General features: G+C 43.9%; 3 protein-coding genes across 6 annotated transcripts in view; 2 read left to right on the top strand and 1 right to left on the bottom strand.

Moving 5' to 3' along the window:
• The window catches only part of DNM3 (dynamin 3), a 190188-nt gene extending 187375 nt beyond the window's left edge, over positions 1-2813 (top strand). Inside the window, 1 exon segment of the mRNA XM_075038434.1 lies at positions 1-2813. This exon segment is cut by the window's left edge and continues 3238 nt beyond it. The gene's annotated coding sequence lies outside the window, so the exon portion shown is untranslated.
• Positions 2814-7848: 5035 nt separating this feature from the next.
• Positions 7849-8980, bottom strand: PIGC (phosphatidylinositol glycan anchor biosynthesis class C). The gene has a single exon (XM_075037516.1). It carries the CDS (start codon positions 8862-8864, stop codon positions 7986-7988), a length of 879 nt encoding a protein of 292 aa, XP_074893617.1. The 5' UTR covers positions 8865-8980; the 3' UTR covers positions 7849-7985.
• A 13226-nt stretch (positions 8981-22206) lies between these two features.
• SUCO (SUN domain containing ossification factor) lies at positions 22207-65019 on the top strand. Of its 4 annotated transcripts, none has more exons than XM_075038430.1 (24): positions 22207-22459; positions 34247-34355; positions 36596-36697; positions 38037-38182; positions 41459-41599; positions 41778-41928; positions 43941-44061; positions 44282-44406; positions 44903-44970; positions 45635-45742; positions 46877-46982; positions 48905-48925; positions 49161-49216; positions 50185-50276; positions 51015-51080; positions 53900-53974; positions 54475-54571; positions 55642-56805; positions 57699-57786; positions 59132-59236; positions 61004-61158; positions 61517-61599; positions 62851-62906; positions 63067-65019. In XM_075038430.1, the coding sequence occupies exons 1-24, from the start codon at positions 22395-22397 to the stop codon at positions 63511-63513; spliced, it is 3747 nt and encodes a 1248-aa protein (XP_074894531.1). In that variant the 5' UTR covers positions 22207-22394; the 3' UTR covers positions 63514-65019. The 4 variants fall into 4 exon arrangements, with proteins under 4 accessions (XP_074894531.1, XP_074894532.1, XP_074894530.1 ...); XM_075038429.1 differs by having other exon boundaries at positions 22208-22459; positions 61517-61608; XM_075038431.1 differs by lacking the exon at positions 48905-48925 and having other exon boundaries at positions 61517-61608.
• The last annotated feature ends 5449 nt before the right edge of the window (positions 65020-70468 follow it).

The following is a 70468-nucleotide window of genomic DNA, read 5'->3' as shown; positions in this document are numbered from 1 at the left end:
GGACCGGCCACTGCCCCCTCTGCAGACACCCTTACACAGGGTGACCTAAGCCTGAACTCCCGTGTCTGAGAAGCACGGGTCGCTCTCCCTTTCTTTGATTCCCTCTGGCAAAGCCCAGAAGATTGCCAGGGAGTGGTGGAGACTCCCATTAAGCTACAGCAGGGTTTCTGATCTTACGTGAGATGCATAATTAGCTGGGTGATGTACATGGCTAAGTTTCAGGAGGGTGCTCATCTAGTATTGCATTTAGGCTAAGCCTGAGTCTCTGCCTAGAGAACATGTTCCACCTCACTTCGTCATGGCTGACCAACAGTTGAAGAGCTTGCGCGTGCTGTAAATAGCTCTCGGCCTTTAATCTCAAGGGATCTTGTGTTAGGATTAAAGAGATTGTATGTTCAATGAAAAGGCTTATGTACATAGTTAATGTGTGTTTATTTTATTGCTGATCTTGTTGCACTTTCTGAGTAAGCCTCATAAAAGTAGATTATTTATTATATTTAAGGAGATACATTATAGGTTATGGCATCTCGTGTTAAAGCATAACATAGAAAATACTATACTCTATCGCAGACAGGTACACTAAACAACATGTATACAGCATATTGAGATTACTGGCTAGTTCTCTCTTTCTGTCTTAAAATAGTCCAAACTTCCTGAATTGAAAGCAGACCTATTTTGCACCTGTGACACCGAGGAGGCACCCAACCTCTTGGTGTGCTTATGGCACAGTTCCTCCCACTGTGGCATTGAACCTCCTCCCCAGGCTCTAGCAGAACAGCTCCCTTGTGTAAATGAATGTTACTCTGCCTGTCTTTCCTCTTGCTTTGTCTGCAGGCGAGCTGATGCCGATGGCTCCTCCCGTCCAGACAGTCCTCCACTCTTGCTTGATATATGATTTGTCCCGTCTTGCCGACCGTTTGCTTTACTGCCTGTCTCTTTACTTTTCCAGGATGGTGTAATCGATGACTTCTTTTTGTAAGAAGCAAATGCTTAATTTCTTTCTCAATTTTGCTCTGTATGTTAATGCCCTACTTCATATGAGCCAAAACATCTGCCTTTGGTTTCGTAATCTGTAAATGGTTCCTGGTGTTGACCTTTGAGCAAGCAAGTCGATTCCTGAAACCATGGTCATTACTAAGCATCACATACACCTGCTGTAAAAATGTTATGCTGCATTTCTGAACCTGAAATAAACTGTAACTCTTGATGGGCTTTTATTATTACTTTCTGGATGCGCATGAGTGGTCTTCTGTCTCTCACACCATCATCTCAGCATGCCGTACTCCACCTCTGTTGGGACTGCAGTGAGGATTTATCAGAGATGTGTGTTGCATTGAGATCACTGGAGGTGTCATTAAAAGGGGAGATGGGGCAGATACAACGGGAAGCATTCAGCCTGCTGCCCTGCAAGGGGCTGGAGTGCTGCAGAGACGTTTTGCTGGGAAATGGATGAATGTTTTTCAAGCAGTACCTGGTATTCATTTCATTGCTGGGGAAAGCATGTTTTGGGGAGATTCAGAGCTGAGCAGAAGGCCAGACTGAGCCCTCCAGAGCAGGAGCTGGAGTAAAATTCTGCATGTGTGTGCGTTATGTCTGGAAGGGATTTCCCCCTAAAGTGGTTGTATATGAATGTACAGATGGCTTGATTACTCAACTCCTCCTTCAGATCAGTATGAGCCAAGTAACTGGAATCAGTGCTTGGAGATGGTCTGTATGGCACGAGAAGCACAACAGCTTCCTACGGGAGAGGACATTTCTCACTGAGCACAACGGTCACTATGTTGGTCCTTAGACAGGTTTTGGGAAAGGAGGGAGCAAAAGGTGGGATGAGCAAAGCAGCAATGTCCCCGTTGTATTCACTTGCTTGCCTTAACGTTTGGAGATAATTTTTTTTAATAGTCTTTAATGGCTATGCCTGAGGCAGTCTGTGCACCACCCCTCAGTGAACAGCAGCGTCACACATGTCCCTTCTGGCTGGAGTACATTATGTACCCCTGTATAAGTTTGGTTCGCGGCATATTGGTCGGTGACACGTCAGTGCTCTATGCTGCATAACAGGAGGAGCATCTGCTCTTCTCTAGCCACTGCACTGGGCCATCAGCTGCCAAGGATCTCTCTTGCTAGGGTTGGCAGTAGATTCATTGCACTGCTGTCACCCAAGTTTTTAACCTTTCCCAGCAACGTCGCCTCCAGATACCCCAGTCCAGCCCATAGGCCATCTTGTTTGATCATTCCCGATTTCATCAGAATCTCATGTAAAAAAGGTCTACTCCAAGAACAGTGTTTGAAGCAGATAGTGGTGCAAATTTCAATTGGCTGGGGAAAAGCTCTTCCAGAGGATATTATTTGCTGCAAGAAAATTAGAAAGCCTGTGACGAGCAACCTCCACACTTGTGATGTGATTGTCCTAGTTCTCTGGTGCCAGCAAGTCAGATGGGAAGCAGTGAGGGTGAAAGCTGAGGCTGTGCTGTGGTAGCCAGCTGATTCTAATCTTGCTCTTGCTCTTTTCCTTAATGTGCATGTTCTGTGCCTTTTTCTCTTAACCCATTTTATTAAGATAATTTTGTATATGAGTCATTTTATTGTATCTTGACCTTTTGTTTTAAATTTCTTCTCCCCCCCTCCCCGTGAATTTTGGGTTATTTTTTGTCTTTTTCCTAGGCGACCTCCACCAGCTGTTCCAGGAAGATCATCCTAACACATGCATTTCTTTTTTGTTACATGCAATCTGTCTTTTTTTTTTGTCCAAAATTATCTTTAATTTGCACTAGCCTATTTGTAAATAAAGATTTTATTTTCAGATGTCAGTGATAGCCTGGATATAAAGAAAATAAAAATTCTGACTACAAAACAAATGTTTGCTGGTTTTCTATTGAAGGGTCTACCTATTCTTTCTCACAGGGAGCCATTCACACCCCCATGGAAGAAATTGCCTGGGCTCTGTGGAGACTCCCACCCTCCGAGGTGGTGAAGGGAGGGATGTTCTGCTGGGATTCCCCCACTGCTTTTGAATTCATTAACCACCAGAATTGCTCCATATAAACGGCTTTGGCTTAGTGTTAGCAGGAAGAATAGCCAGCTTCTTTAACAACAAAAGAGGCCTAAAACACGTCTAACACACCAGTGGCAGCACCTGGCTGAGTGGAAAGTTGAAGGAGAAGAAAGATTGCAGCAGTCTCTAGACTGATGAATCTGCACAATTATAAATAAATCACAGCTGCTCTGACCATTTTTTTCAAGCTAAACCTCTGAATTCCTTGCGAGCCAACCTCATTGGAGCATCTGAGCTCAAATAGCTGTAATTAGCTACCTCTGGGATTCCAAATGTGTCTGTCCCTATGGGAAAGATAAAATGTGGGATTTAACATTTAGAAGATGTGCTTGTTTTGGGCACCAGAGAAGTAGGTGAAGAGTAAGTCTAAAAAAAAAGGGAAAACTGATGGGTTTTATTGACTTTTTTCTCATATGAAAACAAAGAAGGGTCATCTCATAACCATGCAGATAAATCAGAAGGCACTGCACAGATATGAACTGTGTCAGAACAAACTGCACAGATCAGGACTCCAGCCTGTTGTTTCAGGAGCACAAACAGGACGTCCCTTTGTAGTAGGAAGCTCACAGTGAGAGGGAGCTGCAGTGGTGGTGCTCAGGGGATGGCAGCAGGAGAGTGGAGGAGGTCAGTATCGTGTGTGTAGAAGGGGCCTGATAACATAGACTGTGCTCGGTTTCAAGCCAGGTCTGACACAGCTTTGCTGAATTTGGACAATTCCTCTTGTTCCAGCTGATCTGGGTCCCTGCTGACCTCTCATATATCCAGGGAGCTGCTGAACCACCTGCATGTGCTGGTAAGTGCCAGACACTGAGTTTGCTCAGTTATAAGGGGGTGCAAGCCCAGAGAGCTGTAGGCTTACACAGATTTTTCTTTCTTCTCACTTAGACTTTGTCTTTTAGTAGAGTACAACAGAAGAAACAGCAACGGTATTAGCAAAAAGGGAAAAAAAAAAACCCCAACAAACCAAGTACAGAAATTCTTAGGAGAAGGAGATAAATAATCATTCCTGCTAGACCTCTGAATTGCATGTGCTAAACTAGGAATTGCTGAAGCTGGAAAGAGTACAGTGATGGGCAAGGTGCTTCCCAGCACCCTGAGAAAAGGGAGAAATGGAGTCTCCTAACAGTCTCATGAACACAACTGTCTCAAGAGTAGGGATGAGGAGGGGAGCTCAGATTGGCCATATCTTTCATCTGTGGAACTCATTGCTGTCAGGTACTGAGGCAAAAAAACCTCAGCAGTGTTCAGGAACTGTGTATTTTCAGGACTACTACAGAAGCAACGGCGTTTGTACCCAGCGAGCTCTTGAGGAGGTTCTGGCCATGCTTCATCTCTCAGGTAAGAGGGAATGGGAACAGGCTGACTTTCACAAGCTGCTTTTTTTCCAGGTTGTTCAAAAATCTGTTCCACACTGGGGGAAGCTCTCACTACATTCCCTCTGGGATACAGCACGGTACCAACAGATGAACCAACAACAAATAAAAGGTGGCTGATATTTTAGTTGTATGGCCTTACCTACAGCACTGCAACCTGGAGCCGCTGCTGTCCTCTGAGCTGCCAGCTGACCTTCAGGCATTAGGCTGTAAGGCACAAACTTCTTTCTTGGGGCATTTTATGGTGTTAAACCTTTCACAGAAATCTTTACCTTCTTCTGAAGTATTTGATAAAAAATATTGTTGGAAACAGGACTCTGAACTTCACGGTTTTCTGGTAGCTATTCCTAAAATCTCTTAAGTAGAAAGACAAAGGTACTGGTCTGCTGGGAAACCTTGGCACATTCTTTAGCATCAACTCACGGGCTGACTTTTTGTGAAGAAGCTGTATAACCTTGTCGGTGCTATTTCTACCCTGCAATGGTATACATTCTGTGGCTAGATGGAGAAAGCTAAGGGTGCTGCACCAGCGGGTGGCGTTATGCATCCTAGGCTGCTTTTCAATGGATGGGTTAGGACTAAAATCCTATTTTGGTTTCCTGATCATTCATGTTGTTGCCGTTGCCTCTCACATCACAAAGCTGAGAAGAGCTTAGTGATTACTGTGGGAATTGAAGAGATACAAAGATCTTACCTTCAAAGACTAAAGCGTCACTCTTTCCAGGCTTCCCAGATCCAGTCTCCCACGTGGGGAGGGATGTGGGCCCCTGACAGCACGGTGTGGGTGGCTGACACTTGCCTTTCCCTGCTGCAGAGGCCATAGATGGAGATTCCAGACAGCACGTGTCAGCAGCTCCCCCAGGAGTAAGGCTTATCCCCAGCCAGTTTACAATTACTCGCATTTGGCCAGCTTCAAATCAAAAGAAAATGTCCCAATTGAAGTACTCGATCTCAGTGGACTTGGAAACTTAAGAGAAAGAAACTGCACTTCCTTGTAATGCAAAGTAACATTTAACTCTTTAGAGCTGGGTGATGTGACTTGGTTGCATACAAACTGAGAAGGACCTATTTCTTTGGTCTCAGTGTGTGCTTCATCAGAGAAGCCACAGACTGGTATGCTCAGGTAGCAAATGCTCAAAGGGCATCCAACTGAGCTGGGCATAGAGCTATGGCAAATTTTTGCTCTGTAGAGGATATTCTGACCTCAGGCATGAAGACATACTCATAATGGCCACTTATTCAGCATCTTAAATAACTTCAGCAGCAGAGCATGTGTCCTCAGAAAAAGGTCAGAGAAGTCCTAGGGAAACTCCACTTGGCCTTTGCGTCTCCTCCTCTCCCCCCCCGTCTCTCTCTTGCATTTTTCCCTCCTTCAAAGTCCCTTTGTACATCCAGGCCATGGACCAGGCTTTACATTTTCATCTCCCAGACTAGGGAGAGCAAGGTATCTCTGTGGGCAAGCTAAAGGGAGGGCTAAGCCTTTCCCCAGAGGATCTCTGGGCAAGGACTGAGGCTGAGGAGGAGGTGAAGAGAAGGAGCTGGGCGAAGCAGAGAGGCCTGGGGCTGTGGCAGGGATGAAACTGCCTGCAGCGGGCTGGACGGGACACATCCTGCATCCTGCCTGGAGCAGGGCGGACGGGACCTGCTGCATCAATCAAAGCCCGGGGATCTGCGTAGGTGATCCACTGGGTTCCAGCTGTGGCTGAGGTGATGGTGGCAGTCTGTGCCTGTCTCCACCTGGTGTGTCTGGGTAGTTGATGTCTGCACTTTTCCTAACCCAGAGCTGGTTTTGAGAGTCTGAATTTGCAAAGAGTATTTTGGGGGAAATATTTTTCCTTGGGAGAATGGGTGCAGCAGAAACTCTGCTTTCTTGTAGCCTCTACCGTGACAGACATTAACATCAGGCACCAGGCAGGCTAGATTTAATGTACTTTTGATGTACACTCAAGCCTTGCCCTACCGATGGATTCTGTGACAGCAGCGTTACAATGGCATTAGCCCAGCGCAAGTCAGGATGTCCCGGTCGCTGAGCAGCTTTCTGGAAAACCTCCCTGTGAAAAAAACAGTCTTCTTTCCAAAGAGCTAAAAAATGTCATCTTGACTGTGAGCATCTGGCTACTCTGTGCTCCCTGCGAGACTGGAGCACAGGCTCTAAACTTCTGCAGGTTTTAATTAAAACCAAAATGAGATGTAGTCGTCACCATGACGACAACAGCAACATTTAACACTTGGCAAGAGCTGTAACAAAGCACTGGAGGTGTTGGGGACTCCGCCGGGGGTTGCTCATTTCCGAGAAAGCCCAAGGAGCGCGCAGCAAGCGCCCGCTCACTGGGGTGAGATGCCAGCGCTCAAAGGCATGGGGTAAATCAAGCAGAAAGTTGCACTTCTGCAGCGTTGGGGTTTCCAAAAGAGAAAAATTTCCTAAAAACCCAGGTAATGTCAAATGCATCCCCACGAGGTGGGGCTGGGGCAGGCATGTGCATCCATCCCTTCCCTCCTGTGGTGCTGGCTGCGGTGGGCTCTGCTCCCTGGGGTGCCCAGAGCAGGGCCAGGCTGCCAAGGGACGGTCCCAGATGGGAGCAGGGAAAGGGGAAAGCACCACAACCGGGGAAGCCCTCCCGGCACCGGGGCTGGCTCGGCCTGGCCTGGCCTGGCCTCCAGCTGGACTTCTTTGCCGGGAGCGCCCTCTGTTGCGGTGTGTGCGGTGCCGGACAGACGGCCGCTGGACAGAAGGTGCTGGACAGGACCTTGGTGGGCCCTGCTGTTGTCGCAGCATCTCCCCAGCTGGTAGGTGCACCCACAGGGGACCGTGCTGAGCTCCGTCCCTCTGGCTTGGGGTCTGCCCCTGTGGTGAGGCCAGATCTGCCTCTGGGAGGGGGTTAGAGGCGGGGAGGAAGGCATCTTGCCTCTTTGCCCCCCCTCTCCTAAAGGATTTTGGATAGCGTGGTGTCTGGCAGTGTCGTGAGGCTATTCTGGCATCAGTGACCAGGTGTGCAGGGGTGCAGGTGAGCAGGGCTCTGCACCGCACCCGTCCCAGGTGCCCTCGTGCTCGGTCCTGCAGCACCCACCACCCTGCACCTCCACCCCACCCACCCACAGTGACCCCCACCCAGCCCCCTTCCCCTCCAGCCCTCCTGGGTAAGTGCTGTCAGTCCCCATCACGCACATCGAGGTCCCTGGGGCTGAGAACCTCCATGGGGATGTCGTGGGGCACATCTGAGGCAGATGTGTGTTTCTGTGTGGTGTTTCTCCTCGGGGGATGCATCCCACCCTGCCCCCTCCCAAACGCAGGTATGGGTCTGTGTGGCCAGAGCACGCACTGTCCCACTCGCCTGCGCCCCGAGCTGCTACACGGGCCGGCCACTCTGCGGGGTGCAGCTCCTTCCTTTGCCAAAACCAAGCGGGTTGGGTCCGGAAACAGATGCTGAGGGTAACGCAAATGTGCTCCTCGTTGCTGTGTGAGAGGCTTTATTGGGCTGGTGCCCTCCCCGCAGCGCTGTCCCCCAGCAAGGAGCTTTGCACCGCTCACAGCAGAAGGTCCCTCTCCCCCTGGGCCAGGCCTACATGAGGAACCTGGAGAGGTCCTCCTTGATTTCAGCCTCGTCCCACGGCCCGTGGATGTTGTCCTTGAGCAGCTGAAGGCGGATGAGGCAGTAAGGGCAGAGGCAGGAGATGGCGAGCAGCAACGAGGCGAAGAGCACGGCGCCCACGCTGGAGACGGTGGCCAACCCCCCCAGCGCCGCCAGCGCGAAGAGCACCGTCACCCCCACGTAGCACCGGGGCGTCCGGGCTTTCAGCTTCTTCTGCAGCATGGGCCAGAGGGCGAAGATCTGCATGGCAAAGGTGACCATGACAAAGGTGTGGAGGGAGCGAGGCAGGCGGGAGGCCAGGCACACCGAGGCGAAGATGGCCATGTTGAGGGACAGCGTGCTGGAGACGATGGCGGCGTTGGCACCGTAGTCAAAGAAGATGAGGTGGCCAAGGAGCATGAGGGCCGACATGGCGTAGATGGTGTCCGTGCTGATGGACTCCGTCAGCGTCTTCAGCACCGGCGAGAAGCCGTAGGTGAAGGCGGCGAACACCAGCGTGCTCTTTAGGTCGGCCCACCTCGTCCTCCTGCTCTCTCGCCGCCCAGCCCCGCCGTCCACGGCGTCGAAGAGGACGTAGCCGAGCAGGGAGGTGACCAGGGCCGCCCCGAAAAGCCCCTGCGGGCTCAGCATCCCCGCGTCCATGTACCACCAGGTAACGACGAAGACGCAGACGCTGCACAGCTGCTGCACCACCGCTCCCGACTGGAAGACGACGGCCCGATACCGGTACCGGCGGGCGTGCACGTTCTTCCGCAGCTCCTCCAGGAACCGCTGGTCCACGTAGTTATCGGGGAAGGGCTGCCGCTCGTACAGCACCTTCTGCCACCGCCGCCCGGGGACCGGCTCCATCTCCCCGGGCCGGGCGGAAGGCGGGGGGGGGGGGGAGGCTCCGCCGCCGTACACGCACCCGCGGCCCCGGCCCCGCCGCCTCGGCCGGGCCCCGGTGGCGGCGCAAGGGACGCCGGGGCGCTCGGGGCTGCCACCTGCCGGCGGGAGCCGCCGGCGAACGGGGCCGCTTCCCCCGGAACAGGCGGCTGGGGCGCGGGCGGGGGGGGTTGCGCCGCGGGAGGTGCGGGGGGCGGTGGGCACCGTCAGGCCTGAGACCCCCCCCCCGGGGCTGCCCTCCCTTCTCCCTGCAAGCAGGCTGTTCCTTGCAGCCAGTTTTGGGTTGTTTTTTTTTTTTTTTTTTGGGGGGGGGGTAGGGGAGACCCCAGCTCTATGTCAGGATCCTGAGTGCCACAGCCCTTATCGGGTACGCAGGCTTCTGCATGGAGGTGCTGCTGGGGGTGCCTCGCTCTGCCTGTCTGTCCGTCCGTCCCCCAAAATAGCAGGGCTGGCAGCTGCAGGAGGTACCGCCGGGAAGGAGGGATGCTCCCTGCTGCCGGCTGGGCTGGTCCTGCCACGGCCCCCACACCGGCTGTGCCCACGTGTCGTGGCAAAGGGCTGCTGGGGGACCCTCCTGCACCCCAGCGTGCCATCCTGAAGAGGCCGTCAAGAAGGGCACAGCTCGTCGGTCTCTGCTTGGACATACCCATGTACATCCAGCTTCACGGCTCGGCAAGTGACCCCAGCTTGTGTCATGAGCCCCACTCCCTGTCCCGGCCCAGAGAAGCACCTGCTTTTCTGGCCAAACCAGGCTCCAGCACCCGCGTCAGGGAATGTGGATGTGATGCTGTGAGCACGGGTCACCTTCCCCCTGCAGCTCCTGGGTCCTTGCAGCTCGGTCCTGCCCCGCTCCCCGAACCTGCCGGCACCCTCGAGAAGCGGAGCGGGAGGAGGAAAGGGAGAAGCTGCTGGCTGAGCAGGGGCCGAGAGGTGCGGCTCTGCAAGGACACCCATCTCCTGCACTACCCATCCCCTCGCCAAAGGGACTGAGCTAGCGTGCAGCAAGGGGAACAGGGAACAAAAAGGGACGAGCGAAGGTTTTGCAGAGACAGGAGGCGTTTTCCTTAAGTGTGTGTTTGTCTGTGCTCAGGTCAGAGCCTTCCCAGCCCCAGAGAGGTGTTTGCTGCGGAGGAGCTGCTTACTTTGGCCTCTCCCGAGAGGCCTCAGCCCGGGGTAGAGCAGCCCCGAACACTGCCCTGTTTGTGCTTCAGGAAGGGGCGTTTGTGGCCGTCCTGTCACAGTGGGAGCAGGCGAAAGAGCTGACGGTTGTTCCCCCCCCAGCCCTCACATGTTTCCCTTCACACAGGCCAGAGCCAGCCAGCGCCGGCCACAGGGGAGTCTCCAAGCAGGACCCCACCTCGTCCAGATACGTGCAGAGCAGCAGGTAACCCCCACACTGCTGGTGTGCCGTCGGGGGGGGCCTCGGGCTGAGCCAACCCACAGTGACATCTAAAAAGTGCCACCTCCCAGCTCCATATCATTGCACTTGCTCCGCAGGGTAGGACTGGCTGCTCATCCCGTGCAGGTACCCCATGCCAAGGGGTGAAGCCAGCAGCCGCCAAGCCAGGATGGAGCTGGACTCAGTTTTAGCTGCCCTACCTAAAAGCCCCCCCATCCCCGCACTTTGCACGGAGCCATGCGTGTGCCTCCGTGCGCACAAGCCGGTGCCCACAGGGACGGGGAGTGCTGCCAGCTCCCACGATTGCTGGCATTGCCTTGAAGCCCAAGGCCTGGGAACTCGAGATTTGGAACGAAATGTCACTCTCCCAAAGTCGCAGAGTAAAGCTGGGGCGTGCAAGAGAAAAGCTTGGAGGCAGCGCGCCCCTCCTGCTCCCCTGAGAAGTGCCACGGCCACCGTGGTGGAGGGATGCCACCTCCCACGGGCACGGGCAGGGCAACGCTGTGCTCTTGCTGCAGCCAGGTTATGGCAGGTTTGGTTTGACTTGTCCCTGGGCTCTTGTGCATGACCGTGATGCTCTGGGGACTGGAACAGTGGGCTGGGGCATGATGCTGCCTCAATGTCGTCAGGTCCGTCTGGAAACCCTGGTGGAGGGGGGAGAGTAGAGGTGAGGGGTGCTTCTTGTGCCCCTTGAAATCTCCTCTGCTGTGGACCACCAAAGTCCCCCTCAGAGGCAGGGAGAGGTGGGAGACTGCTGCTGGTTGGTGACTCGCAGCATCCCTGAGCCATGCTGGGCGATGCCAGCCATGGTGCTGGCAAAACAAAGCCCCTCTGGGAGATGCCAGCACCGCAGCTGTAGCCCCCCACGGGGTGCCCAGCCACCAGACAAGGGGATCACCCCGGCGCTGGCTCCGCACCCTTAGCAGCACTGACCCCAGTGCCGAGACCCACGGGGCCTGGCACCCACTCGGTGCTTGGGAGACCCCAAAGGGCTCCGGCTCGAAGCAGCTGCCGCTGCTGCGCTGGCACTGCGTCCCCGCAGGAGGGGACAGTGTTTGCTCTGCCACCGTGTGAACGTACTGCCCACAGTCCAAAGGGCAGCTCGGCCCCGCCGGGGGTGGCCCAGACTTTGCCTGCAGGGGAATGACTCACCTGCCTGCACAACAGTCCTAGCGGGACCTACCATGGGACCCGCCACGTCACCGTCACCATCCGAGGGGAACGCGTGGCGTGGAGTCACCCCTCAGCCCTCCTGGGGCTACGTGGCCAGTGGGGCTCTCTTGGTGGGGACAAGCAGTCGCTAAGGTCAAGGCTGCAAAAGCTCTTTCTGAGCATCTTAATTCCTGCTCTGGATTCCATGCAAGAAGACCTCCCTCAAATCACGATTAGTGTCCCCAAGTGCCACGGACCTCTGGAGAGGCTGTAAGGTGGTGAGAGCTTTGAGACCCTCTGCTGAAATGCAGGAATGAGGAGCTGGATGTCACAACGCTACAAACTCTGTGTATGTTGAGGACCTGTTGGCTTGGCTGTCCCCTGCCCTTTGCAAAGGGATCCCACTGTGGCTTTGTTTAGTGTCTGCCGGGCTCCGAATGTTTGAATACACTGCTAAAGCTGTTTGGAAGGAAGGCTGGAAAAGGTGACAGGCTGGGACTGAAATAGGTGTGTCTGACCTAGACCTCCACTGGAGATTCTTGAATATCAAAGTATTGAGGGCACTGCACCCCCCACCTCCGGCTTGGGGCTGCCTCCAGGTGTGTCTGCTTCTCCTCAGGGTGGGACCATCACTTGTGCCCCAGAGAAGCAGGCTTTGAAATAACTAAACAGCACACCCTGCTTAGGGTTTGAGCTTGCCTGAGGCTGCACGCGTGAGGGCGGATCCTGCACCTCTCCATGTCCCTGGATTGGGGCTCTTCCCCTGCATCCCACCCGCGTCGCCCCTTGGGGGATAGGGCTGTCCCAGCTGCAAGTCCGCAATGGTGCCAGCAGCTTTGCAGGCTGCCTTGCGGCGTGGGCTTCGTCCTTCTTGCCATCCCCCTGCAGCGAGCGGTGCCTGCAAGGGTTGTGCTGCGTGTCCCGGGTCGCTGCGGCGGAGGTGGGTCCCTCCATGGGCCTGGGGCAGTGGCACGGACGGGGCTGCCTGCGAGCGCAGCTATGGACGCTTGGGCTTTGTTTCTCCGCCAAGCGATCCCCCAGCCCTCCCCTTTGACCCCGGAGCCAAAGCCTCCCTCCACAGGAATGTTTTTCGGGGGGAGGTTGGCGCAGCTCCAGCTGCTGAATTTTTCCATGCCCAGAGACTGTCTCCTGCCTCAAATGGCCCCATAACACGGGCTGCGTCTGCTCGCCTGCAATCACCTATTTAAGGATTTTTTGGCTCCAGTCCCCAGCAACGAGTGGGATGACACCAGCTCAGTGCCTTGCAGCTGGGCTGAGCCCCGTGGGGGGACACTGGGGTACACGGGGCTGGTTGCCCTGGGGTCCCCCCCAGTGGTATGCCCAGGCATGGGGGAGTTTGGTGCTGCTCCAGCTCTCCCAAGCATCTCCCTTCCTGTGTGCAGGTCAGATTTCCTGGATCTAGCTCCGCATCCCGGTCCCAGGGGGACTTGGGCCACTGGCAGCACGTGAGCCAGCAGTGGAATCCCCTGCGCAGAGATGCCCTTGCCGTGGGCAGCCCGTGCCACCGAGGGATGCTCCTGGGCCCCCTCAGGCACAGCTCCTGCCCACCCAGCTGAAGCTGCCCAGGCGTCCGAGCCCTCCTGCCCTCTGCAGCATCTTCCACCACCCAGGAAACCTCCCTGCAAGCTCAGGTGATGGATGCTCTGTCCCATACAGGCTCAGCGGAGGCCCCACCGTCCGTGTCGCCATGTGTCGCAGTGCTGGTGGTGCAGCCAGGGCAGGGAGCGTGCCACGATCCCCGTGGGTCTCCGTCCTGAGGCCGGACAGTGTGGGAGCACCAGGAGCTCCTGGTGGGGACGTCACCGGTTTCCGTGTCAGAATTCTTTGTCCCAGGCAGGTCACTTCCAGAGCACAACCTGCCCTATGGAGAGGAGCCTGCCCCAGGGCACAAACCGGGACCTTGCTGGAAACTGCATGAAGGTATTCCCGGGTGAACGGCTCCTGCCCAGGACAGAGAGGACCTAAATGGTGGTGAGTTGCTGTTTTCCTTTGTGGCAGCATCCTAGGGGCATGGGGGACAGGCTGGGCAAGACGTGGAGTCTTATAGGGGGGCACAAGCGTGGTGGGAAGGGAGGCAGAGCAGCCAGGGAAGGGGGAAACTAGTACCCTCCCAGGCAATGAGCTGGAGATGAGGAGGTACCCAGGCTGCTGGAGAAACCCAGTGATGCTGCTCAGGGCTGGGGAGAGCAGTCCAGGAAATTGGGATCAGGTCTGAGGAGCCCAGGCTGGATCAGCATCTGCCAGGGTGAGGTTTGGGATTTGCTGACCCTGCTGCAGGGGGAGAAGGATGGGAAAGCTGCTGTGGAGCTGTGTTGAGGAGCTGGGGCAGGAGAGATGCAATGTGGAAAGGCACATGCTTGCAGGGACATGACCTCTGGAAGACACAGTCTCTGGGTCGGCTGCGAAACTGAGCTCCCTCGGTCCTGGCATTCCCCAGCGGTCAGCACGGATCGGTGAACCCCTGTGGCAAAACACCCTCCCCACCGCCCACGCTGGGCTCCAGGGAGAGGGACAAGCCAGCCCAGCTCCAGGGCAGTGGGTCAGTAGGGTCCCATTTTGTAGGGGAACTCCGTGAAGGTCAAGATGTCACCTAGTGAAGATGTTTTTGGTTTTTTAATCTGCTTAAAAAAAAAAAAAACAAAAACAAAACTAGGAAACTGCATCCAAAAATGAAGTCAATGATGTGCTTTGCCACCTGCAGGGTGCTCCAGGGTGGGATGAGTCTGAACTTCAGCTCTCCAGGTAAGCTCAGCTCAACCCTCAGCCATACGTGGCACGTCCCTAATGCAGAGACATAGGCAGGAAACCAGACCTTGGGGGTGAAAAATTAAAACCTGCCTTTGGGACCTGAGCGTGGGTTGTCATGGAAGGTGAAAAATGTCTGAGATTCAAGATTTGGGAGTGAGGAGGGTCTTATTGTTCACATGGGTGCCCCCGATACCTGGCAGAGCATGGCTGGGGCTCCAGAACAAAGCTTTGCCGAGTGGTTTCTGACTCCGTTTGTTTAGCACCGAATTTGAAGCGTGGGGATGGGATGTGAAGTGCTGATCCAGCCCTGCCACAGTTAGTGAAAACGCATCAAGAGCTGCAGGTGGCAAAACACTGAAAAAAACAACTCCCCGGAGGGCAAAAGCAATGTACCATTGGGGAGAGCTGGTTACTAGGGTGGTGGTTGCTGGAACCACATGCCAGCTCTCCAGTGCCAGCTCTCCATCGTGCCAAGCCTCATCCGGCAGCCACTTCCCTCCCCTTGCAGCTTTGGGATGCGGAGCGAGAGGCACGAAGGGACCCGCTGTTTCATAACGAGGTTTTTACCATCTGCCCAGGGGCTATGTTTGTTCTGTAGCTGTGCAGGTGCAAAGCAAGCCAGAAATAGACGGAGAAGGGGACACTAGATGAAAAGGCGCATGCGAACAGGCCAGCTGGGAAAAAATGTGGCATATACAGATCAAAAGAGGTTGTAAATCACTGCTTTGGCTTGGTGCACTGCAAAAGGATTCTCCTCCGTGCTCACCCTCCCACTTGACTAGTAAAGAAGCATTTGTTCAAACACAGCATGGCCTCAGCCTGGAAACACAGCAGTTTCGGAGGAGATATTTGCCCCAGGAGCCCCTCGTGCCCACTTCCCAAGAACATCTACCTGAAGCCTCCAAGCAGGAGCCCGTGCTCTTGGGAAGAGTGGTGCGATGTCAGGGGCTGACATGTGTTTTACACATGCAGTGCTTCTCCCTGTAATACAAGCTCATCCTCCCCCAAAACACAGGGAGGAGGGTCCCCTGGTCCTGGTCCTGCAGGACGTGCATGTTCCCCTGCAAGCACGTGAGTCCCCGAGGAGTGACAGACACTCCCCGCTACAGGCCACCCCCTCACCCGCCTCCCTGTTTTCAAATATCTGCCACGGAGGGGATGGAGCCAGGTGGGAATTTAGTTTATTTTAGTACTCGGCAAAAGGGGAAGGGAAGCAGCTGAGCCCATGGCGTTCCCCATGTGTGCCCAGCCAGCCCTTCTCGTCTCTCACCCCTACTGCTTGCATGTGGCGGAGATGCTGCTGCTCCCGCGCAGGCTGTGCCACCCTGCCCGGCACGCTCCCGGCACGCTCCCGGCACTGCCGCCCCAGGGCCCCAACTGCCCTCCTAGCCCAAGGCTGTGTATGGGGGGCTTGGTTTTGTGTTGAGAAAGCCACGGATATGCCGTCCTGCCAGATCACGCACCTGCGATGTTGCCCACTTCGGTCTCTATTTGCATGGAGCCATGGAGGAAACCCGGCACCATGTTGCACTGGGGGTTTTCCTGGCCCCTCCGCTCACCCTTGGTGCTTATGGGCAGCTTCAGCCCATGCTATTCTCCCAGAAATAAAGCCCCCAGAAAAGCTTTACACTTCCATCACAAAGTTTTGCCATTTCTGTAGCAAGATTTGCTTTTCCTTTTCCCAGGGGGGCTCAGCTGGCAGCTGCCAGGGAAGCACTGGGGGACCAGTAGGCACCCACCGCAGCGGTTCACCCCACTGGAAGCCCCGGTCCCAAACTACATCATGCGACCAAGAGTTAATTTTGATTCTCTGTGTCTCAGTTGCCGGCAGCCTTTGGACTTTCCCCGCTCCATCAGCCCCTCCCAAAGGGCAAGAGCAGCTCCTCAGCTGCCGACTGCGTTGTCTTCTCCATCTGGCAGTGGGCAGTGGCTTCTGCACCGGTGGCACGGCATCGAGCCGAGATGCTGCTGAGGGTCACACCTTGAATGCCTGCCAGCCAGGCTAGGAGAAGTTGGGCCCCTTCTCCTTGAAGCCGTTTTCCATCCGTTCCCAAGCATCAGCTGTAGGAAATGATGTTTTCTGTTGTGCAGGGGCTCTGTGGTCCCGAAACGGGGCCAGGAGATGCGGCAGCTTCCTGCTGCACCCTGCCTGGGCATCCCCGCTGGAGCAGTAATTTTGTCTCCTATTTCTAGGCAAAGTTAAAATTGAAACGAAGCCACAGGAAATGAGCAAACCAAATACAAATGTTTTCAAAAGTGGAATTCCCATTTCAATTAATTTTCTTAATCTTATTTAAAGTTTTGATTTTCAGCTTTTGAGCCACTAAAGAGGGGGCTCGGAGCCAGGCGGAGGAAATCTCTCTCTGGACCCAGCTGTGCCCCCTGAGAGCCATGCGAGGGGTCTGAGCCTGCCACAGGTGGTCCCGGCCACGGCTCCATCACTGCTTTTGGGAGCCATGGGACTGTGCCACTGTCTACCCATGCCAGATTTTAGGGCTCTTTCAGGCAGGATTGGGGCTGGCTGGCTGGAGATCAGAGCAGTCGCTCTCCTACACCAGGTCACACAGACCTGCCAAGTGTCACTGCGTGCCATCGTCCCTGCCTGCCGAGAGGCGATCTGCCTGCCGCTCCTCGGTGCCGTCGCACACCGCTGCGCCAGCCCACACCCACCCACGCTGGCCTACATTAAGTAAACCTAACAAGGCTTTGTGCAGAGCAAGCATTTTGGTGACCCGGCCTGTGAGTATCTGCAGTTTGATCGGTCGGTCGCTGTGACCGCAGTCACAGCCCAGCAGCCCCGGCATGGCATTGTCTGGGTTTTAACTGATGCAAAGGAGAGGCGCAGGAGAGGGAATCAGTGTCTGCGCTGGGGGATATCTGGGACATGCGTTGGGGACCGCAGACACATGGCCCTGCCTGCAGGACTGGCACGGCAGAGGCATGACAGGAGCAGAATCACTGGTGCAAACTCCACCGACGGTCTCTGCTGCCTCAGCCCTGGGGTGAAACCTTGCAGAAACCCTCCCCAAAAAGCCCATATCTTGGAGACAGTTTATTGAGTGATGAAAGAGCAATTATCAGCTCAGCTGGAGGCAGTGTTGCTCCTGTTTGATTTTGCAAGGAAAATTATTACACTCCCCCCCCCCCCTTTTTTTTTTGCACAGCTTGTTTCCCTTCGGTGTGAATCGCAGAAGAAATAAAAGAAATTCAGGATTTTTAAAAAGTTTTACACTGGTTTGCTGGATTCTCTCCTGCAAGTGGTTAACGGTTCATCTAAAGTCAGAGGAAGCTCTCTGAAGCAATCTTGCAATTTACAGCTTTTCCTTGCTAAATAAGAAACGGTCAGGAAATTAAACAGGAAATTGTGTCTGGAAGGGAGAAAAGTTGCGTTGTCAGAACCTGCTTACAAAAGATTTACTTTATTTTAACCAGTAAAGAGCCAAGATCAATAGTCAGAAGAGGAAGGAGTTTGTGTGAATTAAATCACACATTTAAAAAAAAACACTTGGGAAAACAAGAAGCCTTTGTAAAGAGTAGATAGGGATGAATGGGAGAGAAGGCTTACCATCTGCAGCAACCAAATGCTGGAAAGTGCTGCAAGAACGAAGGCCCAGGGTGTAACCCAAGATCAGGTGTCTCTCCAGAAGTCAAATACTGCTCCATGGCCTCAGTCCCCAAATCTCTGGGAGATACTCTACAACACCCCGAGGTCCATTTGAGTGTTTGAGTGCAATGGACAAGCATTGCCCCCTCGCTGTGCAGGGTTTGCAGGTAAAACAGCAGCACCTTTTCTTTCCTCCCACTCAGAAACTCTGCATCAATGTGCCCCTTGGGTGGTCACCTCCAGCTCTCCCTGCCCGGGGTGCCAAGCACCACGACCCAGCCTCACAGTCTTCTGTGCCTGCACATCAACACTGCAGACATGGAGAGCTCTCCCCACCCAGGGGATGCAGGTACGTCCACCATCGGGTGACGTGGTGGCTCGAATTCGGGCCCACGGCAGGGCTTGCCCTCCGTGGGAACTGCACCAGCTCACTTCATCCTGGGATTTGGCCAAGAGAAAGCCAAGACCCTGCTGCAAACATGCAGCACTTTTTGAGAACCCCATGCAAATATTTGCTCCCAGATAACCCTACAGTACATTGGGCTTGGGGTTAATTATGGGTTCTAGTTGGGAGATTGGGTAATCTCTAATTCTTTTTTACCATTATACAGCTCATTTTATCAGTGGTTGAGAAACAAGCTTAGCAAGTGCTGGTATGCAGGTGCGTCAGAGGTGGTGAATCAAGACTTCTGTCTGGCTGATGGCACCAGGAACTTCAGGTGAATGCTTGTACCTGGTGGGGACTGACTCGAAGAGGCTTTTTCTCTGGAATCCTGCCCGGTCACTGTAATGGTTCCCCTGAAATGATCCATGCTCTGTGACAGCTCTTTAGCTGTGTTTGGCCTAAGCTGTATGTGATTAATCCCCAGCTGGTAACGGGACTGTAGCGCGCGGGAGCTGTGCCATCCGAGAGCAGCCACATGGGCTGAGCAAGTGTGGCTTCACTGCCTTTTCCCCTCCTCTTAGGAAAAAGCTCTTGGCCAGGAGGCTGGAGGAATTACTGTCCTGGGAGCACGACAGAGCCTGATGACGGAGATGGTCCCAGCTGTAAGCCGTGGCATGGCCCTGAGCGAAGCATCCCCTGCCAGTGCTGAGGCAAGTGTTCTGACTAGAAATACTGTGCAATGGGTTAATAAATGTTTACCAACTCTTCTAGCAGACAGCTAAGCAGTTGTTTAAATCTCCAATGCTTTGTGGGAGGATTTCTCTACTGCTCTGCCCCTGGCCATCCCCAACACGCTGAGTTTGTGGCTGATGCTGTGTTGGTGGGATGGGGAAGTGCTCTCTGCCTGCTGGGTGAGGTGGCCACGGGTGCACCCATCCGTCAGAGGCAGGATGCCGGGTGGTGTGCAGGTGTACGCCTTGCTGGCATCTCCCTTGCCGACACACCGCTCTCACTCGAAGGGGAAGGTGCTATAACTCCAGCAGCATCCATGAAGGAGTCGAGTCCTATGTGTCTCCCTGGGGGTCATGTCCCGGCAGGAAGCAGCTGCAGCCAAAGCTCACGTTGCCCTGACTCTCTGTGGCACCCTCCAGCCCCAAAGGGGGAGATTTTGGGGCACTCCCTGACATGGTTAAAACAGCTGCAGGTGGGATGTGCGCTGTCGCTCCCACGGCTTGGGGAATTTCCCACCACCGACAGCGCAGAGGCATGCCCCTGGGCACAGACTCTTCCTGCACCTGTGCTGCTTGGGGCCTGGCCCTGCTGTGCATCCCTGGAGGCAGAGCCAGGCCCCCCACACCGTATCTCTGCTCAAAACCCTCCCAAAGACAGTCAGACGCCCACACAGCCACGGATCCACACTGCCACTGTGCCATGTCTTAGCTGCACAAGGCTGAAGAAACCCTCATGGCAAAGGTGCTGGCTCACGCCCCCCACCCAGTGCCACCAAGCAGCTTCTCAGTGTTTTTCAGGACGCGCCTCACTGCCGTAACCAGTTGGGGTGCTCCTGTGTCATCCCGGCTCCTGGGGTGACAGGACCTGATGAGGGAGTTGAGCGGCACTGGGGGAGCTGGGCTTACTGCTGACTCGCTGGGAGGGCTGCCCGTGGGCTCTGTGTCAGGCAATTGCACCAGGGACACAAAGCAAAACTGCTGTCAGAGCCGCCCTCCTGGCCACTTTCATCTTGGTATAATCTGTACTGTGGTTTAGCGAGACCATTTTCCTCTGCTAGAGGTTCACATTAAATCCCATGGTCTTCTTCCAAAACCTACTAGTGACTTGCACAGCCATTCGCTCCTGTTCAACCTACCGAGTCACAGCCTTGTTCAGCGGCTCCAAGCCAGGCTTCTGGCTAAGCTGCAAGGTATGGGGCAGCGGGTGCTGCTTTGCACCCCGGCTCACTGCCCCCTGTGCTGTTATTCCCCCATTTTCCAAAGAGACACAGCAGGGATCTGTCCAGGATCCTCCTGTGACACCCCCCTCCTCTGGCCCTGCAGGACAGCCTGTTTCTGTCACAGGGCAGACTGTGGTTTGCTGGCCAGGGGGGTTTAAAGCCCAACCTGTGTGGACATGGGGCACAAAGCTGGAGCTTCTCCCTTTTCCCTTAACGTGTTGGCACGCAGGCCTGTCTGCTGTCTGTGGCACACGGAGCTCTCGGAAGGACGGGGGATGCCAAGTGTTGATGAGAGCACAAAATTACAGGGTGAAAAATCGGGAAAAGAACAGACACAAAGACTCTCCAGAGGTTTCCATTGCTGGCTGGGAACGTTTACTCGCAGCTGGCTGACTCCAGTCACGCCATCCTGCAGCTCGGCAGCACCAAGCCGAGCCCTGCAGGCACCCCCTCCTGTTTGGGAGTCCTCCTGGATGGCCGTAAGGGCCAGTTTGTGGGGCTGGGGCTGGAACTCCTGTGGGAAAAACAGCAGTTGTGGCCTGGGAGGGCCCTGCTCCTGCATGGATTGCTGTGATTCACACCCTTCCCGTACCTCCCCCCTGGCAAAGCTGTCCTTCCTTGTTCAGAGTCCTGACATGTGCACGTTTCCAACGTGGCGTGCTCGTGACTAATCCACCTGTTCCTTTCAGGGCTGTCGTAATGCCCTGCGGGCTGGGAGAGCAGCACACGTTGCTGCTCGCTGTGGCTCTGATCACGTGGCAGCAGCAGGAACCCCAATCCTGAGCTGTTTTTTTGGCATATGTAAGTTGTAAGGATGGTGTTCTTGGCTACCATAGCTTGGTGTAAAGCCCACCTTACAATGCCATGCTTCAGATGGGCAGACTTAGGCCTGGCTATCTACAAAATCCTTACTGTTTTGGTAGTAACTGTTGTGTCTTTCTACCAGTCTACCCAAATGTGGCGGTATCAGGAAAGGCACCTCTCTCCTGTCCCACATTGGGAGTGGGCACCCATGGGTGCCAAGATCACACTTACAGCTGCCTGGCCTCTATTCCCCCACGCATCTCCCAGAAGGGGTCCACCAGCCCCAGCCATCAGAGCGAAGGTAGTGCCAGGGAGGGAAACGGGGAAGGTCTGCGCAGGCAGCTGTGGAGCTGGGGAGAGATGCTGGGCCAGCATGGCTTGGCCAGGCTGGCAGGTCCTGCACATGGCTCCATGGAAAGCACTCCTTGTGTGGGCCTCACGATGCGCCCGGCTGGCTGCCACGCAAACCCTGGCTCAGCTCTTGCTCCTACAATAACTAAATATGCACAAAACCACCTTAAACGCTTCTCTGGCACCCCTTGTGCCTATAAACACGAGACGGACTGCCAGCGGGTGAGGCCTGAGCCCAACTGCTCCTCACGGGTCCCCTCAGGTCGTCTGCAAAATGGCGGATCCCTCCGCGCCCCCTCCCGCCTGGAACTACAGCTCCCAGCAGCCCCCGCGCCCCGCCCCGCTCGCTGGGAAAGTGGTTGCCCCGCCCACTCCGCGACTTTTTTTTTTTTTCCGCTGGGGGCCTCAGCCGACACCAATCAGTGCTCGGCTCTGTGGGGCAGCCCGCGGAGAAACCTGATTAAAAAAATAAAAATTATAAAACTGTCATGTCGGAGCGCTGTTCCTTAAAATGTCCCTCGCACCGGAGGCAATGACGTGCCTCGCGCGTCCGGAGGCCTCGGGTTTTGCGGTCAGCCGTCATTTATTACTATGGCGATTTCCCTTTAACGGCTTATTTCGCGCGGACACCTCGGAGGGGTCCTCGGTGGGGCGGGGAAAGAGAAGGCCGCTCTCTTCATTCGCCGCCGCGCTGGAGGGGAGAAGCCAATCTGCGCCGGCAACCGGAATATGGAAGGCGGGGCCAGCCCCGAGTGCGCAGGCCATTGGTGGCGGCGGAGCTCGGGGGCGTGGCGGAATGGCGGGGAGGGTGACGCGTATCCTTCCAGCTCAGCGCGTGAAGGGATAAGGGGCGGAGGGGTGGGGGGGGAGGGGCCGCGCTCGGCGGGCAGTAACGGCCGCGCTCGCGCCGCCGTGTGTCGCGTTGCGTCGGAGCCGCGCTCGCGCCGCGCCGCGCGGGGGAGGGGCCGCTCCAACGGTCGTTCCTCCGCCGCCGCCGCCGCCCGCGCTTCTCCCGCCGTCCCTCTGCCGGGGAGGATGCGCCGCCTCTTCCCGGCCGCGGCAGGTAGACGGGGGAGACGATGAGGGAGCCGCCCCGCCGGCTCCTGGCGCTGGGCTCCTGCCTCTTCCTCTGCGCCGTGCTTTGGTGAGTGCCGGCCGCGCCGCGGGCCCTCGCCCTCACGGCCTCGGGACGCCTACTCCGAGGTCTCCCGGGGACGGCGGTCTGCCGTCGCTCGGCGGCGGTGGACCCCGAAGGCGGGCCCGCCCTCAGCCCTGCTGCTGCCACCCTCCCCGGCAGCCCGGGGCCCACGGACCCCTCCTGCTGCCCCGGGTCCGGCGGGGAGAGCGCCCTGATCGGGATGCTGAGAGCTGATGGTCGGGGATGCGGGGGAGCGGGAGGTGGAGGTGGTGCCACTGGGGAAAGAAAAGGGCTTCCTTTTGGGAGGAGAAAAATGTGTTAATGTGCTGGTAGCACGCGGTGTGGTGGTAGGGGAAAGGCAGGTTACAGCTTTCGGGAGGGTAATTCCCGCTGCTGTGAATAATAGTCATTTGCTGCGTTCGTGAAAACAAGCTATGTCAGATGTGGAGTGAGTTAGTCCTCAAATATCAGGGGTTCAAAATTACGCTGTACATTTCTGCATGTATTTTGTTGCTGCTCTGTGCTATTAACAAGAAGGCTTGCTTGCTTGTTTTTTTTCAGGCTGAACTTTGGCTGTGTTCTCTGAAATATCACGATGCCTTATTCTTGAAACCGATTTTCTGTGACTGGCTGGAGTCGTGTTAAAATAAAGCCAATGAGCCCTTTAATTTCTGCATTGGTTATGTCTTTGAGAGTGCTTTTCATAGTGATTACCTTAGCTATACCTTGTTCCAGCATCTTCTTTTTACTTTGTTTTCAGACTTTCTTAAAAGATGACGTTTATTAGAACACAAATATTGGGAGAATATATTTTTGTATGCTAAGTTCTAAGCTTCTTAAACTTTGGTCCCCTTTGAACTCCGTGACTCACTGTTTGAGAAATGCTAGCCAGTTTGAACAGCAAACTGCAAATATTGAAAATGGAAAAGCAGCAGTTGTTAGAGGTAACAGTGTATCTGCTGTATTACTTTAATACATTTCCTGTAAATTGTTTAAATAGTCTATTAAAAAAAAAAGAAAAAATCGACATAGTCTTGAAGTTCTGGGTTGTCTTACAGTTGATTCTCATTGGATGAAGAAAGGGGGAGCCCAGGCATCTCTCTGTACAGAATCAGTTGCAATCTGGTGCTGACCCTTTCGTTAGTGGGTTTGGACAATCCTGGAGCAAATTTGGTTCATGTCATCACATTTTTGTTTTTAGGAGACAAAACACTGAGTCTAAAAAGTGCTTGAAAAGTCTGTTGCCATGTTTATGTTTAGCACAACTTCAAACAAAACTGCTCCTAGCCATATAGGTTTGATTAAGTGAACTGTGAACCTGCTGAACTGTCTCTAGACAGCTTTTCTTTTACTTGTCGGGCAATTAAGTTTCTTCTCACAGAAGGTTCTACTTGTACAGTTAGGATTCTTATTAGGAAAACAGTTGTTTCTTTCTTACTGTGTCTTGAAAGCTGATAACCTGTTTCTGCCTTGAAACATGAAGGTATTCTCATCTTAATGATATCTAGATGGTCAGAGTAACTTTTTGTTGCTGTGTTCTTAGTCTGCTGTTTTAACAGAACTGTTTAGTTTAATTAAAAGTTTGGCACCTACTCCATATTGATAAAGGAATATCATGTTCAACTAATTTGTTGAAATAATACGCTTGTTCTGTAAAGCTCAGACAACTTCTGTGTTCATCTTGGGTAGTGTTAAGAGAAAAATTGAGCTGAGTTTTTTCTTACTCTTTAAAAGAGATTGCTCTTTCAAGCAGTGTCTTAACTGATGATCTCACTGAGTATCCCAAACCTTTTACTATTAAAAAAAAAAGTAGTTCAGATTATGTGTTCACCTTGCTCACTCTGGCTGCTTTTGATTGAAGAGCCAGTAGGTTAATTTAGATGTTGGGAGACGCTCAACTCTAGTTCCCTAGTCTCTGTTGTCCAAACATAAATTCACTTTAGAGAGTTTTAAATCCGCTGTCTGCAGGATGGCATTGTGGCTTGCTTTAATTTCAGTAGCTATGTCAGAGTTGTAATTGGAAGGTCTTGAAGTCTATTAATTCCTGTATTATTGCTGGACTGTGTAACATGATAAGTTGTGGTGTATTGAAAATCAGCAACTTTGTTCACATAAGCAGTTAAGAAACTTTAAATAGTAAATGGAAGGCTTTGTGTTATGAATGTTGGCATGTGTGACAAACGTTGGCTTTTTAAATTTAGTTGTCTTGAAATGTAATCTTCAAAGGATTTAATGCTATGAGGAGAGAAGCTCTTTTCTTACAGATGAAACTAGTGGTCAACAGATGATCAAATTAAACAAAGCAGGGGAAAAAACCATGAGACAAAACGGAATTACTGAAAGAATACTTAGGGCTATTTGGACTTTTTTTATTTATTTTTAAAACCTGGGCTTTGTTTTATTTCTGGGTAGATGGTTGCTTCTTTCTTTGGTGAAAGTAAGCTTAAAATAGGAATTTGTTTAATCTCCCATTATGCATTTTAAAGCTTGCCTAAAGAGGTTGATCCAATGGAGAAGTATCATTTGGTAAAAATCAAGTGTGGGGGGGAAAGATTGATTTGACATTTTTTTTTTAACTGGAAACTGTTTAAAAAGATCTTATCCTGTAAGTTAAAAATGTGACTCTTTCTTAGGAAATGTACAAAAAAAATCTGCCAGAAGCTTGAGTTTAGGGATTTGTAAGACAGTGCCTTTTCAATAAAGGCAATGTGATGCTCTTTGGGTGTTCAGGATCAGAGCTTTATTGGTGCTTAAGGCTTTCTGAAGCTGGAACAAACACAGCTCTCTGACAAACCTGAGCCAGCAATGTTGTTCCAAGTAGTTCAAAAGAGTGGGATGGCTGCATGGCTTTAGAGAAGTAGTTTTGATGCAGGTAAGGCTTAAGAATGTAGTGCTTTAAAAATAACATGCATCTGTGCAGATTGGATCTTTGCCTGTGCGTGACAAATGACTCCTGCTGTCCTGAATTTACAAAGATTTTTTTTTATGCTTCAGTTAATCCCTTTGTGTAGAAGATCATAATATAAAAAATACTTTTAAAACTTACAGTGCATTGTAATTTGACAATATACAGAGCTGAATAAGTGGAATAGATTTAGAAGCTTATAGGGATACTAGTACTATGTGAATTGAGACTACCTATGACAGTTGTTTGAAGAGTAACATGTATAAATTGTTCTGACATCAGCTTTTACCTACCATAAACTGCACTTTTCAAAGTGTTAGCTATGAGTTTAATAAAGAAATCATGCATACACTAATTTGTCTTTCTATGATTCATTCTATCCCAGAAAGTGCTTTGCACATCCTGATCTACTTAGCTTTTATGAACTCTTTTTATCATCCTTGGTTTTACAACGATGACTATATAAATGGGGATAAGTGCATGTGCGCATCAAGATTCTTTACATTGTCATTACACTGTGAGTAAGCTGCATCAGTAAAGGAAGGCTTGTATCAAAGTGGCTGAGCAGCAAGATGTGCTGTTTCTGATGAAAAAACCCTGGTCTCGTAGCTCTGACTCCGAAATCCATAATGAGATTGTACCCTGAAAATTGTAAAGGTCAGATTGGGTTAGTGGCATAGCCAGGAAGAAAGCATAGATACAAATACATTGGCAGGGGGTAGATTTTGATATTGCTTTGTATTCCTACCTATTAATGTGAAGATTTATGTGAATTTTAATGAGATAAAATATTTCTAGTTTTGGTTTGCACTACAGTCTTCTAGGTTTATGAAGGTGTGGTTGTTGAAAGCTCTGTCATGCCAAGAGGACCTCTGGAAAAAACAGTGCTATACTGGCAGTGTGATAACATCACTGGTGTTTATTTTGCTGCTCCTGTCCTGCACAGGCAAAAGCTATGCAAGCCAGATAGGAGATCACAGAAGTAGAGGGTTTCCTAATTGAACATTTATTGGCCCTATTACTGACTTTTGGCTTAAACCTTGAGCTTGTATCTGGTAATAACAGAAAGGCATTGAGTGGTAGAGTTGAGGAGTGAAAGGCTTGTGTTCCAGTGTAACATGCCTCTTACCACAGAAATCCTCTTTTTAGCAGAGCATAATGTTTGCAGGAGAGTGCCCTAATGATCTGGATAGAACTGCTAGTGTAACTTGTAATGAGGCTCAAAATTATATCTGGTGATCCTCCTCTTGTGGGGTTACTTAAATCTCTTCAGAAGGCTGATACTAAAATAAACACCGTGTGTGTGCATTTTATGGCAGGGAGAAATGAAGTGTTTTGGGCACTGTTCATATAATCAAAACTTTTGTTCCAGGCATCTGATTTCAGAATGAAAAGTAAGTTCCTAGATACGGAGAATCTTATTTGGAAGTGTCTTTGCTCTGTAGTTAAGGTTGGGACAAAAGCTGCACTGGAACTCTTAGACTCTTAAAAATCAAGTGTGAATATGCCTAGCTTATAGCCTGCTCAAGTTGAAGGTGGTGTATGCAAGCAGGGGCTCTGGTGTCTTATGTAAAACAAATGCTTGGCTCAATCAGTTATTGAATATTTACCTTCTAAAATTATTTGAAAATCAGTGAAGTGCTTTCATGCAGTATCTTCTAAAAGATTTGTCCTAGAAACTTCAAGTTTGTTTGTTTTTTTATGCAAGTGGTGTGCTAAAGTGACAGTGTACCCCTTCATGAGGTTGCTGTGTTAGACCATGCCTGTTGCAATGAGATGTGCCTCACTTCAACCTTTTTTTGGAATGCCTTTCTCTAACCTGTTATCAGTTCTTTTTCACTTTAATGTTCTTATTCTGCAAAATAGTCACAGTGATACTTTTTGGCTTTTTTTCTTTTCTTGTCTTTAGTTTTCATTACAAATCCACCTTTTGGTAAATTCTGTGCCTCTTTCAAGGGGAGGATATATACAATGTCTTTTAAAGTTAACACTTGGAGGTGCTACAGCCTTCTGCCTGAAGAGGGTGTTATTTCTGTGCATGAAAACTTGGTTGAGAACAGGGTAACGTAGATCTGCAAGTCTAAAGACTTTATTGTAATTCTTGGTGAAAATACTGAGCAGGTATAACAGACAGACTGATCCCAAAGCTACCGCAAAGAACTCTTGCTCAGGTAAGTGAAACTATTGGTATAAATGACTTGAACAGGATTGGAATATCACTAAAAGGTTCCAACAGTTCAAAATTAGCTTAGGTGCTCAAAGGGACCTTCTTGGCTTGGCTGAGTTTTGAAATGGCAATCAAGATATTGTTGAAGTCCTTTAAAGGTAAGAAGTCTATTAAAAATACATTATAAAATGTCTCAGAGTTAGATGGTAGCAGCTTTACAATGATCTAGGGCAAAATTTATGATGCTAAATTTATGCTGAAATTCCACTCCTTGGCAGCACGTTAAGCTGTATTGCATTTACAGTAGGTTTGAAGCATGGGGAGTTGGTGCAGAGCAGCTGGTGATGATTCTGAGCCTGCTGTTGCAGTGTTGTGCCTGTGTAGACAAGCTTATGAATTTAAGCAATGAGGGAGATCTTCAAAGGTGTGTAAGTTAGACATTACTACAGACTTGAAAAGCTTTAAAGTTTAATCACAGTTTGTGGCTATTCACGTTTTATTGTGTTTTTACAGAATCTTTTCCCCAAACTCTTGTGTTAAAGATAATAACTGGAGTTTGACAATGCAGGGAGGTTCTCTTAAGCTGCAATCTTCAGTGCAGTATTACAGAAGTCTGCTACCAAGAATCATTAGGAACTGCCTGTTCCTTTGAGCACTTCAAAATGGACACCTTTTGAGGGCTAGGGTTTGTGACTTCTGTCCTGCTTTAAGCGCCTGAAATAGGGTACCTGGATACTCCTTTCAAGAAATAAGAGGTATGTGTTTCAGTGTTACTTTGCAGCATGCATCTAATATGGGCTGTTGTCTGTTATGGGCACTGTATCAAAACAATATACAATTACAGTGTTGTGAAGGTGGCTGTTATCTGAGCAGCTTTTCTGGGAAAGGATGAGAGTAATACTGTGAGAAAGGAATGAAGAGGTTTTCCACTGTTAGTCCTCGGCCTTGATTTCTGTTGTTTAACTTAGGACAACAGTGGACAGTCATGAACAAATGTTATGTTCTCCCTCTGTCTTCTTGGATTTTTATATCTGAGTATACACTAGCTCAAAGCTAACTTCCTTTTCCTTCCTCAGAAGATACTGGTGTGTCTCCACAATCTCAAGATCAGATCAAGTGGTGCAGAGAAATGTGTGGCTGAAGGTGGTTATAGGACTACCCCTTCAGGCAGTAGTAAATCAGTTAAATCTGATAAAGTATATGGTACAACAGTAACCTTGTTTTGCAGTCTTTGCATGCTAATGCATTTAAAATGCTGAAAGCCATATTTTAAACTGATGGTTGGAATCTCATTGTATGAAGTTACGAAATTCGGTATTGGCAGAAGTATCTTTGTGTTGGGCTCCACCGAATAAGACAGTGGATAACTGTCTTTTTTGTCACATTGCAGTTAGGAGACAGTTTGGAGAGCACATTCTTTGCAAAGAGTGGGCAAGATATTAAAACCCTAAATTAATTGCAAAATTCACTGGATTTGTAAAGGATTTGCAAAAAAGCTCCAATTTCAGTTGTTTTAGGGTTTTTTTTTTTAGCATGTGGATCAAGTTAGTGGATAGTGGTAGGAAATGAGATGGTATCAGTGCCTTGCTGGCAGCATCCTTGCTTAGTGTAGATCTGTAGATCTAGTTTTCAGCTTTTTTCTACCTTAAAGTTCCATCATAACTTTTAAAATTATCTTATTAATGCATGCTGCTCTTCTGTGGTAATAAGTGGCTTCTAAATGAATGGTGTTTTGACTTTTTTTTTAACTGGCGTTAAGGAAGATTAATGGTTCTTCATTGCATTTATCAACACTTATTTCCACTTCACATGCAGAAATGAGTATTTTATCTGGGGAGATTGTGCTAAAGCAGTCAATGCTTTGCAAATAGCTTTCTTCCTCTGACTGATTGAAATAATGTTGCTGTCCTAAAAGCCTGGTCTTCATTTTCCAAGAGGTTTACTTTGTTCTGCAGGCCTTTTTAAATTAAGTCTCTCTTGCTGAACTGTTCTGAGAGAAAGACTGATTCCATTAAGTTACTGGGGGAGAGGGTTCCCTCCTTTTGCTGTTTTTTCTGCATTACCAGTGGCTGGAAGGCAGATTACTGCTGACTCGGGAGACTGGTTGTGGATCTGCTGAGCTCCTTGTTCTTTCAGAGCCTTCTTTCTCTTCTGACAGGCTAGTGATAGCAGTCACAGACCTATAGGGCTTGTTCAAAGCAAAAGATAGTTTCCTGCCTTCCTTGCCCTTTCACAACTTCTCTCATTTTTTACCTGATTAATCCAAAATAAATTATTCTGTAATCAAGGAAGTAAGCTTCAACAAATAGGCACCTCTCCCCCATTCATGGGCCTGCTCTGCCGGCTCTCTGCCCCCAGGTCCAAAACCCACCTGCCTTCTCTTGCACAGGCCTCTTCTGAACTGAACCTATGAGTATTTTTGGTAGAGAAGTGTCACATGGCAGGGACGGTGACATCTTCATTATCCCTCTTAGCTGTTGGGCATCGGCACATCTGCATGATACAACCCTCTGAGAGGTGCAGAAAATGTCCATCATAGTCCTGGAGAGACACTGTTCCCCGTTCATTCAAGGGGGGCTTGGTAATTGGTACACTAGTGATAGCTTCCTTTTCTTTTCCCTTTCATTAAAATTACTCTGTCTCGCAGGTGTCAACTGTAATCTGTTTTGAACTGCTTCACTCTCCGGTGTCCAGAAATAGATCTTGTTTGGGGAGAATTTAAGAAAACTCTTGAATCATTTAAAGGACAGATGTTTGAAGTGAATCTTGTGTGAGAGTCAGTGGTTTTGTATGAAGTCTTTGGAAAAGAAAGGTTAGGCTGTTTTTCTCTGGGAAGATCAAATTACAGAAAAATGGCTCTTAACCTTCAGATTTTGCTAATTTGGATTTTTTTTTGTCAGCTGTAACTTGTATGAATAATTTTTCTTACCATTTGTTTACTTTTTACTTGATTTTTATGCTTGTCAAAACAGTTATCAATAGCTTCATTATCTCTGATAGTCTTCTGCAGCCTCCTTCAGAATTACTTAGAGTTTGAGCCAAATTAGAGCTGGACAGTCTTTCACATGAAACCTACACTGCAATTTCAAAACCACCCGCACTTTTGAATTTCAGTGCATACTTTTTCAAAAGCCTAACAGCCGTCAGTAGACCATAGCCAATTTGCATAGCAATGAGTGTACCGTACCATTCAGATAGGGGTGAGCAGACTTTCTGCTTCAGTAGAGAACCACAGTATGTGCCTGCCCTGTGAAGAGTAAAGATTCCTCCCTCCCCCTCCTCCCCCTTCTCTGTCTGGGCTTGCAGCTTTTGCTTTTGGGTTTGTGCATATCAAGCTGAAAAATTCATGGTGTATTAGAGAAAATATCTTTTAAACTACATTAATGATGATACTATAAAAGTTAGTAAGTGCTTAAGTTTCTTTGTTCTTTGAGATTTAATAGCAGTTGCTATTTTGAGTCATACTTAGCAAAAATGGAACTATTGAAAACTTCTGTATCCATGTAAGTGGCTAATTGTTGGCTATGTGTTTGGAACAATCTCTTGAAGTATTCCTACACTGTTATGTCATTTGAAGATATACCTTGTACCTGAGACAGTATATCAAGTGACTAATCTCCAGTACTATTTGGGCATTAGATCTGCTTGCTTCCAAGTCAGCATTAAAATACTACTCTTTTGTCATGAGAAGGGGAAGGATGTATTAATATATACAGATGAAGAAGCTGCTGTGCTTTCACTGGACATGCTGTGCAAGTTTACTAAGCTCAAGGGAAATTCTGCTCTCTGTAAATTAACACTTGGGTTTTCATGTTTGTTGTTTTTCTGCATATAGAGAAATGCTTAACAGAGGTGCTATGCCATTTGGCAAATTTTTTCATTACAAGCTATATCATTTATCAGCCTGTGGCTAAAAAAGCCTGTTGAATGAATATGCAGAATGCTGAAAGACAGAGGAAAAAAAAAGTAGCAGTGGTCCTGGTAAGGTGATTAATTTGACTTCTCACAGAATGGCTGGTCTCACGTGGCCCTGTGTTCTTAATGCTCTGTCAGAGCTTGATGGCAGCAATTGAATGACATATCCTGCTGGCTGCATCCTCTGTTGCAGTAGGGCTCAGGTTTTCCTGTGGGTGCATGCGTGCACACATACACAAAATGAATTCTCAGTCCCCTCCCTTGCTCAGAGGGCTCTTGGGAGACTTGAGGCATCATGTTTTTGTTGGGGAGTAAACTGAGAAGAATTTCTGAAAGTAGGCAAGTTGGATATTGGACACATTATGTCGGAATAGCTTAAATCTGTGAGCTGCCAAACTGCATTCTTCTAAAAGCTGCATTCATGCTCTAATAAAGCATGATTTGTTGCGTTAAAAGTATCAATATATTAAGTTAAGAAATGTATGCCTTCTGTGCTAAGTGCTTTTCGTGCTTGCAAGTGCTGAAGTAGTTAATGTGGTTGTGAAAATATAGATTGTGTTTTAAAATGCTGATTCACAACCAATGATATTTTTCCTTTTCTACATTAAAGGACTTAATGTTGCTCTGTACAGCTCGCTGAAGATTCCCCCCTTAGTGTAAGCAAAATTAGAAGTAACGTATTTGTGTGCATCTATAAGAAAGGCGTGGAATGAGCTACAGCATGTTCTGTATAATTTTTCATCTTTCTCTTGTATTTTTATGAAGAACCTGGGAGTTGTCATAGCTGGAAGGAGAAACCAGAGGTACTGTCATTAAGAGCATGAGAAAATTTCTTCATGAAATGATTGAAACCACTTTTCAGAAAAATAAATGACTCGAAGTATTTGCATAACTAATTTTTCCAAGTGAGAGCTAGGAAGTAAGGCCATAAAAGTCTGGTAACATTTCATTCAGTCCCTTAAATGTACATCCTGTGCTTAGGATAAGACAGAGGTTTGATGGAGAACTTAATACAAACAAGTAACTACATGATGGGATGGGAATTTAAGGTGTGTGAGAATGCATACACCTCATTTTCAACTTAACTGAGATGTGAGACTTTGTACCCGCTACAATATGTGGTTATAAATGTTTTCATACCCTTATATTCAGTGCTTTAGTTTCCAGTAACTGCAGCTGCTTCTGCTTTACTTGGGGGCTTCCATTTAGTTTAGAGGAAAGCTGTTACCTCAAAGATAAGAGGAATTATTGAGGTGCAGTAGGGCTGAGACAGACCCAGGACACCTTATTTGCCCATCTCCAGAATAATATGTCAGATCCCACAAGTTCCTTTTCCGCTGTCTTCTGCTCTTCTGGTGGTATGAGACCTGGATTTAGAGTGGCTGTTACCTTGATAACACTCTGTGCAGCAAAAGCCCGATTTTGTGATTGCCTGTGACCTGGAGAAATAGTGCTCTCTTTCTATGTGTGTGTGTATATATATATATATGCATGAAACTTGTTTTTAAAATGTAGTACTTGACTCTGGTCTGCTGCAGCATGGGTTTGTCCTTGGTGGAGGAATCTATGCTGCGTATACATTCCAATAAAGGTGATCTTTAAGTTTTTAAGACAGGTGGTAATTCAAGTTCTAAACACCAGACTGATCCCAGTTGCGTAAGTGAATCCTGACCTACTCATATTCTTACTATTATGACTGACTGTTAAGGCTATGTTTTAGTTTTCAAAACTTATGTCAGAAAGTTGCTGTATCCAGGTGTCTTGTATGCTTAAAGATCTGCTATAGATCTGTCTCCTCTTAGGAGGAGGAGGTGGCCCTTTTTGCAGGGTGCAGAGTGATGTTTGTGTGAATTCACACAGGGGTCATACTGATCACCCGGCTGTCAGTGTATTTCCTGGAAAAGTGTTTGGCTTTAAAGTGGCAGGTGGCTCTGGTCAAGTATAGTTGAAAATTCCACTAAAAGCTCAATTTGCATAAAGTTTTGCTGGACTGATTTGACATCTGCATGAAGACCTTTGCTGGCCTTTGGGCCTCTAAGCCTAATAGTTCGCTGTACAGATGTTATCTGGGATGTGAAGGGGCCATGCACTATAAGCAACGAAAGATGCTGTTCTGGTGCAAATGTTTGTAGATGTTGGCTGTTTTTCTGTGGAAATAAGTCCATTTCTACTGAGAAGCAAAACTGTTCAGAACTGAAGGTACAAAACCAATCTCTATGGAGGTTGTAGCTAAAGCCAGCACCTGCTTTGCTGTTTGTCTCTACATTTTCATTGGTTTGGGGCCTTTTGTTTAATATACTTATTTTCTCTAATTCTCTTAAATGTGCTTGATGATGCTGACCATACAGAATTTTCTCAGATATAATCTGCACAGGGCAATAAGGAGCTTTACTTTTTTTAATCTGTGGCTTTAGTTTTTGCTTAGTAACAATCATTGCTAAAGACATCCCATTACTATATGATGAAGGATATAGTTGATTCAAATTCTTTCTAATTTGCAGTAACTTAACTAATTTGTGTCAGCTTCCACTTTGGGACATGGTATCACCCCAATAACAGTTTTGCTGATACTTTTGTCTTTCGGAAGTAGTAAATTTATAGTGTGTTTTCTGTTACTAATTTCTTAAAGTTAAGTCCTCCAATGGTTTTGATAAATGAGTATCTATGAACTGTACATGTGTATTTTCATTTTTTAGGCACCTCATGGGAACAACTGAAAAAAGGTTGAGGGACACGATGCTGAGGGAAATTAAAAATATATTTTCATTTTAAATCAATATTTTGACTTTTTTTTTTTTTTAAATAGGCTTCCTATTTGGCATGTCTTTTGTAAAGACAGTCTTTCATCGGCAGTGCAATATGCTTCAGGTGATGCTTGTGCCCTGGCAAATGATGATGAAAATGTCCAGGAAAAGGTATGCTGAATAAAATCATGTTAATTAGCTACTTAGTCTGCCTAGATACTAAATTAAAAAAAAAAAAGGTTCATATGCTACGATTCGTAGAGCCTTCTTGGCCAGAATGTTTAATGTACTCAGTTGTTCTCTGAACCATGATTTTTATATTCCCAAGTTTTTGTTTTCCTTTACTTCAAGTTTGTTGCAGTTATGCGTGGACAGTTTGTGTGTGTGTCTGGTGGAGGAATAAATAGTAAAGCTAGTAATGGTGGCTCATGTTTTTTTGAGTGCCAGATAGTAGAAGGGGTCATCAGGGATAGTATGTAGCTCTGTAGAGACCACGATAAGAGGTGATGGCCTCGGTAAGTCTGGGCCACAGTATGTCAGTTGCATCTGTGTTGTGTTAAAAACCCAGTGCACAAATGACTGCTATCCTAAATAGGAGATTTAAGATCAGTTGTTTTAAGTCAATATTTATTGCTTTGTTTTCCTCCTGTTTAATAAAAATTAACAAAGCTAAAACACTTATGTGAAACGCTAATAAACAAGATTCTGTCCCTTATTTATATTACTCAGCACTTTAGGTTAAATGGAGTGTAATCATCCCACCCTGATTAACTCATTACAAGTTTCTGCATAATGCAATTTCATAGTGAGTTCCCAAGCTGTTGAGTCATATCAGAAAGTCATGGTAGTTTCATTTATTTACTTACACAGGTAAAGAATCAGCCCTATGATAAGCATGGGTAGTATTGATGTTATTGGTCTTCCCATTTCCTCTACCAATCAGTAGTAGTGCTAAATCATAGTCCTCATTCCAAGAAAGCTTTTATATGCCACATCAAACCTGGAAAATGTGTGTTGAGCATTCCAGTTGACTCAAGTGGAGAGCTGCCTGACCAGAAGAAAATACTTTAAATATTGTAAGTTTCTTAAGCATTTCAACATCTAGGGTAGCTGTATTTTTTTGCCAGCTTGTGTGGCCAAATAGCATTCAGTCCTATTCTTCCTGGCTGCCTGAAAAAAGTCCTGCTTGAGTTTAATGGCTGATGTAATAAAAGTGGAAAGATAAAGTAAGCTTTGAGACTGGGAAGCCACTGGTGTGTGTTTTCCTACTTCTTTGCAAGGTTATTCCCTTCATTCAATTAACGTGGCTGCATTGTTAAGCAGATTTCTGAACTTCAACCCAAAGATGTGAAAGCTCATACATTATACTGTACTTTTTGCTCATTAAAGAAAAATCTCTTGGGTGTATGAGAAATCTTAAGCATACGTCTATTACTCCTAACTAGGCTGCTGGAGCTGTCCTGCTCAAAAAGAGCAGTCTTGCAGCTCTTGATCAGTTTTCCTTAGATCAGTTGTAGCTTCGAGGCATTGATGCTATTTAATCTTAGGGACTAGGATGTGAGCTAATAATATTTGGGGAAAAATGTTGCTTAGCTGTTGTCTTCAAGACTCGCCTGCTCGAATTTGTACTTCCTACTCTTCTAGTGTATGCCTTAACTCTCTGAAATTAATATGATCATGTAATCTTATATAGCATAGCAGCCCATTTTGGATCTGAACACTAGCACTTTCAGTACTCAACCACAGGATTTTAGACAGCTCTTACAAAACGAGGGGTGTGTAAACTTCTAATAGATTTCTTGCCATGTTTTAAAGTATTGCTCAAAAATAACTTGCATGTGTTGTAGTCACAACAAAAAAAAAGTTTGAGGGGCAAGTAAATTCTTGTTAGTCTTCCAGTGTGGTGGTTTTAAAACTTTTTTTCCTCAAGTTGCTTTAAAAGGTTACAGCAGACTTGTGAAATTGTTCTAGTTCTGCTGATAAGAGTCCTATAACTGAAATGTGCCAAGTGTTATTTTTTAATGGTTGTCTGTTGCAAGTCATCTTAGGATTTCCCCCTTGCCCCCTATTTTGGGCAGCAAGGAGACAGGGAGCATTTGTCAGCATGGGAAATCATAGCAGAATGATTAACATTCCTTAGTGCACAAACTGAATGATTTAAGACAATGCTAAAATGATCTTTCCTGTGAAGATTTAACTGAATTGCTGTAGCTTGCTGTAGTCTTTGTACAGATGAGATCTTAAACATATGTGGGCAGTGGCTCTGAAGATTCATATATCTTAACTTCTTGTTGATATTTTGGTGGTTTTAAAGGTAGTGTTGTTCAGTCTGTACCAAAGGTAACTCCTCTTACAGAATAGAAGGCCTGTGTTACTGCATACTTACTGTTGTTTTACCTGTAATATACTAGGGGGAAGAGGCTGATCCCAGACTGGAGTCTGGGCATGGAGACTCAAGTACACAGAGTTACTCTACCCAAGAGCTGCTTGATGACTTTACAAAATCTGACCAGGCAAGACTTCTATTTCATTCACTGTCTCCATACACTCTTCAAATGCTTATTGGATTTCAGCATCTTTCATTTAGGTTATCTAAAGCTCATAGTGACCATCTATCACATTTCACTTGTGTGCAGGGTTGCTGTCAGACTCATGTTTCCAATGAAGGAGAAAACATGTGAGCTAACAGATCTTGCATTTCCTATGTGCATAAGTAATAGTAAGAGTAATTTAATATTTGTAGGTACTGACTAAATAAATCTTTCCAAGATAAATTAAAATTGGATGTTATAGGTAAGGTTGTCACATTATAAATAAAATGTAAAAAGCCTTCTCGGTGAAGTCTGTTATATAGATCAGGCTTGGTGATTGTAGCAGTCTGTTTGAGCTTTGGTCCTTCATGGCTTCTGTCAGTTTCATTTCCTTTGTTAAAATGGAAAAAGGGCTGTGTTTCAGTTGTATGTGCCATTAATACCTTTGAGTCAGTGCTTGGTCTTAAATGTTGCACAGCCCACTGTTAAAGATGATTTATTTGATAGATATTTTTGTTTTGTAGATTACAAGACATACTTCTGAATATATATGTCATTTAGTTATGCAATTCTGTAGTAAAATGTTTCAGACCTCTTCATGTTCGGTTAGATGACTCAGAGTAATCCAGCTATTGACAAGAGGCTCTTGTTTAATAGTATTTTGTATTGCTGCAAGAGTCAATCTGACCTGTTTCAGTGGTTATGTACTCTTCCAGATTTAGAAAGCCGTATTTTGATTATGCTGTGCAAGGGCTTATGAAAACTGAAGACCTAGAATAAATAAGACTCAAGACTACTAGGCTCTTGGAAGTGATAAGGGATTTATCTCTCTGTTAAGTTGCAACATAGAATAGACATCTAAATCATTTCAGACTTCCATTGGAGTGATAAAATTGAAAGCCTTCTCCAAAATTAAGCTTAGGATGAAAATAGTAAATGTATATTTTATTGTAACGGAGCATGCAAATAGAGCCATTTATTTCAGTTGCTGAAATATTCAAGCTTATTTTCTTGTGGCTCGCTCTCTATAGAAATGCATGGTTGAGGAAGCTGTTGCACATGCCTTCTCCAATTCATATTTTTACACTATTATTGCAGACTATGGAAGAGTGTTGCAACTATCTCCAAGTGGTGCTGAATACCACCTAGGTTTATGAAGAAAGAAAATTTATTTAACTGTTTTGCTGCATGGTTTTCTGGTTCATTGATGACAGAAATCTGAACTACTGAACTGTTAAAACTCCATACTAGAAGTTGTTACATAAATACTTTTCCTATTCAAGTTTTGCAAAAGGTATGTTCATCTGCAATGTTTTCACAGACTACAGAAACAAGTGAAGCAAGCCAGCCTGAAGTTGAGACTCCACCTTCAGTAGATATAAGTGAAACTTCATCTAGCATAGTTGCAAGCACTGAAAACATTTCCAGTTCACCTACCTCAGAGATACCTCCAGTCTCGCAGCCCAAGTAAGCTCTTTCATTTTATTGTTTTGGTCTTCGAGAGAATATCACTTACTCTGATGTTAAAAGGGTTACCTATTCAGATTTAGTAGGGATAAGACTAGACTGCTACACATGATTCTTTTGCTGTACTTTGGTTTATGGTGTCAGTGCTAATGGAATATGCCATCATTTACTCAGTGTGTGGATTAAGAGTTGTGTACTTGCATGAAGTGTCATACTATTATCATTATCAGTTTATAAGCTGCTGTTTCTTTTATGTGCTAGATAATCTGTACTATAAAAGCCCTTGGGTCTTTACCATTAGGATTTCTGCCCTTCACAAATGCGCTTTCACATCTGTGATAACAAGCATCAGGGCTGCTTCAGTGATGGCCTCTGCTTTCAGTTAAGCAACAACTTTGCAGAATTTTACTCCAGGACTTAGAGCAGTCTTAAATAAGTTCTGATATTAAGAGACTTTTGATGAAATAGCAAATTTTAGTCTAAACACAACCAAGGGAGTTTGTAATTCTGGTACTTAGTGTATTGCAGAGCTGCCTCTGCTGCAGGCAGTCTTCAAGAGTTGATGTGCTTAATTTTGTTTCCCTTCTTTCTGGAATGTTGTGCTATCAACTGTGAACTGTAGTATGGAAATTCATGTATGTATACTTGTAGGTACTTTCACAGAATTCTTCTGGGCTTTTTAATGTATGCAAAGAGGAATATAGTCTTCTAATTGTCTGCTGATAAAGACCTAATAATTTGGTAGATAAAAATTCAACATATTAAAAATGAAGTAGAATTCTCTTTGGTGTTTTGGGTTGTTTAATAGTCCAGTTTTTCTGGTTTACCAAATTTAGTTTCGTTACCATAGAAAAGGTCTGGAAATCTTGTCTGCTGACTGATCTTGCCTAGTCTCCTAGGGCGAATGCTTAAGCGCCTTTTGGTACTTCATAAGTGTCTTCAATTGCAAGTCTTCGAAAATCAAGCTTCCCAAATTTGCAGTTTTTATAAAGCAAAACTGGAATGTAATTTCAGCATGTTTCTTTTTATAGCTTTTGTTGCTTACTGTACTGATTCGTTTGTGTAATGTGTTGTAAGTCCTACTGTTGTCAGGTCTTAGAAGGAGGTTCAGGATGTTGTTTGCTTTTGAACATTCAGCCTGGTGTCTTGTAATTGTTGAAAACAGTCTTGATGTCAGTAGTTGGGGAGTACTAGAATGATGAACTCTGAAGACTTGAACTGTGAAACAAATGAAAATGGAAACTTGTATTGGAGGACCCGATATGTTAGTTAATACTTGGCAGTAGTGTTCTGACCCTAGTAGCATTTACAGGAAGAAAGAGTAGAATGAGTGTAGGAGAGATGCAAATTAATTCATACATTATTTCAAACTTCAGTGTAGTTTTAGATAGTAATAGGTGATCTCTTTGTACAGATTAACTCTAATATCCAAAACAGCTGTAGTCCAACTCCATAGTTAAACAAGATTTTTAAAAAGACTCAGTTGCATTTGTTATCTTTAGACAGCATTTTTCCTGTTTTAGATGCTGATTCCCATCAGTGCAACAAAATCCAGCTTCTTTAGGTGTTACTGGTCTGATATTCCAGCAGGACCTCTTAGTCAAAATATTCTGGAAGTAATTTTATTCCAAACTATTTTTACTTCGTAATGAATCTTTTTTAGGACAGCACTGATTCTAGGTTTTCTATCCACACATAATCTGGGGAAGACTTCTTGAAAAATAGTCTGAGCTCCTCTTCTGGCTGCAAGTAAAGACAGATACCATGCCAAGTGAGCTTGGTAATGCACTTTCAAAATTAAGGCAAAGCTACTAACAAATGAAAGTACCCCAAGGAGAAGGAGCACTACAGCTTTTAGGCTTGTGCTACTCACCTTCTGCCAGAATTAGTTACTTGAGGCCAGTTAGGTACACCCTGAAATCAGGGTATTTTTACGTTCGTACTTGTCCCATATTTTATTCAGTTGATAATTATTCATACTGTCATCTATCCACTGAGATCAAGAATATGTGGAGCTTTTTAATTTGAAGTGTAGTGGTCAACCTTACTTAAGTCATTAAAGTGTTACATGCAGAGCTAAACTGTGTGTATCTCAGATGTGTGTGTTTTGGGGAGTTCAGAAAAACTACTCCGTTTGTAGCTAATAAATTCTTGTATTCCTAGCACTTGTTAGATTTTGCTACATAGCAAAAATTCTTGAATACCTATGAGTTTTTTGGTTTATACTGTGGGAACTTTATCGTATGAAAGGTACTAAAATTGGCTCCCTGGGTTTGTTGCAGCTGCTTCTGTTGATAATTGTAGCAGTCAGAGAACCAAAAAGATTCCCTTTTAAGTTGCTGACATGCTGTTTGTGTTTTGGCAGCTCTGTATCGTGATACTGGATTAACCTAGTTTGCTGCTGACATTAAAGAAAGCTTATGTTGAAATTTAGGAGGCAGAATAAAGCTTTCACTTAGATCTGGTTTGTAACCTTCTAGATCAATATGAAAGTCATCCCTGTACTGGGGAAGAGAGGACAGTCACTGAAGTTATCAACTGAAAGTTATTATCTGTCTATCTTCTCTTCCCCACCTGTTCCATCATTCCTAAAGAGCACATAGGGAGGCTTTCTTTTCAGTTTCTGCTTTAGGATTTGTCTGTGCTGTGTTTAGCCTTCCTGGGAGAGAGGAAGTAAAGCAGTGGGCAGATTAGCTAGTTCAGGCTGTTGATGCGGCTTGGATAATGGTCTACTAGGTTACCTCATTTTATTACACTAGCAAAAAAAAAAATCCAGTGGAAAGGAAGTCTGGCTGGCTCTACTATATATTGTTATGCCACCCCTTTTCTCCTAGTTTTAGCCAAGGTCTGTTCTGACTGCCCACTGACTTGAGAACATTGGAGCTTTTAGTGATGGACTCAGTCTTGTGTTTGATTCTGTTGTTGAAAAGGAAAATTGCTGGCAGTCAGGTAACTCTGAAGCTGTTCTTAATTTGTTGTGATGATGGGAAAAATTATCCTTTGCAGTGTTTGGTAAGATGTTAGATGAGAGTTCTGGGAGATGAGAAGCTAACTCTGTGTTCCTTTGCTGAGACAGTCTGGAAAAGAAAATTCCATTCTTGCATGGGTACAGCTAAGAATGCAGTTCCACAGGTATAGCATACTTCATTCCTCTTTTTTTAATTATTTCTGTGAGACTGTTGCTTTTTAAAAACTTTGAAATATCTTATGTGGTTGATTAGCAGGGTTACTTGTGTTATCAGAAGGGCAAAAAGCATGTTATTTTTTTCCCTTCAGTGCAATAGAGAATTCCCATGCTGATATTCCTGTAGTCAGCTCTAGTGAAGCTGAGCAGTCAGAACCTGACTGTGATATTGGTGCAACACTTGAGGCTGACCCTCAGAGTGAGGCTTCCTCTTTCATCAGTCCGCCAGAAAGGTGAGTATTGAAGTAGGTTATGAGTCTGAATAATTTAAAGGTAATTGTTCTTTTCTGTCCTGGCCTTGCAACAAACATTTGCCTGTGCTTGCTTATCTACATATGTGTGTCTAATACTGCATATGGCTGAAAATGTGATCATTTTATAAGTCCTAATACTCTTAAATTAAACTTTCAGCCTTGCGGGTCAACATATAGAGAACATATCATCTTCACATGGCAAGGGAAAGAAGACAAAATCTGAGTTTGAGTCGAAAGTTTCAGCAGCTGAAAAGGGGGCAGATGAGCAAAAATCTGCTCTGAATGCGTCAGAGAACTTAAAAAGGGAGGTAAGTAGTACTGATAGCCACTCAGTACACACAGGAGCCTAATGCCCTCTGTTAGGTTATCACCATTGTTAAATATGAGCGATACCCATTACTTTTCTGATTGGCAGTGTATAAATGCACAGCCCTCACATTTTGAGCACTGTGTGTGGTTCTGATATTGCGAAGTCAACAAGGTTATAATAAACTGGGAGAAAAGGGCAGCAATGTTGATTGATTGGCACAGAACAGCTTTTCTGAGCTAAGTCTCTTCAAATTCTTCAAATACAAGACTTGGGGAAATCAAATAAAACTATCTGGAGCAGAATCCAGAAGAAACGTTCTTCATGTAACATAGTTAAGCTGGGACTTCCTGCAGGATGCTGTGGATGCTGAATTTTTTTACATAGGTTTTTAAAAAAAAAAGGGGGGGGGGGTGCCTTGCATGGTTCAGGTAAGCTTGTAGAAGAGAAGTCCGAGGGCTGACTCTTGACTGAGTCAGGAAGTTTCTGAGTAGTAAGCAGATGGCTAAAGGCAAAGATGATGGTTGAAAGAAATACAAAATGTTTGGTGTGCTTTTATTCTTTCCTAGGTATCTTATTTGACTACTGTTAAAGTGGGATACTTAGCTAGACAGGTCTTTTATACTTAACTGTATGATTGCTTTTGTGTTCTTACTGGGAGACACTTCCTAAAGCTTACAGTTTTTAAATAGGTAAAGAATGATCAAGGCCATGTCAATACCATTTTTTGCTCTTTTAGCATCACATTTAAACTGTCACTAGAAACTTGGATAACTCTCTGGTAAAACCAATAAGTTTTTCCCAAGATTATTGAACAGAGTACAGTGTGCCTTAAAATTGTTACATGCAGTCATGAAGAGTCTTCTAAAGAACTTACTACAAACAAATTGGTGTAAACCATTATTTAAAAAAAAAAAACAAAAGCCAAGATTTTCTTTATTTAACCTAATGCTTTAAAGACTGCAATTTCAATAATTATGGCATTGGCCTGATATCATAGTTTAAGCAAGAGCATGATTTGGCATTTACTTAGTTTTTTGACTTAATGCTTTCATCATAGTCCAAGGAGGATCTTATATCCTGAACTTTCTTGGGAGAGGAAGATATGAAGTTTTTTTAGTCCTCTCATTTCTAAATATATGTGGGGATATACTTTTGGGTATGCCACATCTAAAGTTCTGTTGCAGTGTAGTCATGTGAAGAATTCTTGTCACTTTTGTCCAAATATATGGGTTTGACTCTTTTTTGAAGGCTTTCAGCTATAGAACTGTATGTGAAATAATTCTTGCTTTAAGTGCAGAGAAAAGATGTCAACCTACAAAGCAGTAATTCTGGAAACTACCTGTAAAATGTTGTCTACAAATAACCTCTACACTTGAAATGTTTAGCAAAAAGCTTTATGCACATCTGGTGGTGTGCTGGAAATGTGTTTGTACAAAAGAGAAGTTAAGACTTGAAATGGCATAGCATATGGTTACCTTAAAAGGGTTGCTTCTTTGTCAGGCAAGTCCAAAACACTTATTTCTTTGATCATTAAACATTAAATAAAACATTTTCAAATAATATTTCATTCTGCTGTTTTTTTGAGATGTTCAGAAATTCCAGGGGACCTCTGGAATTCTGTCGTGACCAACATTCATATTTGAAGATTTCTGCTACAGGGAACCTTTTTCTCCTTAGGAGGAGGAAAATAAAAAATCTTGAAGAAAAAGCAGATGTTTTATGAGATGGAATGCTTACATTTTACTTAAGTTGTATTAGTTTAGCCACAAAAATTACCAGCATCTCAAAGAATCTATAATTCTGGGAAGAAATCATCACATGTTTTTTCTGTCTGTGAGCTTACCTTGACACTAAGTTTTTAACATGGGTTCAGATTATGTATCTTCTGTTGACTTGATGAGAGCATGGGGTTTTTTGTTGTTGGGTTTGTTTTCTTTTAAACCATTGAAGTTCATTTTTTCATTGTTGGTACTGAAAAATATTCACAAGTGGTGGCTCATTCTTTTGCAGAAAGACTATAAGAAAACAGGAGAAATTGACCCTACATCGGTGATAACTCCAAAGGACCCTGGAGACATTCCAACATTTGATGAATGGAAGAAGAAAGTTATGGAAGTGGAGAAAGAAAAGAGTAAGTTCAGGATTCATTGGTTTGGTCTAAATACACACCACTTTCATATTGTATCAGGTTTCAATAGTGAAACTGTCAATTTGGAATGCAGCCTGGAACTTCAATTTTCTACTAATTAATAGCATTTATTATATAAAAGCAGTGAGCGGAAGTGCCCTGAAAGTGAAAATACTGTTTGTTTTTGTAGTTTGTTATAGTAGCAATATTTTCTTGTTCCTAGGTCAGTCAATGCACCCTTCTGCTGTTGGTGGGCAGCATTCCACAAAAAAAGTCCAGAAAAATAGAAATAACTATGCCTCTGTGGAGTGTGGTGCCAAAATTTTGGCAGCGAATCCAGAAGCAAAGGTAAGCATTTACTAATTATTAGTGTGCATGGTTTCAGTTTACTCTTATGCAAGAAGTAGTACAAAGTACACTTCCTTAAAACTGAACACTGATTTCTGACGTCATCTTCTATTTCTATGTTTGGGTTTATTGTGATTTTTGATTTATAAAAATGGGACATAAACTATGATCTGTCCCTTTTTTAAGAGGGATTGCTATAGAGAAGATCATGTCTTTTTAAGTGAATTTGGAAGGGGGAGCAGAACCTGCTCAGTATAGAAGTTGAAGAACTGAACAAAGTTGTGTGAAACAGCTCACCATAATAAATAATCTGTGATTGCCCCAAAGTAGTACTGCATAATATCTCCTGTATGTTATCTTGCTTAGAATGTTGTGAAACTCGGTATTAGTCTACGTAACTAATACCAAACTTATTTTTGGAGAGAGGGGAAAACCCCTTGGTGCAGTGTCAGTATTTACCATACAATTTAAAATACTAATTCTCTTCTTTATACAGAGCACTTCAGCTATTTTGATGGAAAACATGGACCTTTATATGCTAAATCCTTGCAGTACTAAAATCTGGTAGGTTACTGAGGTTTGCTTGTATGACAGGAGTGGTTATAGTTTTTCGTTGTGATGGGACTGTATGTATGCTGTGGGACTGACTTGACCTTGGTGTGTCTCTGCCTGAAATGTACATGTAAGGAACTTTCACAGATTTAGCACTAGATGCTTTGTTATGTCCCCTATAGAATTCTGTCTCTGGTATTGAGAAGTAAGATTAAGGGGATAACTTTATTCACTTTAGTATTTGTAAGTTTTGCATAATTATTATCATATAGAAAAGAAAGCACTGAGTGTTCCAAGTAAAGATTTTGGTTTCTTTCCCCAGCTGTCATGTAATTGTAGGACATGTGATCAGAATTTATTGTGTGCTAACTGGTATTTCAGGTGTAGTTTAAATTATGTTTGCTATCCTTAGTTTTTAGTTCTGTGACTTGCTGCCTTTGAATACAAGATGGATGAAGCTTTTGTAGCTGTAGGTGCTATCTAGAATTGCTAAGCTGGGTATGCAGGTAAATATCACTAGGGATTTTGAAGGGAGCAACAAGTGATGCCTCCTTATTGTACAGCATTTTTGTAGTGTTCTTTTATACCCAATGAAGGATGCAGTAACAAAGTAAAGGACTGACGACTGTAATTGAAGATGGAAAAGTGCTTTTAAGATTTTCTTTTTGTCTTGAAGGTTTGTTATTGAGCTCTGTGAACCAGTCCAAGTAAAGCAGCTTGACATTGCAAATCATGAATTATTCTCTTCCACTCCTAAAGACTTTCTGGTGTCTATTAGTGACAGGTATGTTATCAAAACCCACCCTTCTGAATGAAAAATGAAATAATTATTAAATGGATGGCTTCATAAAACATGGTCTCTGTGTGTCTGTTATTACATGTAATGCGTTGTGAAATTACATGGATTTTCTTTGTGTGTCTGTGTTATCAGTTACTAGCATATTTTTCCATGGAAAGGGCAACTGTGAGGTCCTAGAGTACATGGCTTAAGTTCTTTCCATGCTTCCTGTATTTTTTTTTCTTTGCCACCTTAAAAATGAAAGGAAAAATTTGTTGAAAAGCAGCAATGAAGCAGCAGAAATTATACAGTAGCTAAGTAATGGATGGCAGATTATGAAATGAACATTCCTTTGCAGAATGCCACTGGGGTTGTGGGCTGTCTCCTCCCTTGTCATTCAGACCATTTTCGCATGTCTTAAGCTGTCTTCAGTGCTGAACTCTGTCCAAAAAAATCCAAACTATTTAAAAAGAAAAAAAAAAAACCCAAACAGTAGGACACCATTGAGGAATTGGAAGGGATAAGGATACTACTGGCTGGCTGAATGGCTGGTTAAAGGGTGGCTTTATCGTGTTTTAGACAATGTTGTACCCCCACTGCTTTCTGGGATTGAGCAGATTATTCTGGTATGTGAAAGAGGAGACATTCACACAGTGCATCAAAACCCCTTGTTTTCTTCAGTGCTTAAAGCATGTAGATTCTGATTCTCAACACTTAATCTGTTGCTTAGTTCTAACTCTGCTTTGCTCACAGTTTTTTTGCTGCTTGCTTACAATAATATTTACAATCTATCACTTACGTGTCATGTTCTTCAGTGTTCATCTGAGGTGACTTTTTTCAGTTCCAGAAACTTTACTGTAGGCTGGCTGAATTTCAGTAATCAGATCAAGTATAGGGTTTCATCCTTCAAGGACTTGCACGCTGTTTTAAGTATGTGAAGAGGTACTGCTGAGGTTTTGTGTTGGGACTAATGTTATATTGCAGCTCTTATTTCCATAAAAAACACATTGCTGCTATCTTGCAACTGAAAATAAAAAAAAGTATTTCTTCTGGGAAAAGGTGTTTTGGGAAACTTCAGGAAATGTCTGTAAACAGTGGGTTCTTGTATTTCATTAGCTGTCTCCATTGTTTCTTTTCTAGGTATCCAACAAACAAATGGATTAAATTAGGTACTTTCCATGCCAGAGATGAGAGGAATGTCCAAAGTTTTCCTCTGGATGAACAGATGTATGCAAAATATGTTAAGGTAACTTAACACTGCAAAAGCATCTATGCTTCTCAGGGAAGGAGAGGTTTGCTGGGCTTACACTGTATAATAGAACATCCAGAGAAATGTGTTATCAAAGCATGCTTTACCTTTAATTGCACTAGTTTCGTTAGTGGCCCTAGTGGGATTGGCCATGTACTAAACTCTTGTCACATGATCACAAGTATATTACCTTCCTCATAATGGTAACTGAGAGGATCTTGGGAAGCACCTATTACCTTGTGTCCAAGCACATACTTAGTTGGTATCTGAATTAGGAAAAATCCAGACAATGTTCTATTCTATTTGACTTAACCAGCTGTCGCTTGAATGTAAGATGAGAAGTATTGACCTATTTTGTCTCTTGGCTGTACCTGCTTTATATATGTCTGCACACATACACAGACTCTCTCCCTGAAGCACAGATTAGAATATGTGTACTTCTTGATACTTCTGTGCTGTATTTAAGTGTGTTAAGTGAATATGCAAGAGTAAGCATTTGAATTCTGGTTCTCATCAATAGACTCAGAAGTGCAGTTTTGCAGTTATTCCATCATAACTGTGACTCATGCAAATTATTTAGGCTTACTGCTACTGGAGCACTTGCCATGATCTCTCCACCTTCAAAATAACTTGCAGCAAGCTATCTTTACTCAGGAGACTCAAAAGAGAATAAAACTCCATAAATAATGCAGTACTTGGAGTGGGATACAAGCTTTTGTGAAAATATTGGGATGTAGTGGAGGTTTAAATTCAAATAAAATACAGACCTTCTAGGTCCTCTCCAGTGATGTGTTATCTTCCAATTATGGTGCTGCCAAAAGAAAAAAATTTGGTCTGTGGAACTGAATAATGATTTGTGCTTTCATGAAGAAGTAACTATGAATGACAGTTATCTAACTTCTCTACCTAGAAATTCTGCATGAGTCACAGGATAAAGATTTCATTTATTTTTAATTCTGCTTTCTGGCTGAATTAATGCCTTAAGGTAGCTGGAGTCTTGCTTGTCACTGAAGTTCCAGAATAACACTAGGTGCCTCAACACTTAATCCCTTGTTGGATACAGTGTTTTCCCTTGAATAATGTAGCATGGTAAAATTTTCAAAGGATTGTTCTTGTTATGTTTTTACTTCATAGCACAACAAGTAAGCAAGTTCTAAGTGTGCCTAGTCTACAGAAGAAGAGTCCAAAAATTTTTTCAAAACGTTTGATTTTTTTGAAGTGGCTTAATGAACTTGTATCAAAAATAATGGAAACTTTTTTGTAAGAGTGCTTTTATGGGAATAGTTATCTTGATCTCACTCACAGATCATTACAGCCCTTCATTGGTATTGTCTACGTAGTGGTATAATAAATGCATTCTACACTTGCAAATTAATTTAGATTAAATAAATACCAGTGTGTAGTCTAGTCTCACTAGAAATACACAGATGACTCAAGCTTCCAAATGTATCATCAGATGCTCTACAAGTTTTCTTCCAATAGTGTTTCTGTAAATTAAAGCATGCTATATGGAACTTGAGTAGCAGTAGTACATAGAATGCATGCTATGAAGGGGTTTTTTCCTTTTGAGTTGCTTTCTGTAATCTGTGCTCTTTAAGGGAAAAAAAATACACTTAGTAAATTTAACACACTTCACTATTCTGTCTGCAATCATGCTGCCTAAAAAAATTGAATAACTTAAGATCATTAATAAAACACTTGTTGCATGTTAAATTTCTATCTGCAAGGTATGAGGGCTAAATGAAATCTTGCTACCTAAGGCAGATGAAGTAGTATTGCAACTTTATCTTTCATAACTTGTCATCTTAGGCATTTATAGTACTGAATTAAAACCAACAAAACTGTAGTTGCCTGTGGCATGTGTTCGGCCTTTGTACTGACATCTTTTTTTTTTTCTCTTTTCCTTTCTCTCGCTTCAGATGTTCATCAAGTACATAAAGGTTAGCAACCTCTTCTTTTCGAATGATGAATGCATGGGGCTTGGGGTATTCTCTACTGTGACTCAGGACTTTAATGCATGGCAAGAACAAATCTTTCAATCTTTTCTGTTATGGGCAATCTACAAATCCCTTGAGTAAACACAACTTGCAATTTCAAGATTGGATGTATATGTTAAATGAACTCTTGACTCTGTGGGTCTTTGGACTTCTATTTTAAGTACCTTTTATTCTTCAGGTGGAGTTGATATCGCACTTTGGATCAGAACATTTTTGTCCTTTAAGTCTTATAAGGTAATATCTTAAGTGTTTTGCTCTGTCTTTCTACCTCCTTGCATTGAGGATTAGTGTGTTTTAATAATAGTTGGGCAACAAATTCTAGTTTTCAGTTTAAGTTATTTGCAAATATTGTGATTGAAGTAGTTGCCGAACTTACCTGCTGTGTAGCGTGCTTCACATCTGATTAAAGAAGCTTTGAATTTTTCGATTTGATTCTCCAGTATGAAAGGAATAGTTTATATTTGCAGAGGGGGTGTTAGGAAACAGGAGCATGAGCAGTCTTACACGAGGACATGAGCATTTCAAGGCTGACCAAGCAAAGCAAGGAACAAGTGGTGAACTAAAAAGAGCAGGTGTGGGGAGTGCTTTTGGGATGCTGCTGTGTTGCATGGCACCCCAGGTACATACAGTTAGTAGTGCTTGGAATATCTAAATCAGAACAACTGTGTGTAGTTCAGAGAATAATCAACCTCTGCACTGCTCCTAAAAAACAATTTTAATTCTCCTGTTAAAGTTGCGTCAGGATTTGAACCTGGGAACTCTAGTGTAATAAGCCAAACCATATTTTCCATTGACAAGACTGATTTAAATTGAATTGATTTGATTTTTATTTTGGCAGAGCAGGTCAAACAATATTGTATGCAAGTATCATAAGATACTTCTAAAGTTAGTCAAATTGAAGCTGAAGAGGAGGCATAAGAGCTCGTGGAGAGCTTAAGATGAGGAAGGCTAGATATGAGTTCAAGTTTAAAAGGAGGAAAAGTCTCTTTGGAATTACTAGAACTAAAAACAGGATCTTGTTTTGGTACAGCACTTGAAAGCCTGCAGTGGGCTGCTTAATCTTGGTTAACTGAAGGCAACTATTGCTTATCTAATTTATTTGGTACATATTATATAAGGTTAATATTGCTTATCGAATTATCAAAGTAACTACATGACTAATAGACTAATATTGGGTTTTTATTTCAAAACTTTTTTCATAGGGTATTTGGTACTAGTATGGTTGAAGAGTATGAAGAAATAGCTGATTCTCAGTATCAGTCTGAACGACAGGAGCTCTTTGATGAAGATTATGGTAAGCAAATAATTTCTGCATTTTTAGCCATTCAGACATGTCTTGTGCTAGTCTGGTGGCTCGTCATTTCCTGCATCTGGTAAGTGATTTGACTGCTAAACTTTTAGTCTTGTGGACAGTATTTCAGCATTTCTGGGCTTATCTAACAACCTTTTTAAGTTTTAAACAATGTCTTGTAACTATTTGGAGGGTTACTTTAAAATGCTAGTAATAAGCTCTGTTTCACTTGGCAGGCTAGGCAGTAATTTCTTCATGTGCTGACAGTAGTAAAGGATAACTAAAATAATCAAAACAGCTCACATGAAACAGCTTTATTCTTAGTGTCCATAGTCCATTTCCTAGGATTGTTTGTATGATCAGTGCTGCAAGCAACTGGGAAGGTCCTTAGTTTGGCTTGCAGACTTTGTGTTTAAATAAAAAATATGAAAATGCCTACCTCCAGCCCTCATGAGGAGGAGGGGGGGAAAACCCTATACAAAGCTCAATGAGCTGTTTGCTGAATCTATGTCATGAATCCTGGGGAAACTGAAGCTTGAACCCTGAATCTCTTTGGTTTTCTCATTGCTTGGAGCTTGGTATTTCAGTATGTAATTTCTGACCTTTAACTTTATTTCTGTAATTTTATTTTCACACTGTCAAGCTGACATACTTGAACGATATGTTAAATCTTGAGGTTTATTTTCTTTGCCCATAACACGTTTAATTTTGATAGTCATAAGTGTTCTTCTTTATACATAGATTATCTATTGGATTACAATACAGGGGAAGAAAAATCTTCAAAAAATCTCCTTGGTTCTGCTACAAGTGAGTATGATTTATTAGGACAATTATTGCTGTGCTGAAACAAAATGAGCTAATTGAAAGTGGAATGTCATTTTGTCATGCAACAGCTGCAACTTCCATAGTTTTCTGCTGAAACAATTTATTGTGATTCCTATTTAATTGCATAGGAATAAATAGTAACAGTTTGAAGTTAGGGTATCATTCTTAAAGTGTTCTAAAAATAGAACTTTCCAGTTCTAAGGATCTGTATTATTTGGAAACTTTGCTTTCTGTGCTTCAGGATCCTGAGCACTTAAATAATATGAATATTACATAGGGCTATAAATAACCAGTACTAAAGTGCTGTAGAACCTTAATTATTCAGAACTTGGAAATCTGTGCTTAATTAAGGTGCCTTATAAATAAGAGGCAATATAAAGATTTACTTTGTAGAGCTTGAAAGGAAGGCATGAAAAACACTGTTTCTGAGAAGGCTCTATGTAAATATTGTAGCCTCTATATTCTTAAGAGCTGTATATTTTTTTGAGAGCGCTAACGGTTCTTGACTGTCTCTTGTCATTTTTCCATTGGGAAACTTCCACGTGTGGGGTTTGTTTGGCTAAGAATACTTGAATATTGAGTTTTAATGGTATTCTTAACTGCTGAATTATTTAGGATAGTATCAGCTGCCACACAATTTCTTCTAAAGAGCTCTTACACTGTACCACTCTTCCTTCTGTCCCAGTTAGTGAAGATTTGTTACGGTAGTGTAGATTTGCACTCAAATGAATGCTGTTTGGTCTTAGGCTTTCCTTTCATCCCATAGTGGATCAGAGCTGCAGAGTTCTTTGCTACTATTGCCTAGAATGTAGTTGTCACTTAGGAGCAAAAAGGTCATGGCTAGGAATATTGCACAGCTTAGTTAAGTTTTCAAAGGGGAAATAGATAGAGGAAAGGCAGTTTATTTCTAAATGTTAGCTTCTCATAGATGAGAGAAAGCAGTACTTCTTCCCTGACACTGCTTATCCCTTATTTCTGACTTTGAAAGTTTATATCTTCAAACTGTCTTGATGAGGCGTATTCACATGTTCTATGTGCAAGTGGAGTATTGCAAGTTTTTTTGTTCACTGTCTGAAAAATGCAGTCAGTCAGTTTTCTATTTTTTTTTAGAGTACTAAAGTTATGATGAAAAAATTTGAAACACCTATTATTGATAGTGCTTTAGAAAGACAGCTGAGCACTGAAACGTTGCAGTGATTATTATTTAGTTGTGGCTGGTGGATCTTGTTATTGAGACCTTTAATCTCTGGCAGGGTAGTCAGTGTTCCTTTTCTGAAGGAATACTGAGTTTGTGGGTGTTGGTTTTTTGTGGTGGTTTTTTTATATGTGCATGCTTGGACAAATGTGATGGACTTCCATTTTGCATCGTTTGTCTTGGACTGATACACAGTGAGGAAGAGGGTCCTCTGAGTAGGAGGTAGTGGGCCTCTCAGACATTTGGTCTCTTGTGCTAGTCTAACCTGTAAGGGTAGCTCGCTGTTCTTCCTCCTGCCATTCTCCTACTGGCAGGCTTCTAAACCAACTCTTAATTCTCCCTCTTTTTCTGCTTCTCTATCAATAATAAGCAGCCATTCATACTTCAAGTTTAACATCTTTTGTTTATCAGGACTTCTCAAAGAATACAGCCCTAGAAGTAATGTAATTTAGGAATGTGGTTTCTGATGCGTTTTGGAGGCAAGGCAAAACCAAGGTCCTGAACAGAGCTTCCTGGAATCTAAGAAATTTGTCATTACTACTAAAATGCCTCTCTAACTTTACGAACTTATCTGTGACCTACAGTACAGGTGTATGTTGGTAGGTGTGGAAAAAATGGGCAAAATTGGGCCAACTTTTACGTGTTTATAATAAGGTGCTCTTTCCCTGTTCCTAATCTGCTAAATAAGCCTGGCAATGATGTTTGTTTTCAATATCAAGACCAAAGAGTTAGCTGTATCTAATATATGTGCTGATATAAAGCAGACTCTCTTTGCATTTACTTCTGTGAATTCTGGAGGAAAAAACCCTGTTCTTAAAACTGATACTTAACAGATCCTTAAAAAACCCCATATATCTAAGCCAGATCTGTGGATATTTGTTAGGGTTTTCTTCCAGTTGCCTTGACTGATCTAGATTGCATTCAGGTAACAGATTGTAAAATGTAGATTTTCTTCACCAAATCTTAAAATATTTAGAATTGTTATGTTGCAGCAGTATCAGAGCCAAAAGCAAGTTTTGGGATTAAGGAGGGAGGTATGCAAAATGACAAGGAGTCCAGCTTAATTTGAATGAATCTGTAGTTTTCTGTGTTGTCGTGCTGTGGACATCCTGTGTTCAAAGGCAGAATTCTGTCTTGCTCATTTAGCAGATGTTTCTTGACTCACTTTTTTAGTGCTGTTATGACAAATGATCCAACCTGTCTTTGTTAGAGCTCCTCTGTTTGAGTGTTCAAACTCTAACGTTCTGGCTTGGGACCTCCCTCACATGCTCAGATTGTCAGAAAAAATCCCATGCTTAAATATTCTTCTGTTTGTCTTATTGTTCCCTGGTTTCAGTGGACTAATGATCAGTGAGTACTTCTCACTGGTGTTAGAAGGTCTAGCTGGTAAAGGTTAGATATGGGTTTTAAAACAGAGGTTCCTAGCTTATAAATGTATCTTTTAAAAGCAACAGATGCATCCTGTGTAATAGAACAATGGGATTTCTTTATGTCCTTATGCTGCTACTTGTTTCAAGCAAGTGTTACGAAACAGCATATTGCTCAGTGGTGCTAATATCTGGGCCCTCTGAGTATCTCCTCTTTGAGTAGTTGTTTTCTCTTTCAGATGCTATCCTAAGTATGGTGAATATTGCTGCTAATATGCTCGGAGCCAAAACTGAAGAGTTGTCTGAAGCTGAAGGTATTCTTTTTTTTAAGATTAAAAGCATTCTGGAAAGTTTTAATTTCTCTGTTATTTTGTTTAATTTTTGTGAGGAGTTGGATGATCTATGTTTAAATGACCTTTTTTTTTTACCTTTTATGGCATATCTGATTAGTGCCATAGAATTCTTATCCTACTGACTGAAAAGTAGAACAAAGACACTGAATTGCTGAGGAGGGAGCTGATACAAAGTTAACATATGTTTGTTCAGCTATATTTGGAGATCTTTACTCTCTGTATTACCCAGCTTTGGTTGTAAAGTCTTAACTTGCTGCTTCTTCCAGGAAATATTTTGAGACTGTCCATAACATCGTATACATAAACTGTTGGTAGCACTTTTATTCAAATAACTTTGAATGACATCTGCAATTAATTTGGTAGCGCAGCTAATAATCTGGAAAAACCCCCACCACCCCAAAATTCATTGAAAATAAACAGTTCTTGAATTCTCCCGTTCACATTTTTTCTCCTTCCTGCAGCAGGGAACAAAAGTGTGTCTGAAAATGTCACTGCCACCCCTGCAACTTCAACAGCTGCACCAAGACTGCCTGAACCAACTCCTGTTCCTTCACCAGAGTAAGTGATTGGTGTTGTGGGTTTTTTTTTTTTCAGTGTGTCCCTAGCAGAGACTAACATGCACTAGTCTTGAATCTTTGGTAGTAGAATGCTCAGATACAGCACACTGCCTTAAACAAGTAAAAAGGCAAGTATTTGGTGAAATCTGTAGGATGGTAATGCACTGACCAGGGAAATTTATTGCTTTAGTTACTGTTTATAGCTATTTCCATTATGATATGGGTTCTTTTAACATGTGACTAAATGTCAAAATGCATCACTAATGTTCTCAATTGTTTGTATTACTTTGTTCAAAAGAAGTAGGAGTGTTTAGCTCTTCTTGGCCATTGCAAATTTCTTGGGTAGAAACTGACTTAATGTTCTTCCAGGTTTTGCAGGTTTTCTCCTGCAAGGGAGACTAATTAGGAATGTAAGTTGTATTGCTGAAACTTCAGTTAAATTGTGTTGACAAAAATTCTGTTTTAGAAGCTGTATTTTTTTGCTAGGCTTTCCTTGATGAAAATATTTATGCAAAGATATGGAATTAGGTTGGGAGGAGGAGTTGTATATAGATATTCCATGGGGTTTTTTTCAGTTGATTACAATTGTTTAGAATTGATTTGGCCACTTAAAGCTGAGACTGTAGCTCTTAAATGTTAAGACATGACCTGTGCTATATTTAGTGGTTTTATGGTTTCCTAGCACTCTGAGAGACTGAAGAAGGTCAGTGGGAAGGTTGTGATTCTTGTATTTGCATTTGAATATTGCAGCAGAAGACTAAGATGCTTGCTATGTAAGAACTTAGTGATATTTGGACTGGTGACTTTTTTCAGGGGGAAAGGAAGGGGCAATATCTGATTGAGAAGGCTTGCTGTTTCAGAAGAAATGGTTGAATTAATTTGTTTGCAAATTGGGATTGAAAAACACCAGAGAAAATACTAACTTACAGAATTTCTGACTGTATCCAAACTGGCCTTTGGTCACTGAAATAAGCTTCGCTAATTTTCCAAAAGATCCTACTTTTGCAGTCTTCCAGAGCAGGCATGTAAAACTGTTGAAGTAACATCCTGTCTTTAACTCTTTTATTGTAGACTTGTTACTACAGATATTCCACAGATAGATAAAGAGCAATTAATTGTGGATTTGACAAAAGAAAGTCCTATTGTTCAGCTAGTACAAGAGTATGAAGAAGATACAAGTCAGTCAACGGTAACCTTGCTGCCCAGTGATGATCAGGAAGAAGAAGCATTGGCATGGTTTGAACTTGAGACAGAGAAGTACTGTTATGACATGGCAACAGTATGTTGTATTTCCACCTTTTCAGAATATCTGTTTAAATGGTGTTCAATTGCAGTAGCCATGCATCGGCAGCGTAGTAAAACTGAAGGTAAACAGGGGCAGGGTTACTCTGCTGATGTTCAGCAGCCACAGGCAGTTCTGACTGAATCTATACATACGTCAATAGATGAGCCTCTGCCTGAGCAATTAGACAGCAAAGTTGAGAGACCGTCTGGATCTGCTGTTGCAGTTGACTTCAGCAGTGTGGTCCATGAGATGAGCAACGAGACCACAGATTCAATTGAACTGGAGCCAAGCCATCCTCAAACTGTCTCTCAATCCCTCCTCTTAGAAGTTACTTCTGAAGTTAAGCCATTGCCAACAACAGATATGGTGTTGGAGCCTGCAAAAGAAGATGCAGACCTGGTAGCACCAAGGGCGACTCCCCAGGTGGATATACCTGAGATCAGTGCAGAAACAGAAAAGGCTGAGAGCTCTGTTGCAGAGGAAAACTATGTAGCTTCTGAGACCAGTGCGGCCACTGAGGTAAAGGACATGAGCACAAGAGAGACTATTGCTACTCCAGTAATTTTAAAGCCTGCAGAGACTGTTCTGCAGCCTGAATATACAGTGGGCATGTTAGGCAGTGATGCTGGGGAAGGAAAGGAAAGCACCCCAGAAGTGCAGAAACCTGTTTTGCCTCCTGTTGAGTCTTCTGTATCTGCCGAAACAAAGGAGGATGATCAGGCGTCTGAAGAAGCTTTAATGGCAATTCCAGTCACTGGGGGACCACAGAGAACAGCTACAGACTTCTATGCTGAATTGCAGAATTCAACAGATCTAGGCTATGCTAATGGAAATCTTGTTCATGGATCTAATCAAAAGGAGTCCGTCTTCATGCGCCTTAATAATCGCATAAAAGCCCTAGAAGTAAACATGTCTCTCAGCAGCCGTTATTTAGAAGAACTTAGTCAGAGGTAAGTCTGAGGAAGACTGGTAAGAGTCTACCCTATGTAAACAAGTTTTTAGCCAACTATACAAAAGAACATACACATACAGAAAGTGGTACAGTGGAAGAGGAGCATAATGTAAATCACAGCATAAAGCTTTATGGAAAACTGAGAAAAGTACCTAATCCTAGGCAGCTACTGGAGACCTAGATGTCTGCAGGTGACAGGGGTTCCCTTTCTGTATTTCAGATACAATCACATTTAGTTTGTTTTGAGGAATACTGCTGTGGGATTTTTAAAAGGTTAAAATGTTGCCAGGATGTAAGCACTAATCCTGTCCATAATCCTTTCAACAAAAGGGCACATCTTCCTGTTGCTGTTAAACTGAATGACACAGACCTACAATGCCTTCTTTACTGAATTGATTGTTTCCACTGAAATTACCATGTTATCTGTAATAACTCTTGTTGGAGAGGGAACCAAGAATTTTTGTGAGGGATATATGTATATTAGTGTTTATCTGTTATGCTCCTTAGCCACAGGAGAATCAGGAAACATACCTATTTCAGAATTGGTTCCAAGGAAGTGGCTCTTTGTTATGTTGACTGTTGTGTTGTCTGTCTTGGCAGTCAGTCTTTGCAGAGAATTCTCCATAGTGAATTCCACTAAATTGGTGCTAAGCTCTAAGGTATTGAAATAGATTTGACTAACCTTGGAAAAAAACCCACAAAAAACCCTATAAAGAGACACATTTCTGTTTTATGTGTGAAACTTAAAAGGAAATGCCACTTCATGTTTAAATAGAATTTTTTGGGGCAAAGAGAAGTTTTCTGCTGGCATAGTTGTGTTTTCTGAAGACAAGTTTAGTGCTGAGGAGTTACATGAACTAGAATTTCAGACCTTTATGCTCTTTGTTTTAGGTACCGAAAGCAAATGGAAGAAATGCAGAAGGCTTTCAATAAAACAATAATAAAACTTCAGAACACCTCAAGAATAGCAGAAGAGCAGGTACAATTTGTTGGAGTACTTAAGTGTCTTCCTAATTAGGAAAGTTTACTTTTAAAGAGTTGCAAGGGGGTGCAGAAATTCTTTCAACTGAAGATTTTTTAGCTGCATATCTGCCTTTTAAAAGCATCCCTTCCATGCTTCCAATTTTTTTCTCTATAATATTTTTAGAGATGTTCACAGTCATTTTAAAATAAAGTCATTTCCAGCTCTGTTTCCTGATTTTTGTGTTTGAAGAAAAAAATCAGTTGTCAACTGTAATGGCTAAAACTCTTAAATGTCTTTGTCAATGAAAAAGTTACCCAGGTCATTTCCAACTCTTGTTTCTTGGTTGTAGCTGTGCTGAAAACATTTTTTTTTGAACTTGGTTTGGTTTTCATCTCTGATTTAAAGTATAGATAGACAATTGTCCTGATGCTGCTGAAGATATTAGTCTTTAGAAGGGGAGAGGGGTACAGTAATGGCTTATGCCAAATTTGCATTTAGAGGTGTGGTGCATGTAACAAAAGCTTTAGTTCATTCCTTAAAATGTGATTTAAGGAAGTGGGAGCTGAAGGAGGTTTCCCTGCTCTGCCATCCTCGCTTTCCTGAGCAGCTGTGAAATACAGTGCTGCCAGCAGTGCTGAATAATCACTATGTATGTGGCATAGCAGACTTAATCTCAAATTGTCTGAAAATTTCTGAAGTGCAGTCTGAGGCCTGTAGTTTGCTCATGCCATCAACAGTGAAGAAAATTGCAACTTCCCTGAGATCATATGCATGCTCTTTTCTGCTTTTTTTTTTTAATAGTATCAAATGCTGGTCACTCTGAGGTGCTCCTCCTGGTTAACCTCCCTAATACTCTGCTCACCTCTTGTAATTTCTCATAGGATTAAGAATCCTGTTAGGGCTCTTTCTGGGAAGGAGATAAGTGCAAAGGACTTGTTCCTGGCTGGCTTGGGCTCCTGTCATTAAGCGGCTGGCTACCTGATCCCAGAACAGAAGCTGTGCGTCAGCCCTTAGACTTGAGCTCTGCCTGGTCATCTGCATGTGTATTTTGTAACATGGCAGTACTTAACTTCCTGATAGTCATTGCATGGAGCTGGCTACTTAATCTGCCTTTAATGAAGATAGCAGAAGTCACTGTAATGAAATGCCTTTGGCATAATGTTACAAAACGTTATTTGATAAGTAAAAAGTTTGATGTTTCAAATGTTACGAAAGTTGTGTTGAAAACAATGCTGAATAGGTTATGTGGCTACAAAATGCCTGGCTGTGTCAGATAGAATGCTAATTTGGTACATGTGAGAGTATATCATAGTGGAAACCTGACGACTAAATAGCGTGGCCATGACTCTCTTTAATACAGGATCAGCGACAAACAGAAGCAATCCAGCTGTTACAAGCACAGCTCACCAACATGACGCAGCTAGTTTCTAATCTGTCAACAACTGTGGCGGAGTTAAAATGTGAGGTAATTATAATTCAGCAATATGGCATGAGAACTCAAAGGAAACAGCTGCGTAAACATATCTCAATTTGAAGAGGCCTGGAGTCTTTAAATGAAGCTTTTCATTTGACAAGTTGTCTGTAGTGTTGCTTTCAGCTTACTTTAGCAGCTGGCCAAGGGAGGGGAGGAGGAAAGTTTGAGTAGCTTGAGCTGTTTTGTATAGAGCAAGATTGGTAGTGATTTCTACTACAACTTGACTAGCCCCATGGTTGTAGTCTGAACTAATGATAAAACTTAGAATAGCTTAATATCTCAGCCTTCCTGTAGTGCATTGGAATTGATACCATTCTGTGAAATGATTCTTAATGAAATTAGAAGACTAACCACTGACTTTGATATGGCAGTAATAGGATTTGTTGCACATATAGAATGTTTGACCTGTCAGAGGGAATGGTAAAGTTCATGCTTCAAGAACTACTCTGGCACTTGTTGTGTTATATAACCAGCTGTATTGCATGGCTTTATTACACAACTTCAGTAAAATGGGATGGTTTGCAGTGTCCAGCACTTATATTGTCCACTGAAATATTAACAGACTGTTGCCATAGGAGGTTTAGTGTGCAAGAGCATACTGGCCACTGTTAGAAGTGGGCCGTAAGAACAGATGAGTATGTGGAGGGATGTGCTCTTAGCTACTGAATGGCAGACTCACGTGACTAAGACAGCCTTCTCCCCTCTGGTTATTGTGATCTTTCCTGGCAACAGTATTAGGAACATGTTCTGTGAAATGCTTACGTTATCCAGCTTGGGGTTTCAAGCAGTACCATAAACATGATCCTTTTCTTGTGCATGTTGCTGAAGACATCTCTTGAGCTGTTTTCTAACACTTAGGCTCCTTCTTTGGTGCCTGGCTGGCTAAGCTCCTGTTCATGAGTGCTGTGGTTTTAACCAGGATTTGATAGAGGTGATCACCAGGGTATGTTAGATGAGTATCCTGGAATTTGAACACATGGCTTTCCCTGAACTCAGCTCTGGTTACCTGAGTCTATTAGTTTGAGACATTTGCCTGTTACAAAATGGGAAGTTGTGTTCCTTGTCTTTTCTAAAGTTTCTGTATGACTTCTAAGATCTCTTAGTGTGTTTAAGTTATAGATTTTTATAGAAAAACTGTGCAATTCATTTTTTTAAAAGTTATCTGCAAAATACCCTTGGATTTCAACTTCCATGTAATTCCAGTAAGCTTCACCTGTCAATCTTCAGAAATGAACATACTCAAAAAAAAAAACTTCTGCTAGGCTGTGAAATGGAAGAGTATTCAGAAAGACAAAATCAAGTGAATATAATGGTATTCTGTGAAGTACTGGAACATCAGCTGATGAAAAGCATCACTATCTCACAAAATTGAGATAGTATTACATGCATGCCAACTGTAAAACAGAGAAGTTACTTTTAGTACGCTTTCTTATGGAAGGTATATTACTTTCAGATAGGTTTGAATGCTCTTTGCAAGGGGTGGCTGCTTCTTTAAGTTATGGTAGTACCATAGTCAGTGAAATCTTGTCCTGTGTTACCAGCTAGTGGTTTTCAGCCTTCAGTCCTTGAATGCTGTGTAACCAATAGACTGCATCAAACCTCTGAAAAAGTACTCAAATTTGAACAAGTGTTTAGTGAAATTGAAGGAAAGAGACTTGAGATATGTCAACTATGTTCTCTTAAAGAATTTAATATTTAAAACACAAGAATAATAGTATCCTTAAATTATTCTTTAACAACTGTATCAAATTCTTCCAGGTTTCTGATCGGCAGACCTACCTTGTGATTTCACTGGTTCTCTGTGTCATTCTGGGCTTGGTGCTTTGTGTGCAGCGGTGCAGAAGCACTTCTCAGTTCTGTGAAGATTACCTCTCAAAAATTCCCAAAAGTAATCACTACCCTAGCCCCAAAAGGTAATGTATTTATGTTTGAAACTTAATTGTTCTTGCAGCTTTTAGTGATATTTCCTAAGTCTGCTGGGACTGGCACATCTGCTTTAATTGAGTCTTCTTTCTGCAGACTCAAAACTGATAGCAAAGAGCCATTACTGCTCTGTAGTAATGCTCTCCTAGGAGCATTTTGGGGCTACTACACTTAGCATGCCTTGATAGCTTGTTACAAATACAGTACTGTGTCTTTTTGCCAGACATTCTTGGGCACCTCAGCAAATAATTTTGTCCTTCTGCCAAAGATGTTTCTTAACGTAAAATCCATATGACAAAGTCCTGAGAAAAATGTTTTTAAAAAAGCTTTGTGGATTTTGTTTCCTAGGTGTTTTTCCTCGTACGATGATATGAATTTGAAAAGAAGAACTTCTCTTCCACTGGTCAGATCGCAGTCTTTTCAGCTAGCTGGTAAAGAAGGTATTATTCACATACTGTACACCTAGTCTCTTGTGTTACTGTATCAGTGCTGTACAATGTGTGTGTTACTGCAAGTGTATGAAAATGGAATTGCAGGTTAATATCGAAGTACACTGGATTATAGTAGTTCACGTATACATTCCGTCGGACAAGGTGGTTCATGAACAAATTACCAGATGCTCACAGAACTGTGCTCAAGTATGCTAAAACATTAAATGTAGTCTTTGCTATCGTTTTACTCTACAGATGTTTTCTTGCAGTTAGTAGCAATCCATGCAGGCATTCAGGTCTACAAAGCTATGAAGCTTGCAGAAAGTGGCTTTTCTAAAAAAATTTTTTTTAATGCCAGACGTGGGCAGTCAGAATGCCATACTTCTCAAGTCCTGATAGCATGTCTTTGAACCTTGGCAGATATTTAGGAACCAAATTTATCAACTGTAGTAAGAAAATTTAGACTGTTTATCTTGGCTTGGGTATGAGAAATGATCTGGTCTTTTCAATATTCATGTTACATTTGGGACAACTGAATTTTGATTTCTTAGGCCATCATCAACATGCAAAACCAAAAACATTGCAGATTATAGTAACTACCAAGTATGCAGCTGACACTGCTTTTCTGGGTGCAGCAAACTTGCTTCATGGGTTTTTGTACTGTGAATAAAACTGCATGAAAACTCGTGAGTTGAATTGGGAACATGTTGCAATAGAGACTAGGTAAGGCATAGACTATTTTTTTGCAAAACCACACTTTTTCCAAATTCTCTCCTGCTTTGGCATGGAAGAATGATTTACAAAGCCCTGATGGAGGAATCCCAGGCTGGTCTCATGTCAGTCTGAACATCTGTGTCCTTGATAGGTACACACGCTTCTAGTATCTGTCCTGTCATGGGCAGACTGCACCTTAAACACTGTTATATTGGTTTTGTTTTTGTAGAAGCTAACTTTTGCTGACTGTTGTTCCTTTTCCCTAAAAGATGTTCTCTGCACCTCCCTGATGGCCTAATCTAACAGGATGTCAAGTGTTTTCAAGTGTATATCACTGACAGCTGCCATGGCAGCATAGGGGAATTCCTCTGTTGACTTCACTTTCAGTGTTCATGTATTGTACCTCCATTAACCGTAATGGGAGCAAAAATGTGTGCCATAAGTGGAATATTTTGTCATGCTATTATTTATTTAGAATTGCGTTGCTCTAGAGCTGGCAGTGTCAGGACTGCTAAATTTATGTTCCCTCTCTTACAGTAGATCCAGAGGACCTGTACATTGTAGAACCCCTGAAGTTTTCCCCAGAGAAGAAGGTACAGTGGCTGTGGGGAGGGCAGGCCAAGCTGAGCATGTTTCTGCCTGCAGGTGGTGCATGGCTCAGCTGCTCTCCCCTGCGCCGGCTCCCAGGCTCGGTTTTTATGCTGTGCTTTCCTTCCAGAACCTAACTGTTTCTCTTTTTGCTTGTGGTTTCAGAAAAAGCGTTGTAAATACAAAAGTGAAAAAATAGAGACTATTAAGCCAGCAACAGAGCCTCTGCATCCAATAGCCAACGGGGAAATTAAAGGAAGGAAGCCGTTCACAAACCAGAGGGACTTCTCTAACATTGGTGAAGTTTATCACTCTTCGTATAAGGGTCCTCCATCTGAAGGAAGCTCCGAAACGTCATCGCAGTCTGAGGAGTCCTATTTTTGTGGCATTTCAGCATGTACAAGTCTGTGCAATGGACAGACCCAAAAGACAAAAACTGAGAAGAGGGCTATAAAACGAAGACGGTCTAAAGTTTCAGACCAAGGGAAGCTCATAAAAACTTTAATACAGACTAAGTCAGGGTCAATGCCAAGCCTGCATGACATAATCAAAGGAAACAAAGATATAACAGTGGGAACACTTGGTGTCACGGCAGTTTCTGGACACATCTAAAACTAGCTGAACTTCTCAAACAGGAGAGTGTTTGTTCATTTGAGAACAGTCTGTGGTATTCTGTGGGAGGATAGTGGGAGACGAAGAGCTCAACTAATTGGAAAGTATTCAGAAATTTGGTTTCTGCCTTTTTAAATAGATGGGATTGTGTCAATCTTGGCTATAAGCTGCAGCTTTACAAGGCTGATAATTTCCTATGAGAACAGCTTGGGGGGAGGGAGGGCAGGGTTCGTTTTATAAAGGTTTTTTTTCACAGTTCCTGGGGCAGAGATTTTTTGAAACCCAGTTTGTTGGGTGGAATAGGGATAAAAGCCTAATCCTCTTCCTTTAGCTTTGTTCCTATTTCTTGCACCTTCCCATATTTATGTGCCTTTTGTCTATTTATAATGCCACTGGAAGAGGGGAGATACAATTGTTTGTCATTTGATTTATTTTGTAATTTCTCTAGCTTTTTTTGAAGATGCAACACTACAGTGCTGTAAAGGGACATGTGTTGGCCTTCAGCTGGACTCAGTAATGTGGACTGGATACTGTAAAAATACTAATAGATGGACTTGCCTGACTAGATTCTGGTTTTGCAAACTCGGTCGGGGAAAATATCTCACTAGAGGTGGTAATCATGTTTATTTCCCCCTTCAGTTACAAATCAGAGCTGCAGTCTGATGTACTTAATGAATGACAGTTGCTCTTTAGGATTTCCTGTGTACGATAGGATCTTAGGCTGATGAATGCGTTTGTTATCTAAATTGCCTGCTGTAGTTCTCTGAAGGAAGTGAATGAGGAATGCTCACTGCTTCTGTGCTGAGAGTTCAGGAAAGAGCTCAGCTGAAGAATGCGAGGGCGAGCTGGTGCAGCTGGGCCGTTCTCTGAGCCAGCTCTGGATGTGTTGAGTTTGCAAAGCCTTGAAGTCTGACCAGTCAGGCTGGTTCAAAGTGGGTATTGCTGTAACGTTTGCTTTTGTATTGGCTAACAAATGTGCAGTGTTTGTATGGTTGGTATTTTCATATCCAAGTGTTTTTTATTTTGACTGTGATTGTATATTTGGATACTATAGGATGTGTGATTGCTAAAATGTTGAGTGCGTATCTGAGCGAGTGGAACAAAAGGTTATTCCTTTTGACAGGTGTTACAGGTTCACGTTGTAAAAAATAAGTTAACTTATTGAGCACTTTTAGTGGTACCCTTTTTAACAGATCTAATGCCTTTCCTGGGTATTGTATGTAATGTGACTTATTTAAAGCCTTTGGTTTTTTTGCTGCTTTCTCGTTAGTTTATGAATACTTTAAGGTGATGTACTTTTGGAGTTGATCTGCACAATTAGCCAGTCAGAGCACATGAACCAGACGTGTTGAACGTGAATTCAGAAGGGTTTCAAATCTGGATGAGGAAAATACATACCACCTGAGTGCAGCATACAATGTTGTGGAACAAGAGTATGTAACTACAGAGCTGTAGTGCCATTAGAAACTGTGAATTTCCAAATAAATCTGAACACTTTGTCTTTAATTTACTGGCGTTTTTCCTTTGAAAATGAAACTTGTGTCTTAAATTCTTTGAGAAGGACTACTCTTCAAATGTCAGTCTAGGAGTAGGACTGGGGCCCTTTGGGCCATAAATAAGGAGTTTCTAAACTTATTTGTCAGCTTAGATATGTTTGTCTATTTAAAAAAAGAAAAGGGGTGGGATGGGGAGAGGAAGCTGAAGGTTGAGTGGTGCTTTGTCTCAAAGTTCAGGAATTGTGGCCATGTAAAACTGCTAGAAAAGTTTCCAGCAGGTGTCAGTTCACGTCTTGACCTGGGGGATCCCTAGACGTGGTAGCTTTCTGTGGGAACGGCTGCATGAAATTACCTCTTGGTACTCAGAGCTAAGGTTTGTGAAGGATATAAAAGGCCATTAAAAGAAAATGTTAGATAGTCCTTTATAATTTCAAGCCAGAGTTTTCAGCTTGAAGTTTGCCCCTTACTGGTCCCTTCCCCCTAACTTATTTCTAGCAAGCATAGCAGTGCTGCATGCAGCCAAGTGCCAAATTCACCTGCTGTCCGGCATCTACTTCTCTTGTCAAATGAGACCTCCCAAACACTAATTTCTCACTTGAGTGTCTCAAGACTTTGCTTCATCAAAGTGCTATGATTTAAAAAGCAATTGAATGTGGGGTTTGCTGGGAGGGTGGCGTGTTCTTGGGGGGTGTGGTTTTTTTGGTGGTGCGGGGTTTTTTATTTACTGGCTGCCTTCTTGATGCATCATTTGTAGGAAGTGTGCTTTCCTTTACTGCCCTGGCAATCACTAAGCTGTTCTTCTCATCAGTAAGAATCAGCTGAAGCTGGATATGGCTGAATTCTTAGAACAGCCCATCTTCACTATCTGGCTATAAACCAAAGACTGACCTAGAATATGCTGATAGGTGTAGAATGAGAGCAACTGAGTCGTGATGCAATACGCAGGCAACAAATACATGTCTAATGGGGGTTTATTTTTGCTTCGTTCTAGCTGGCATGTAAGCATTGGATGAAAGCAAATTTGGTTATGAAACTGAAGTTAAACCAAAGATGGTGGTGGTCATAAATATTTATCAACTATACAGTGTGAGCATATAGCTCTGGGGCAAGGAGGGTTGCCTTTCCTGGAAGCAGTGGTTCTGTGGATGGCCAGAAGCTTTCTTCCTCGTCCTTTCCTGTTTTGCTGTAAGGGACAACTTCTTACTTTGTCCTGTGTACATTTGCTTCCCAGACTGGATTACCCCACAGCACTGGTGAGCAATCCTTGAAGATCACTTGGAAATTACAGCTGAGGAATTGGCAGCACTCCTCAGCGCTTCCTCATGCAAGAGGAGTGTATTGTGTTTGTTTAAAAGCGTTCATGTATACATCCCCGTTCTCTCTTGGGAAGGTGATACTTAGCCTTGGACTGAAATCTGTTTTTGCTGGTGGTCTTCTGTTGAAATGATCCTTTTTATACCTTAGATGTTGGTAAGTCCGAGTAGGTTGCGCATGTTTAAATTCCAAGCACGTGTTCAAATTTCTAAGTTAATAATTTCAGGTGTGAAACTAAATGCCTTCTAAAACTGTCCTTTAATACCCTGCTCTCTCTAGGTATTTTCAAAATTGGGCATGACTTAGATCTAAGGAGTTGCTGCATTTTGTGGAAAAATATCACCAATAAAGCTTGTAATGTAATGAACACATGGGAAACATGCCATGGGTATAATGCGTATCCTAAATGGACAGAGCAGAGCTCTGTGTTGAGAACATGGCTTGAGGCCACTTGGCTTCAGATTCACACTGGAGATGTGGCAGATCCCATAGATGGTAGATAACAGAGGGCCAGAAACTTCTCACTCATGCTCCCATGTTTCAAGACTGTTTTGAGAATGCCTCATGGCATTCCCACTTCTGAAGGTGTACCCCAAAATCAATGTAAAGAGTAAATGATGGCATGGGCTGTGTAGGTTCACTTTCCTGAAAGCTACTTGCTGTTCCGAAGAAATGCTGCCTCAGGGCTCTGACTCAACAGGAGCTTGTGTGAATTCAGCTGGTGTGATAGGGAGCAAAAGCATTGTGCGCTGTGCAGACTTTTCTAGTATTTTAAGTATCTGGCTAACAGAAACTGAGGTTACATGGTCAAAAACGTCTGCCTAGTTTTTTCCTGCTGGGTCAGTGGAGATGGCTGTTGGCAGCAATGACTCCTGTGAATAAAGCACATCTATCATGGAGTCACTGCTGGTGCATGTCGGCCAAGGAGTGACTTCCCTATTCTCCTAGGTATGTTACCTAACCATTTCAACTATGTCTAGGTCTAAACTTTCCAATCAAAGCATAGGTTATACTTCAGCCACTGAGAAAGCCAGCATCTGAAGGAACCTACGGAACTGATAGTGCTATTGCAAACTCTATAGAGTGTTTGTTCTGGCAGTAGACTGGAGATTGAACCACAGCTTCCGCCTGCTGCTGCCTTGCTGCTTTTAATTATTTCTAACCACTTTTTTTTTTTAAAAAAAAGGCTCTTAATGTCAAGTTCTTATTGCTTAATGTTTTCCTTTCATGTGGGCTCTTGAGTCATTTTTTACTTCCAGTTTTATTAATGTCACACTGACTCTAGCTTTCAAAACTTGATTCTTTGGTGAAATCAAGTCCCTCCCTCTTGAATTGGTCATAATCTTTATGTAGAGGTAATTTCTAATGAAGACAGTTTATAAATCTTGATGAATTCCTGTGGTGTTACAGATACTTAAAGGGAGGGCCTAGTCAATCTTGTGCTATTGTATAAAAAGGTTGGACAGTTGTCGGTGTAAAATACCAAGAAGCCAGCATGCATATGCAGTAGTGAGGATTGCATCCTTGCAGTCCTTGAGTGGGCCTTGAGCCCAAGGTCAAAAAATATTTAAGCAACATGAAGATTTCCATGGGAGGATGGATAGCCACAAATATACGCATTGTGTAAGTGAATTACTAGCCATGTTTGCCAAAATAAGGTATTTAGGTTATATACATTAAGCATCAGAGTGGAAATCCAATATTTTTAAAATATGCAAACTCTACCAGCTGTGTGGTATTGGTAAGTAGAGAACTCAGGTATAAGGTGTCTTTGTGTGGCTTCTGCTTTTGCCAAGTTAGTGTGAGATGAAACAACATGGAACAGCTTAGCATGCTTCACTTATTAAGGTACAAACATGTTCCACTTCATTTGGAACAATTAAAGTGTAGAGCCCTGACCACAAAGTGCTGTGGGTAGGCATCAAGCAGTGTGTGTCTCATCTCCTGGAAACCCTGAGTGTCAAACAGCATCAGGTACTGCTGAAGATATTACTGGAGTTTGTAACAGATTGAGAAGAATTAGTGTTCCGAGATCTGGTTTAGGTAAAATGTGTTAGCTTAGGAAAGGATAGTGAAACTCATGAATCTCTCACGTACCCCTTCTCCAATTTAAGAGTAGTAATTTTAAAAGAAGCTTTCTGGAGCCTTGCTGCTGTCTCTCACATTGGACACATGGGCTGGGAGCTGCAACTGGTCTTGCCCATGCTGCTTTTCATTAGAGTCACTAATTAAATCGTAGATTAGAGGTATGGCTTTTGGTAGGGAATGGAGATGAAGTTAACTCTGCACTTTGTGGACCTAGAAAGGGAAAAGAAATGTTTGCCATCTTGAGGCTTGTTTTTTCCTTTGTTAGATGTGGTGGCTAGAGCCTACATCCAGCTGCTGGGCCCTCTGTGAACTCACAGCAAACAAGAATTCTTGCCTGTGATTTTTTTTTTTTCCCCAGAAAAATAACTCAAAGCAGCTAATGAATATCTTCTATTAGTCATACTTTGGCATGGTTACTGCTGAAATGTCAAGGTTGTGTACATTGCCTGTGAAACCACCTATAGCTCAAAGTTAAATCCCAGGAAAGTCAGCTGAAGGTCCCTCAGAGTTTTGGGAAGTTGGCTGATGTGGGTCACTGGTGTCAGGGTGCTTGTGTAATGAGATGGGCGCATCTGGTGTGGGGCTCTCCGTATGCCAAACTGATGCTAGAGGGCCTGAATTTGCTCAGTAACACAGAGCTCAGGTGTGATCCTGGTGGAACTCGGGGTCTTGGGGTAGATCTCAGCGGGGCAGGGGGCGTTGTTGGTTATTTTTGTTTGGTTTTTGGGTTTTATTTTTGTTGTTTGTTTTTATTGGCTGAGAACAGCTGTTCCCAAGAAGGAATAAAATTGTCAAATACCAACTAGGCCACATTGGCCAGCAGAGCCAGCTGCTGTTTTCCAGGGTCAAGGCTGGCTTTATGCTGGCAGCCTGGGGCAGGGCATGGATCCTGCTGAAGGGCTTGTGAGTGCAGTTCTTGACCGTCACTGGGGAGGATGGGAAATCAACGTCTGCACGTTCGCTGTGCTCTTCCTCGCAACCTCTGAGCGGCCACACCACCTTGTTCCATTTTTCTCCCATGACTAATCTATTGTATGCTATGAAATGACCCGCTTCTCTCTTTCTCGGATGTTCAAGCAATAGATCCCATTACCTCATAACCACTATACCTCATTTCCTTGCTCTTATTACAGAAATGAAAGAAATAAAATCTTACTCTGCTGCTTTCAATTCTTCCTCCTTTTTTTTTCTCAGCTGCTTTGGCTCCTTCCTTGCTTGGATACTCTCCTGCCTCAGGTCAGAGCCCTATATCTCTTCTGCTGAACCCAGGGCTGCTGCCTGCTTGTTGAGATCATCATGGTGAAGGAGAGAACAAAGTGCCTTGCTCACTGGAAGAAGGCCATATTAAGCACTGCAACGCCAGGCCAGAGCCATTAGAAATGGATTTTGAAACCTGCTCTTGAGTGTGAATATGTGAACGTCTCCCTTGTGAGGTGTTGGCACTGACATGGCTTTACATGTGCTGTAAATGCTTCTAGCAAAGAGAGCAGTTGTTGAGGAAATGAAAAGCATCACCATTGTCTAGGAAACCGAACTGTTAAAAAAAAAACATGTAATAAAGAAATTACACTAAGGTGTCAGTGCTAACTGCAAAGGCTGGGTGAGTTCTGGTGTCTTCCACTCCCCTCAAAGGCTTCAGTGGATGGAGATCCTGCTACCTTTGGAGGCAGTTCTCACAAGCATCCATTCCAATGTTCAGTTGAAAATCCATGTCTTTTTTTGCGCAAACTTCTTCAGCTTAGTGGCTCCCTGGGAAAGTTTTTTCTGTGAGATTCAAGAGCCCTCTGCTGCTGGAAATTGTCCCTTTTTATATGGGTTTTTCACACACTGTCCCTCCCTGCCCATCTTCTCTTGAATGGACCGAATTGAATGCCTGTGCTGTCTGGCAGTTATGCCAACTTCTTCCTGAGCCCCTCTGAAGTTGAACGTAAACTTGCAATGTGGGTTCTGGGACTGTCTGTAGCTGTCCAGTGCTACATGTGAGCTCATACATATGGGAGCCTGTGGGCTTTCCCTGCTGGAAGCTCGTGTCCAGCTGGGTAGCTTTTCTATCAGTT

This window comes from Buteo buteo, chromosome 10 (assembly GCF_964188355.1).
Source record: "Buteo buteo chromosome 10, bButBut1.hap1.1, whole genome shotgun sequence".
Classification (NCBI taxonomy): Eukaryota; Metazoa; Chordata; class Aves; order Accipitriformes; family Accipitridae; genus Buteo; species Buteo buteo.
Note: the sequence above shows the minus strand (reverse complement) of the source record. Positions and strands in the feature narration are given on the sequence as shown.

Coding starts and splice junctions, on each gene's coding strand:
- PIGC (XM_075037516.1), bottom strand. CDS start 8,864: ATGGAGCCGGTCCCCGGGCGGCGGTGGCAGAAGGTGCTGTACGAGCGG.
- SUCO (XM_075038429.1), top strand. CDS start 22,395: ATGAGGGAGCCGCCCCGCCGGCTCCTGGCGCTGGGCTCCTGCCTCTTC. Junction 38,183..41,458: donor CCTCCAGTCTCGCAGCCCAA/GTAAGCTCTTTC, acceptor TTTTCCCTTCAG/TGCAATAGAGAATTCCCATG. Junction 49,217..50,184: donor TGTCCTTTAAGTCTTATAAG/GTAATATCTTAA, acceptor CTTTTTTCATAG/GGTATTTGGTACTAGTATGG.